General features: G+C 35.3%; 2 protein-coding genes across 2 annotated transcripts; one reads left to right on the top strand and one right to left on the bottom strand.

Annotated features, from left to right (window-relative positions):
• Positions 1 to 19,604: 19,604 nt before the first annotated feature.
• On the bottom strand, positions 19,605 to 62,640 carry LOC148949944 (acyl-CoA:lysophosphatidylglycerol acyltransferase 1-like). The gene is made up of 5 exons (XM_089092025.1): positions 62,431 to 62,640; positions 51,657 to 51,793; positions 34,033 to 34,169; positions 26,560 to 26,702; positions 19,605 to 22,492 (listed from the first exon to the last, which is right to left on the bottom strand). Exons 1-5 carry the CDS (start codon positions 62,635 to 62,637, stop codon positions 22,244 to 22,246), a joined length of 873 nt encoding a protein of 290 aa, XP_088948151.1. The 5' UTR covers positions 62,638 to 62,640; the 3' UTR covers positions 19,605 to 22,243.
• LOC148949945 (uncharacterized) lies at positions 43,569 to 51,306 on the top strand. The gene is made up of 2 exons (XM_089092024.1): positions 43,569 to 43,689; positions 47,168 to 51,306. The coding sequence occupies exons 1-2, from the start codon at positions 43,599 to 43,601 to the stop codon at positions 48,604 to 48,606; spliced, it is 1,530 nt and encodes a 509-aa protein (XP_088948150.1). The 5' UTR covers positions 43,569 to 43,598; the 3' UTR covers positions 48,607 to 51,306.
• Positions 62,641 to 72,089: the final 9,449 nt, after the last annotated feature.

The following is a 72,089-nucleotide window of genomic DNA, read 5'->3' as shown; positions in this document are numbered from 1 at the left end:
GGGATTTGTAGTTTGCTTTTTGGACTTTTCAGAGCTAGGATTCATAGTCCCTCATAGGTGTTTGTTGTCTGAAACCTATAGTTTGGGATGAGTAGTTTGCTATTTCAGACTTTTATGAGCTAAGATTTCACAGTATTTTGTAGGTGTGTGTTGTCTGAAACTTATGAGTTGAGGTGTATAATTTGCTATTTCAGGCTTTTATGAGATAAGTTTTATGATTATTTTGTATGTGAGTGTTGGCTAAAACTAATTATTCTGACACTGTTATGTTTAATTGTAAGCATTTCTCGACTAGACCCCAATGTACTTTCCTGGTGGGTTTAGAACAAAACCTATGACGAGTTGTGAGTGGGTTGCTATTTTTGAACTTTTTCGGAGGGGTTTCATAACGTTTCGTTGTTATGTGCTGTCTGAAACCTATGATTTGGGATGGTTAATTTGCTATTTTTGACTATTTCTGAGCTAGGTTTCTTAGCCTTTCATAGGTGTGTGCTGCCAGAAAATTATGATTTGGGATTTGTAGTTTGCTTTTTAGACTTTTCAGAGCTAGGATTCTTAGTCCCTCATAGGTTTCATATTGATTTAGTGAGATTAGTGCAATACTCTCAGCCAATGGGTACAGATGCACTTAAAAATGCTACAACTAGTGAATTACATCTAGTTGGAAAAATATATCATGAAATATTTAATATACCCCAATGGCTGCCGCCCAATGTTAAAGTGGATATAAAACTGACGCTTGCACCCTCCAATTTCATATTGAGAAAAGAACTCGCTGCCAATCCTGATGTAATTCTCTCCCTCACCTCGGCAATACTTCATGTACGCAAACAACAGGTCATGAGTTCTGTTGCTTTGGCCGTGGAAAAACTGAGAGCCAATGGCAACAATATTAAAATTTGTGGTCCTCATACAATCACTAATCAAAGTCATATAGCACTGGTATCACGCACCGTCGCCGAATAATCACTTATCAATGATTAATTTCCGTCAAAACTCACTTTGGCATTTATAAAAAGCGGCAGTGTGATAGGATCATGGACTTAATGCCCACATAAATTCGAGATGTTTAGACTGTCATCTCTTGTGTGTAAAGTAAACGGTATCCCACTCTAAAATCTATCTTTTGATAAAACCTATAGAAGATTGAATAAGTTAACCATGCAAACCCTAGATTATGACTCACAACTATTTGAAAATGGTGTAATCGAAGATATGTTTACTAAAACAGATGGTATCATTGTCCTGGATTTTTCTGGCACGCAAGATATGAGTATAGTACATACGAGGAGAGTGCGTTTGGAGTGTACATTGTCCGATTCATTGACTGAGAGTATTGCACTATTGTCACTAAATCAGTATGAAACTTATTGAGAAATCAATCCTAAAGGTAGTGTTATACTAGACTTTGTACCATGAATACCACTCAAATAATCAGGGTCTGTAATAAGGATCCATACATGTCTTAGTAAAAATTCTATTGTCTGACTTTAGACTGTTTATGAAAAAATCAAAGAGTCAACAATATCTTGGTTATTGTTAATAGCAGTCTGTTGACTCTATTGACGAGTTAGTGGTTGTGTATGTTTCAAAGAATGACGAAGATGGAATTTTTCGATCCTCATGGTCTACTCTTTACATTCTACAAACCACACATCAGCAACTAAATAGAGAGCAGTGGGAAGATTATTGTTCAAAATCGAAAGAGGGTTCAGGATCTAACGACTAAAAGCTGTGGTTTCCATGCACTACTATATTTTGTGTTCCGATGTTGCGGATATACTAACAAGCAGTTTCTCCACGGTTATGTTGACAATCCTCGCCTGATCGACTTTCTAGTGGAAAATATCCTCTCAGACCTATACAGTATTGATTTCAATGCCCTAAGAGTAAAGTACTTAAAAAATGTTTGTGAATTTGTTTATTAATAAAATACATGTATATACAACAATGTCTTTAAATTTTCACTTCAGATTTCTTCTTCGATGTATAGGCAACGATCGTGTACCACTATTGCTGGTAAATCATTTGGATTCAATGCATATTGATTTTGATTGAATGCAAAGTCATGGTCACGTTTTCTGAAGTACAATTCAACTTCACTCTTGTCATATCTATTTGTATAGTAAATGATACTATTTTCATTCATATTATGAAATTCACGAGTTTCAATCTGTCTATTTGAAGCAATATCAAATACAGTGTTTTCAGATGGTGAATCACATTCGGTAACTGCCAAATAAAAATAACTTGCTTTATTGTCATAGTAGGCACTGTCGTCACAACGATGACGTAGAAACCAAATTGTCTGGTTAGCCCAACAGTTGAATCGTAGACCAGATTCCTCTTCCCAGAATAATTTAAATCCACGACGATACCAATCTCGTAGAAATAAACTAAAATCACGTTTAGGATTCTTTCCAATCATAGCGGGGTAAGTATTCTCCCACTGATCACATTTATCATAGTGACAATTGGAGCACAGGTGCCCTCTAGGGTGAGAGTCACACACCTCCTCAAGACATGAATTACATCCATTAATTTTTACTGCATAGCCTCTATGTAATTTACATGGATTACATAATTTGCACTTTTCACTATAGTCATCAATAATTGTAAAATTCTCACATTGAGTCCAACTGCCAAGATTGTACATGCACAATGGGCATATATAGAACATTTTTTCGGTTTCCGATGTCAACTCTCTCACAGCTAAAACAAAACTGATCGTCTTCGCTCCATAAATTCAAGGAGTGGAAATGGTGGCAGATGAGTAGCTCTGTAACGTAATCTCTTTCGATTAGCGTGGGATCAATCTACATTAAATCTATTAACGATAATTTAAAAAGTGTAACCACGATGTGGTTCAGTTTTGTTCCAATTAATCTACAAATAAATTTAGTATATGCACTTGAGTCACATTTTAAAAGTTTCTTACAATAGTCCAATGGGGGAGAACCACTCCTCATTATATTGTCAAGTGTTCCCTGACAAGAGTATATCCAGCATTGAAGAGATAACTTGAGAAAATCATCATCCAAAATCAAATATTTTTCCATAAACACTAGATTTGATCTAATTCTCTCTTTCTCAAATTTATTCATTTTTCAATCCTTTCACTCTGACTGCTGACTCTAGACTGACCCTGATTCGCTAGCCACATAACCAGAAAAGAAAGGGAACATTTTCGATTTCGAAACAATTTTATTGAATAATTACAACAACAATAATACAATGCATGTAAAATTAGTGATACAGTTTATTGTCTTCGATATGTCTCTGTAATGCACTTAAAGCACATTGAAGTGTATTCATATGTGCTATATCAACTTTTGAAGTAAAACATAATTTATCCTTCATTTTAAATTTGCTCAAGGATATTACATATATTGCATATACTTCATCCCATTCCAGACAAAGCCGTGATCCTTTCGTGATTTCCACCGCAATGTTTGGTGCTCTTGTATTATTATCATCAACTCAACTATGAACTTCTAATAGAGTAAACATTCCACTCATCGCCATCAACACAAATATATATCGAAATGAGTAAAGTCAAAACTGTTCTCACTCCTTTGAATTCTATTCACAGACTAATACAACTCTAGCAAAAAACCCTTTCCTTATATTCCCTCCACCGCTAATATGTAAGCAAGCCCTCTGATTGGCTGAGAAAGGATATCTAACCGAATCGCTGATTGGCTGAGAAGGAAACACGTGATCTAACTGTTTCCTGGAAACTCATAACATTCGCGTCGAGCATGTACATTCTCACTGACAAAAACCATAAAATAGGAACATAAATTGCTGTTGACATCCATAAATGTGAGAAAGTTCCTGTTTTTCCATTCTCACTGACAACGAACAGACATAAAACAGACATGAATTGCTGTTGACATCCATAAATGTGAGAAAGTTTCTGTTTTTTCATTCTCACTGACAACGAACAGACATAAAACAGACATGAATTGCTGTTGACATCCATGAAAAACATCAAATAAATTGACCAACACACATAACCATCCAAGAAAACAACCATCAAAGTGAGAAAATTCATGTTTTTTTAAGTGAGAAAAATACTGTTTTTCCATTCTCACTGACAACGAACAGACATAAAAACATGCATAAATTATGTAAAAAAGTTGTAGGTGGCAGCACGGTGTTCTCGTGGGATCAATAGGGGCCATTCTACTTAGAAGAGCCACGAAAAAACCTTGGGTCTTTAATATTACATATTATAGAACCCTCGTGCTTCTACCTTGGACAAGGTACAACACACCTACCTTTCTGATATTTGTTGGCAATTTAAGTGGATTGCGGGTCCACAACCCACTTTCTACAAAAAAAACAAAAACAAACTAGGCAATGTGTGACTACTAAGTGTAGCTTGGATTTAGCTCGTTTTTACACCAAATCGAGACTTTGCACATTTTCCCACCGAGTAAGAGCTTGGATCGTTTTTATAGCAAGCATGAGATTAGCTCGTTTTGCAGTGAGTCAGGATTTAGCTCCTATTTGCAGTGACTATGCCTGAGCTTTGATTTAGCTCATTTTTGCAGTGAGTTAGGACTTGGTCGTTTTTAAACTTAGTTCTTAGATTGCTCTTACAACGACTGGGAACTTACCTCTTTTGGCATAGTTTTTGTTTAGCTGGGTTTTACACAAAATTAAAACGTAGCCCACTCTTGCTTCCATTTAGTATTTAGCTCAGTTTTTGTACCGAGTCAAGAAATTACTCGTTTTAAACTTAATCGATTTGCGGCCCAGGCTTAGCTGTTCTTTGCACCGAGTACAGACTTGCACCAGCAAAATCATGTTAAGTCAGGACTTAACATGATTTTGCAGTGAGCAAAGTCTTAGCTCGTTTTGCATCTAATCAGAAGTTCACTCACTTTTGCACTGCGTCATGATTTAGCTCATTTTAACATCGCATAATCAAAATTTTGTAGTTTGAACTTGAATCATTTTTAAACCGAGTCAATCCTAGAGCCTGGACTTGCCTCATAAAGACCGTGACATAGTTGCGGTTCAGACAAGGTGCAACATGCCAACCGAACTGCAAATAAGGACAGGGGAGGAGGGGGAGGGGGGGGGGTACGGAAAGCTGGAAGGATAAAGCCCAGAAATTTTATCTCCGATCATACAAGTTTAAATTTATTGTGGGATCCCGACTTCAGCAAGGTACAATATTAGCAACGTTTCTACTAGTATCTGTGAAGAATGGGCGGACTATTTGTTTTATTTTGGGTCCTTGTTACATAGGCTGCGTGGACAATGCCCCCTACCCTGGAGGCACGTTTGTGTATGTTTTGACTATTCTAAATAGAGTGGCCACCTCTCAATTTGGGTCTGGTGCCATTGGGTTTATGCCATTATGCTGACTAAAATCGGCTCTATAGTGCCCTATTTGCCGTCAGATAACTTTCAACCCTTCAAAAAAAGCGGTAGAAATTTCAATCCCTAATCGAATGACTTCTAGATAAAAAAAGAAACTTAGAAGACACGTCGCTCTTTACTAGCTTGACGCTACTTTGTTGCCTCTACTGTGAAGAACTGAAAAGTTAACTTTCCTGAAAGTTAAATTGCCTAAGAAAATTCTTGTACAAAAAAAAGTCAGAACATATCAATGGAAATTCTATGCAATCCAACATAGTTGAGATGGACAAAACTTCAATAAAACTGTTTTGACTTTATTGACTTTAATTGATTAATTTCTACTTCATTCCTACTTTGATCTATTCCTAGTCATATGATGGATCACATGATTGACGTAAACCAAACGCATAAGTAAAAAATCTGAAGTACTGTACAACATGGCCGAAATCCTAGGAGATTTGCCAAATCTGCACACAATTCATCTTTCCATAAGTTCACCATTTGGCCATTTAAAAAAAAGAAGCATAAATCGTTCTGAAAAATCTGAAGGGCTGGACAACATAGCCAAAATCCTAGGAGATTTGCCAAATCTGCACACAATACATCTTCCCATAAGTTCTCCATTTGGCCGTAAAAAAAAAAAAAAGTATAAATCGTTCTGAAAAATCTGAAAGGCTGGAAAACATAGCCAAAATCCTAGGAGATTTGCCAAATCTGCACACAATACATCTTCCCAGAAGTTCTCCATTTGGCCGTTTTAATAAAAAAGAATAATAAATTGTTCTGAACAATCTGAATGGCTGGAAAACATAGCCAAAATCCGAGGAGATTTGCCAAATCTGCACACAATACATCTTCCCATAAGTCCTCCATTTGGCCGTTTAAAAAAAAAAGTACCATAAATCGTTCTGAAAAATCTGAAGGGCTGGACAACATAGCCAAAATCCTAGGAGATTTGCCAAATCTGCACACAATACATCTTCCCATAAGTTCTCCATTTGGCCGTAAAAAAAAAAAGTATAAATCGTTCTGAAAAATCTGAAAGGCTGGAAAACATAGCCAAAATCCTAGGAGATTTGCCAAATCTGCACACAATACATCTTCCCAGAAGTTCTCCATTTGGCCGTTTTAAGAAAAAAGAAGCATAAATAGTTCTGAACAATCTGAAGGGCTGGAAAACATAGCCAAAATCCGAGGAGATTTGCCAAATCTGCACACAATATATCTTCCCATAAGTACTCCATTTGGCCGTTTAAAAAAAAAGAACCATAAATCGTTCTGAAAAATCTGAAGGGCTGGACAACATAGCCAAAATCCTAGGAGATTTGCCAAATCTGCACACAATACATCTTCCCATAAGTTCTCCATTTGGCCGTTTTTCATAGGCAGCGCAATCGTGCTGCCTAAGTAAAGAACGATGTTGGCACAATGTATTGTTATTTTTTCCATACTAGGGCACTTCGTATCGAAGTGCCCTAGTTTCTTCGTATCGTAAAAACATCGAAAAGGGCTCATTCGATTGGAAATTTGAGTGGCTAGTGCCCTTTTTAATAGTCGAAAGTGATTGGGGGGGGGGGGGGCTAGTTTGATTCGAAACTGAAAGGGCTAGTGCCATTTTTAATAGTCGAAAGTGATTGGAGAGCAAATAACCCACCTCTCACGCCCATCATTCTCCAAAACACATCCAATCAAAATTTGTAGATAGCCATTTTGTTCAGCGTAGTTGATTTCAACATAGAAAATATGTTTTTGGGGAGGACACTCTCCCACAACCCTCAGGGCAAGGGTTTTAAGTTATGCTCCAGGGTCATATAAGACCGATGATGGCACAATGTATTACTTATTATTTTTTTCCTTTAGAGCAGGGCACTTCGCATCGAAAAAGTTGTCGTAGAAACTTCTAAAAGGGCTCATTCACTTGGAAATTGGATGATTGGAAGGCAACTAACACCCCTTCCACGCCCACCATTTCCCGAAACACATCCAATCGACATTTTGAGATAGCCATTTTGTTCAGCGTAAATGATTTCCAGATAGAGATTATGTTTTTGAGGAGGACCCTCCCCCCAAGCCTTCAGCAAGGGTTGTAAGTTATGCTCTGGGGGCATATAAGGTTTTTACAGAAGGCTTTGTCGTAGAAACTTCAAAAAAGGCTCATTCGATTGGAAATTCAAAGGGCTATTGGAGAGTAATTAACCCCCCTCTCACGCCCAACATTTCCCCAAAAACATTCAATCAAAGTTTAGATACAGGCATTTTGTTCAACGTAGTTGAAAGTTCTGGAAATTATGTATTTAAGGATGACAAACCCTCAAGAGCCCCCAGGGCGATGGTTGTAAGTTATGCCCTGGGGGTATATAAGGTTTTTATAGATAGAGTTGTCGTAAAACTTCAAAAAAGGCTAATTCAGTTGAAAATTGAGAGGGCTAGTACCCTTTTTAAGAGTTAAAAGTAAAGGGATGGTAACTAACCCCCCTTTTACGACCAACATATTCCCGCCCACATCCAATCAATATTTTAATATAGTCCTTTTGGAGGAAGTTTTAGAAATTAGGTCTTTGAGGATGACAACCCTCCCCCCACAGCCCTCAGGGCAAGGGTTGTAAGTTATGCCCTGGGGGCATATAAGGTTTTCATAGAACGCGTTGTCGTAGAAACTTCTAAAAGGGCTCATTCGATTGGAAATTGAAATGGCTTGTGCCCTTTTTAATAGTCGAAAGTGATTGGAACCCAACTAACACCCCTTCCCCGCCAACCCTTTCCCCAAACACATCCAATCAAAATTTTGAGATAGCTATTTTGTTCCACGTAGTTTAAAGTTCAGGAAATTATATCTATGAGCAGGACACCTCCCCACAGTCTTCAGGGCAAGGGTTATAAGTTATGCCCTGGGAGCATATAAGGTTTTTATTAAAATCTTTGTAGTAGAAACTTGAAAAGAGCACATTCGATTGGAAATTCAAAGGGCTAGTGCCCTTTTTAATAGTCGAAAGTGATAGGAGACCCCCCTCTCACGGACACCTTTTCCCCAAACACATTCAATCAACATTTTTAGATAGTCATTTTATTCAACGTAGTTGAAAGCTTTGGAAATTAGGTCTTTAAGGATCACAACCCCTCCCCTTCAGAGCCCTCAGGGCAAGGGTTGTAAGTTATGCCCAGGGGGCAAATAAGGTTTTTATTGAAAGCGTTGTCGTAGAAACTTCAATAGGGCTCATTCAATTGGAAATTGAAAGGGCTGATGCCTTTTATAATAGTCGAAAGTGATTGGAGGTCAACTAATCCCCCTCTCAAACCCACCCTCACATTTGCCCATTATGTGTAAAAACTAAATGTTGCTTTAAGATTAAATCAAAATGCTCTGTGTTAATGCTAATTCCTAATAAGGCATCTCCGCAGTATCCCAAGAACGACTAAGGGTATTATGTTCAAACTTTCGGGGCTACTTCTGCTCTTAAATTTTAACCAAATCAAAATAGCGTAAGTGTATCCAAGCTATCAAAGAAAGTAAACAGATTTTTTTGCGAATAGTATCAGGTTTTCCATTTCAGGTCAACTAGAGGAGGTATGAAACTAAATTAAACACTGCTATTTGTGTCCAGAATTTTAAAGGGGTGTATGTTGTTAAAAATTGCTGAAAATTTTTCTCCAGCATATAAATAGCAGGCCAAACTATAAAGTCTTAAAAAAAAGAAAAGATTTAAAGTATTATTTTCTTTTTCCCTGAAAAGACTATTTCAATATAAAACGAACAGTAATTAATTAAAAAAACTTTTTCCACAAAATGAGTTTTTCAAAGAAAAGTAAAGAACTCCATTAAACAAAAAATGAGAAAAAATAAAATCAAATAATCTACCAAGCGTGAAACTACTACAAATCAGCATCAATAAATAAATGAAACCCAAAACGAACAGAAATTACAATAAAAACCGAGTCAAACTCAAAACGAGCAGAAATTAGCATAAGCTGGGCTCAAAACCCCTATGGCTTCCCAAAGTCAGAACAAAATTTGCACTTTACTGAAAAAATACAAATGAATGTGCATTGTCAGTTTAATATACATCTACTGATATTTAGTAATCAAAATGTTAATATTATTTGATTTATTAAAGTTATAAAAGTAGAAATATTTATATTTTAACAGTAAGATTAACTCTCATAAATACAAGGAAATAACACAAAATACAAAATCGTTAGTTTTGGTTAAGATCAATCTTCAAAGAGATTTTGGAAATCCCAATTTTATTTCACAGATATCGAGGGAACCCCTCCCCCCCAAAAAAATTCAACCATTGTGAAAGCAATGGGTCTATAATTAAAAAAAGGAAATTTTTTTCTGCTTTTCGGCGTCGATCTGACGAATCAGCACTGGTCTTTCACCGTAATCACTAATGTCATGAAAAATGGCAGTTCATTCCCTATCTTTTGTTTTTTTCTTTGTTCGAAAGAAAGTAAGGGTTTAACTTCAATTAATTTATTTTTGTGTTGAGGTGGACACAACTAGATCAAGGCTCAGCTCTGAAGGGCCCCTTGCCTGCAGTCAATCCACTGACCATCACATCAAGCCAGGACTTGAGAATTTTTTTTAGCAGCACCAGGACTTGAACCCGCATCCCGAAGGACATATGATTGAAAATCCAGTGTGCCATCAACTCGGTTAAGAGAGGTTCAAATTTCACAATTTCCTTGCGACAGACGAAACTAAACCTTTAATAAAGAGCCACGGCCTCATCCACTGCACTGTCACATAGTTAGGTTGACAGGGGTAAGTTGATAAGCAGATCAGTATTGATGCTATTCAATTTGGAAAAGTGCGGCTGGATCAGCACCGTTTCTTTTTGCGCTGATTGGACACTAAAGTAAAAAAAAAGTCTGCATTGATTTTGGCTGCGTCTGTTCAGGCCTTAAGACATCAATAGCGGACAGTTAGAGACAGAGCATGAATGAGCCTATGTAGTGAGTGTTCAGGTTAATTAAAACAATAGTCTATGATACAGAAAAGCTTCATTATAAAAAAAAACTGTCAGACTGAAGATGCTGTCAAATAAATCGGTATTAGGGTAAAACCACAGAGAAACAGAAGGACTACACGTAAAAATCTTGTGACTCAGAAAGTTTTCGTGCTTTTTTACTGGCTCAAATTTTCACACAGCAAAATCAATCGGGTGGAATTCGGTCTTTCGCTTCTTTTTTTTACTAGTTTAAAGTTTCACAAAGGAGGTTTTACAACCAAACAGGTTTAAAAAAAGCGGGGTAATTAGTCTCTCCAGGAAAAGGAATAATCTGACTACTATTTACATCCCACTGCAGCACCAACCCACTTGAGGCAAACACAGCTACGAACGATTCTCCTCCACATCAGTCTATTCAAACCTTCCCTCATTACCCCCTCTCAAGATGTTCCAATTTTCTTTCGATTTTTCCTTAGACCTCCTCCCATCGCACTCGGGAACGATTTACTTTTCGTTTGCCCTAGATGGATACATGGGAGCCTCCCCACCCCCTTATGGGCGCCCATGGATGGATAGCCGACAATGCTGATCTTTGGCAATCTGTCTTCCTTCATCCGCAAAACGTGTCCTAACTCAATGTTTCTCTCATTATAGCCCAAGAAAGTCCGACTTTTTTGATAGTGGGACTTGATTAAGAGAACAACATTTTTCGAACAACTTTTTTCTTTAAAGATTGGATTGCGATATAGAGAAGAAATAAATAAAACAACTTTTATATTTACAAATAGGAAAGATAGGATAAAGTGAAGTTAAAAACTTCATTGGCCAATATTCTAAAGTAGAAACTTTGAAGTAAACAAATCCTTTAACAGGCCAAATGCGGCCTGGGTGACATAGGTTACCCATCCCTGGATTATAAGTTGATTAGTTTTCAAACTTGAAGAATTAGCGCCTAATGTGTTAAACTTAATATTAAGGTAGGCAAACAAGTTGATAATAAGTCAATAAGCTAAAGGTTAAACCTAATAAGCTCAACTTAACGTCAGCGCCTAGGTAAAAAAAAAAGAAAAAAAACAAAAAAATAGAAAAGAAACTTATAAATTTACTAAAACCAAACCGAACACATTTCCAAAAGAAAAGCTAAAAAAACACATAAAATAAAAAAAATTCAAATGAAACAAAAATGACAACACTTTAGAATAAAAATTAAACACAAAAGAATGACATAACAGCGAAAACTATATCCACTTCAAATTTTACAAAATAAAATAAATTTTAAGTATCCGCCACCATTCCCATTAAAAGAAAATAAACTTAAAAAAAAACACTAGATGACAGGTCTCATTACATATTAACAACAACAAATCAAAATGGGAGTTTGAGTGCAATGTTATAAGATTGGATCATATGACAATGCCATTGATTGTGTTATATGACAGCTGCCAGCTGTCATGAGTTTGAGCGCGATATTATAGGAGTGGATCATATGACAATGTCATTGTTTGTGTTATATGACAACTGTCAGTTGTCATTGGGTTATATGACAATTGGCCGGTATATGACAACGTCAGAGATTGCATGTTTCAACGACTTTAAGAACAAAAAGTAGGGTCAAATATTTCCTCAAAGAGTCCCAAGAGCAGGGAAAAGTGGCCACCGTAAGCGGGGACTTCCTGTAGCGGGAGAGTATTTTTTCATTGTAATTTTTTTTTTCAGTGGTAGTAGCACAATAATGCGAAGACGACTCTTCAGCTGCTATTTTTATGAAATTTAGAGTGTAGGTGGCGTTTTAGTTGTTTTTTTGTAAAGGTTTAAATAGTTTTCTTTTTATATCTGTTTTATTGGTGCTATTGAGAACTGAGGAGGCGGGATTAAAAAAAAAAAAAAATCAGGGAATGGACTCACTTGAGTGGAAACTAAAAGTTATATATATATATATATATATATATATATATATATATATATATATATATATATATATATATATATATATATATATATATATATATATATATATATATATATATATATATATATATATATATATATATATATATATATATATATATATATATATATATATATATATATATATATATATATATATATATATATATATATATATATATATATATATATATATATATATATATATATATATATATATATATATATATATTATATATATATATATATATATATATATATATATATATATATATATATATATATATATATATATATATATATATATATATATATATATATATATATATATATATATATATATAAGAGCAGGGAAAAAAGGCTTTGACAATAGGAAAGGGTCCAAGTAATAGGTGCGAGCATACTATTAATGATATAGGATTTTTCCCAATAAAAGATGGAGGTGATGCGGAGATATAGTAAAGAATTCATTAAGAGAGGGGGAGGGGGGGGGGACAAATTCGAAAAAAAAACAAGTAAATTATTTTGAAAATACTATAATCTAAAAAAAAATGTTGAGACTTTGAAGGATGAGAAAGAGACAACTACCCCTCTCGTGTCGTATATGCCTGATGAGATGGTTCCAAAATGAGCAGTTATACCCCTAAGTTATTAATTCTGATCATCTTAATGTATTCTTTAAAAAAAATTCTCTAAGAAAGTAAAAACACGGCTTACTAATTATTGTCTCGACAATGGACTTAGAACGCCAGCCTATAAGCTGGCCTATAAGCAGCCTTGAGTGACATTTATAATAACGAAAAAATTTTTCTTTTAAGTGACAATATACATAACTTTGTGTTTCTATGGTCTAGTATTTATAGTGTATTTAGTTTACTAATAAAACTTGTTGTTATTAAGTTTGATATTTTAGTTTGAATTTTATGATTTAATATTTTAACCCAACATAAACTTAATATAATCTATTTGAATAACGGAACTTGTTACTAAATTTGATAATTTATTATTTGAATTATTAATATATTTAATTATTTGAAAAAAGCACACAGTCGGATTTTTGCCGTTGAAAGTAGTTTCAAAAAAATTGACAAATCAGACACATTTACAGGATCTTCTTTTTTTGGGGGGGGGGGACAAGGAGGAGAGAAATTCATTAAAACAGCAAAATCCGACAAAACACTTGAACATGATGTAACTCTAAGGAAGAGTGATAGAAATGATAAATTTTAAGGTTGATAGCTCTAAAGTGCAGTTTTTGGTTAAATGCCTATGTGTGTAGCCAATATCTTTTCTTCCATAATTCCATAGTTTTAAAAGAACAAAAACGCGCATCAATACCAGCTCTAAAGTTGACTAAAGAACAAAGAAAACAACAAAGTAAATATTTTCAAAATAAGTTTACAAAATAGAGATATTGAAAATATTCGTTATTTATTGGTCTTATCCCCTTTCCATGTTAGCCCCTTAGCACAAAAGAAATAAGTAAATGACTGACAAGGAAGGTTCACACGTGCATGTATAGCTTAGGATGGATTTGGACAAGCAATGCTAAATATGGTTAATGAACAAATTTCGAGCAAACATGCATATATTAGAGGTAACAATTTCAAAATATTAGTTTAGATGTCATTAGATACGTTTAATTGGAACAATTTGACCGATACAGAAAAACAAATATAACAGGGTACATAAGGCTAATAACCCAGTGAAATCAGTAGTACATGAAACTATTTAACCATTTTCAGCAAATATTTCGAATTTTAGCGTCACTTTTCGGGGTAAATCGCTTTAAACCGACAGCTGTGAGACGAAAAATTGAAATTATGCATAAACAATGGGCTAATCGCCACTCTGTCAATTAAAAAAAAAAAAACTAAAAGTCAGGTTTATTTCGAGAACATACCAGTGTAAACTAAACACGTCCTTCACGTGATCAATCCTACTACGTGATAATAATAAGGAAATAAAACTCGACTTGAAGCTAAAGAAGCGTCAACATCGCCCATCTACCCGCTTAAAATGATTGAATACTGTAATATGCTACTTAAAACACAGCCTATATCTTTTGACAAAGAAGACCATTTTTTTGCGTTAACAGCGTAAAAATGTTATAGAATATTTCACCGGAATTAAAAGAATCTTTTTTCGTATTTTTACAATTTCGAGCACTTGTTACAAAAAAAAAATGAACACAACAAAAAGCTGCACTAAAAACTGAGTATTGAAAACAACAGAAACACAAATAAATAAATAAAAAATTTATAAAAACAAAGATTATAAGATGGTAAAGCAGAATCAATACCCAAAAAAGCATTATCTACAGAGGCTTCCTAGATTTATTGCAATTGAAAGATGGACATTTATCACCTTGTTGATCGGAATCATAAAACAGTTTTTAAATTGCGTAATTGAAGGATCTAATTGTGAGGACCTTAGGTCCAAGCCCCCTCATACTTTCTCATCCTTAAATTTGCAAAATAGAATAACTCTTCAGTAATAAATTGGGACATTAGCAAATTAGACCCACGTTTGAGCTAGTTGAGCACGTTTTAGCAAAAAGTGGACATTTTGCTCTTTAGCGCTTGGTTTGTCTTTTATGTCGGCTCGGACTGGCACATTAAAAAGATTTTTGGTGGCAGTTTCAATAAAAAATCCTTAGTATATTTTCAATTTTTATTTTATGAAAAAGCTAAAAACTTTTGATGAAAAATTAAAATTTTTCTGAATTAAAAAAAAAAAAATTTGAAACTGTTTCAAATTCAATCGATCAATGCTCAATTGATTAGATCAATTCAGTTCTTAAAATTTTCATTTCCAATTGAAAAAAAAAATATTTCCAAGTATTTTCAAAACTAAACATTATACTGTTTCAAATAAAAACTTGTTTAGTACAAAATTAACCGACTGTCAGCTTTTATTCAGTTAATTAATTGATTTTACTTCTCCTTAATATTCTTGAACACAAACAAACCATCATTTTTTTTTTTTACAAATATCATCGATTCACCTTCCATTCTGAATTTGCACCTTGGATTGAATAATTTCTGTGTCGACAAAAAAACAACTTTTTTTTAAACGTTATCAATTCATTATTTACTTTGAACTTATAACTTTTATGTCGACAACTGAACTTTTTTGAACGACAGAGAAACTAACTGATACTTGATACTTCTGATACTAATTGATACTTTTGATACTAACTGACACCTGATACTTTTGATACTAACTGAAACGCGATATAATAGCAGAAGAGTAGGATATTGTGTATTGTATTCTAATTAATATTGTAGAGTTATAATATTGTAATAGTTGTAATATTTTAATAGTTGTAATATTGTATAAACATGTAATTAATCTTGTAATACAATATTCTAAAGAATATTGTATTCTAAAGTGAAAACACCATTAAATAGAATCGTATTACTTAGCTACTTAATCAAGAATACCCTTTGGCAAACATTGCTAACTGTTCGCAATCCAAATACATAATTGATGTAATGATGTATGCCACTGTTGCCAGATATCAGCTCAAAACTAAACATCAGCTTTGGGCATTCTCAACCACAAAGCAAAAACACTTACAGGTTTTCACTGTTTTTGCATGCTCAAATTTTTAGTAAAATTAGGATTAATTTTGAAATTTTGTATTTACACATTTTTAATAGCAAAGTCGCTATAATTATCAAAATGTCTTTACACAAAAAATAAGCAAAATAGTTCTTAAGACCCACATCGGGTCGCTAGAGGCTTTTATTTAACATAAAGACAGGCATTTACACATGTTGTTAGCTATAATCTTTGTTTTTACATCAAGGGCATAAATTACAAATAAATAAAAGGAACAAATTGTGTCTCAACACTAAATAGTATATACATTATGACTATCACTAAAATTCTAGCCATCCCCCTCGAAACCCCACGGTATCCAAAACCCATCTGAAAAACTAAAAGAAAACATATAACAACCTCAATATATCATAAAATATACGATACTATTGGGCTAGAAACCATAAATCTGAAAATGGCATCTTTCCAGTTCTTATGTTGTGAGTCAAATGAACAGAGCCACAAAGCGTATCCCATGCGTTAATCTGGTGATTTGGACTATGTTCAACTTTAAAAAGAAATGACAAGTCAAAATAAACTTGCCATTTTTACAAGTTAAAATGACACTTTATATATGATTGACAAGTTGAAATAAAAGCTGAATGCATTTGTTTTTGAATTAGGAAAGATGAAAGCTAATAGAAACAGTTTCCTCATATATATACTGAATTCGTAAAAATAAGATTATGTTACTAATGTACTAATTACTAAATTTAAAAGTTATGGTACTAATTAATATAATAATTACTAATCAGTACAACGTAAAACTACTAATGTGAAATACTTAAGAAAAGAATTTTTCAAAAAAAGTTCATCTGCTTCTCTAGCACAAATATGACTTTAAAATGAACGAAAAAACGAGCCATCTACAAATCACTGACATTTCTCAAGTCGTCATGTACGACTAGAGTAAGCATAGGGTATAAACAGAATTCTTCAGAAGACGGGATTTTAAACTCAAAGTTAGAGTTAAGGATAAATAGAAATATAGCGGTTTCAGAGGGGGAAAGCTAATATTTATGGGTAGTGTCTAGCGTTAGTTTCAAAGATCCTTTCAATCCACCCAATGCCAGGGGGCTTATCTAGGCCTTTCAGGGAACTAGTCATAATCAAGTTGAATATTGTATCCCCTCCCCTAACTCAAAAACTACCTGACAAAGACCACAAAGACGCTGTTTAGCCATCTTGCATAATCTTAAAAACAGAAATTCGCACGAAGAGCCTAAATGCCCCTCTAACTCAAATAATCTTAAAAATAAAAATTTCCAGGAAAATCCTAGAAACATCTAGTTAAAAACACAAAATTCCGAGGAAAATCCTATAAACCTCTAGCTCAAAAAATCTTAAAAATAGAAATTCCCATGCAAATCCAAAAAACCTCTAGCTCAAATAATCTAAAAATTAATCCCAGGAAATGACTAAAACCTCACTTTCGCTCTTTTGCAAAATTAAGATTATCATATATACCCTTGGGTTTAAGTTTAGAAGCCCAAGGCAAGCGAAATTTTGGGAGCCTCAACAAAGGTGCTACACCACTATGTTGAGGTAAGCAAAGCCTCAAAGTGAGACCTCTTATCTAGGATGTATTATTTAAGATTAGTGCCTCTTTCCTGAAATGATGGATAAGGGGCCAAATTAGGGCCATTTTTTCCATGAAGCTTTCATACTCCTTGGTTTCTTTACTTAAATTAAAAGCTCGAATTTAAGACGTGAATTGCTTAGTAATAAAGAGTTTAAGAATTTTATCTATGTCTCAAAAACTTATTTTGCATAACTATGTTTTGGGCACCTAGGCTTCAACCTATACCGGCATATTATTTTTAATGGATACCTGGTATCGCAAGAAAAACACTAAAAATACAAGCTGACAAACCGTCCGATTTTGGTTGGTAAGAACCGGTTTCGTAGTCACAAAATGCGCAATAGTTAAAAAAAAAAAATCTTTAAGAGGCTTAGATGATATAAATTCGAGGAAAGAACGTTTTAACCCACATTTGACGATGTTTTCTTTGGGACTATGACCCCAGGTAGGCAATAAGATCTAAGACACAGTGGCGTCAATTTACGCAAATGCAGAGGGTAGCGCGAGTGACCATCCTAACCTATCCCAAATTTGGATTTCAATTAAAGCTCTGTTTAATTGGGTTCAACCTAGCTTTTTGAGCGTAGGCATATTATTTTGTTATTTAAACCATTTTTTAATGATTAAATGCACATTATGGTAATGCCTGGACGCTAGAGGTTTTTGGTCTGTTTTATTTGTCAGAGACGAATTTGAATTTCCTCTCTCATCAGTTACCAACCCTTTCCGTTTCTTTTTCTTTCAGTTTCTTCGGTCTTTTTTGAAATATTGTCTGAAATTGCGATTTTCAATTTTTTTTATTCTTTTCTTGTGAAAGGTTTCGGAGCACAAAGAGACTAAAATTCTATTGTACCTTGTTTTTTAATATTTATATTTGTGCATAGTTTTCTTGTTCAAGATTTTAAAGCACTAAACAGATGATCTGTTTAGAGTTACCCTAGCCGAGTGGATGGCCGCTGGAATCGTAATCCTATGTCCTTTGGGACGAGGGTTCGAGTCCTGGTGTAGCAAATCGTTTGGATTGGGGTTGGAGTCATTGATGTGACTCTGCTAGCTCAGCCGCTATTACACGCGGAAGGCGAATCTTGGGCGTACATTTCTCTACAAGTGAGCGATTGTCAGTTAAGCGTCAAAAGTTAACCGTTGCTTTTACGGACTACATTAATTCCTCCAGATGTTCGTTAAGTTTGAAATCAAATACAAAGGAGAACCGACAATTGCTTTAGAGATTTTTCAAACCTGAAAACAAAAAATAGAAAACAAAATAAAAACAAAAACGAAAACAAAAACGGAAAGCAAAATAGAAAACAAAAACGGAGGAATAGTGCTTTTCGTTAACCTAAAAAAAAAATTTATGCTAGCGTAATGAAACTCTTAGGAATTGATGTATATTTCAAATTAGCACCCGGCTTAGCTGTTTTCGCGTTCCTATCTCCACACCTTCCATAATGGGAGAGGGTTAATAGATTCTGTGAAGAAGTCTATATATATCTTTTTTCTTTGAAAAGTTCGGCTTAAAGCTTTTCTTTCCTGAAAAGTAGATCTTTGCAAGACTTGAATCGATTCTAGGATGAACTTGAATTTTGCCTTCCAAGTTAGGAAAGGAGTAGAAGCTTTTTAGTTTTTTAAGGACATTAATTTACAACAGAATATTTTTGTTTTCAAGAAGCTTTATATTTTTGTTTTTTTTTTTCAAAAATTTTATTTCTTAAAATGCCGACCCACTAAAACAGATTTTAAGACTCATACCCCTAATTAGACGTCAGTATAACTGTTAAAATGAACTTGTAGACACAATCTCTTTTTGTTAACTGTCCAAAATCGTAGACAGAGAAAGAAAAAGAGAGAGAGAGAGAGAGAGAGAGAGAGAGAGAGAGAGAGAGAGAGAGAGAGAGAGAGAGAGAGAGAGAGTTTCTCATATCATAAGCTTAACCAAGGAAAATGATCAATCGTTCTTTTTAGGTTTAAGACCTAATAGATGAACTTAGTTTACCAAAAGATCACCACTTCTTAGAACCTTTTACCAAAATAAGAGTTATTATGTAAAAAAAAAAAAAAAAAAAAAAAAAAAAAAAAAAAAAAACGGTTTCATTGGCCCAAAGACTTGAACCAATTAATTTTCAAATTTTATTATATAAATACACATATTGCACACGAAAATTTGAACTACTTTTCACAAGGGTATAAATAAATAATTAAATAATATATGCCTGGATAATCCATTCAAACGATAAAACAGAAGGGCTGCACGCAAGAGGCTAAAAAAACTCGAAAATAATACATACATACAAATTAGTAGACACAAACTTAATATATGTGTTATAGACTTCTAGTAAGGGGGAAGGGGGTATTTTTGTGTGTGTACTGCACATAAGCAAGTATCTGCGAAAGATACTTCTAATAGCAATGACGATTAAAGATTGACAGTATTATATAAGCATCCACTGATAAACCTAATATAATTATGATAAATTAATTATAATTATAAATTAATTATAATTCCTAATATAAATTATGATAGTAATGTCAAAATGTAAAGTTACTTGGTCTTCAATGTCTGAAAGCAGATTTATTTACTTTTTACAAGAAGCCCTCTTCTTGGCTCTCCAAGAAGCTATCTTCTATTTTTATTTTTTCTTCTAGTTACTTGCTAGTTATCTTCCATCTTCTGGTTATCTTCTATTCTTTTTAAAAGAAGCCCTTGAGCAATCTTCTATTTTCTAGTTATCTTCTATTTTATGTTTTTTTGGAGATATGGTATTTTAGCTAGAAACTCTGTTTAATGGTTTTAGAAATCCCTCTTGTCTTTTCAATAGGAAGAAGAATAACAGGTAGAGACAGAAGACAGAGGAAAAAGAGAGAGAGAGACAGAAGAAAGAGAAACAAACAAATTCTCAAAGCTAAAATACAGTGCTAAAATCTTAGTATAGGAACAATACCCATTTTTAACATACTGATGAGTATTTAAAGTGTGTAGACATGATATCTCCCCCCATATGGCTCCTTGTTTGGTGATGTTGCACTACAATTTAAACACAAATTAGTGATCTGATGTAAATTTGACTTTGAGCGGTTCCTAAAGTCGACACCACTACAAGCCCATTGATATTTGACTCAATCCCTCCCCCATGATGTTCACAGAGCCTTTTCTGCTTGACACAGTACTAGCCTCCCTCTTACCCCTAGCGTTTTTTCTAAAAAAGGCTCGAAAAACATGCTTTTTTTTATTTCTAGAGAAACGCTAAACAAGATGAGTTAGAAATCCCTCTTTTGAAGTATAAAACCTCTCTACTGACCAAGGTTGCCGAACGGAGATAAAAACTGCCGTTAACATTTATAACAATATACACAACTCTAAACTCCAACCTTCCTACTTTGCATACAACACTTTTTTTTTTACTCAACTTTTCATTTAGTATTAAGCTTTGGTTTAGAATTCTGAAAGGAAAATGTCCTTGCAATGGACTAGCAACTTTTATTTCAGGTAGCCAGATAGGTGGCCAGATTTTCACTATAATGCCTTTCGCCCTTCACGTCGGCTTTTCCAAGTTCAATTTCTATTCATATACAAAATAAACAGCTCTGGGTAAACAAAACTGCACATCACTTTTAAGATAATTTTATCAAAAACCCGGATACTTTATCACCGATACAGAAGATAATTTCAAGTTTTACTTAGAATATCTATTCATAACATGCTACAGTTCAGACACACAGGGAAGTGATGAAAGCAAAGAAAATTTAATATTCAGATGCAAAACTCTTAAGAGGAGGGGGAGAGGTTTTCAATCAACTAAATGATCCCTTCTCAATAAAACAAGCCAGGCTTCCCTTTCACCATTGTAGGATATTGCAAATATTTAGTTATGTGTCCAACCACAGGCTTAGAGACCCAACAATTCGATAGAAACAATTGGAAATGATCATAACAATGCTATGTTACTTATTAAGATAAGTAGGAGGCATAACACTATTTAAAATGTTTTCTGGGCGAGGTACAAATTCATATCATAAAAAAAACCTCTTCTCAAATTCAGTGAATTTCTTAGGGGGATTATCCCTATTGCCCCCTCCTTCAACAGAAGATAAGGTAAGATATACAGTGCTTTAAATTACAGTCCCTACCGGCAGTGCTGATCTCCGCTTCTTGACCTATCAGTCAGGAAGTGCAATGAGAAGTTGGGCCAACCATCCTCTGCTTTCATAAACTCTTCTGATTACTTTCCTTGGATTTCTCCAAGGACGCATTTGGATTTGGGTTAACACTGACCAAGCTCCCAGACTCACGCCACTGACCCAAGCTCCAAACTAAATAATTGGCGACACCAAGACTTGAACCCCCATCCCGAAAGATATAGTATTACAAATCTAGCAGGCCAACTACTCAGATCCAATCTCTCCTTAAATATGCTTTAGCAAATATTACCTGATGCTTCCCAAAACAGCAAGCAATATTTGTCTTTATGTGTTTTCTGTTAATTATTTGTTTATCTCTATGCTTGTTTATTTTTCTCTCTTGTTACATTACTATGATCAGAATAGAATATTGAATATGGGAATTAAAAATTAAAATAATATAGCGTCCACAAATAGAGGCAACACAACAGACCGTAGCTAGATCCAGTTACAACAAATAAATAACACTAATAACCTACATCACTCACCCTATTTCAAATGAACAACACAAATATCCTATCAAAACAAGAATTCCACGCAAACAGACCACAGCAACACTCCTGTAAAACTAACCTACAAAACGATCAATATCTCTTTCACTCAATTAGGCAACGAGCGCACTCCATAAACTAGATAAAAGTGAGAGATGAAACAAAGAGGACGCAATGAAGAAAAGGTGGAGGAGAATAAAGTAGGTATAGTCCGTTGGCAGTTTCCTCGGTTTCATCTTCCTAAACTGAGTGTAATCTTTGTCCGGATAGACCCCTGTACTGTAGTAACTCTCAAGCATTTCGTCTTTTTCAGCATATCTGTCATACATCCAGGTAGCAATTTCTGAATTTTTCTCAGGTAGCTAAAAAATTAAAGATAGTCAATTAACGAAATAATTCATTTCCTAGTGTCACTTAGTTGTTAGGACCTTAAAAAAAAAAAAACTAATTATGCCACTTTTTTGTTCTTGTTGTAGGGATCCCCGTTCGGAAAGAATAATTCGGAAAGAAAAATCCAGATATTTTTGATTGTTCTGTATTGATTCTCAAGCATTTTGTCGTTTTCAACATATCTGTCATACATCCATGCAGCAATTTCTGAATTTTTCTCCGGAAGTTATAAATTTAAGATATTCAATTAACGAAAGTATTCGTTTCCTAGAGTGTCGTTTTCTTTTTAGGACCTTAAAAAAGAAAAAAACAAATCTAATCCTGCCACTTTTGCGTTGTTGTTGTATAGCAGAATATTCCCAGATTTTTTCCAGATCCCTGCTCGGAAAGAAAAATTCGGATAGAATAGTCCGGATTGTTCTGTAGAAATTTTCAAGCATTTCGTCTTTTTCAGCATATTCGTCATACATCTAAGTAGCAATTTCTGAATTTTTCACGAGAAGCTATGAATTAAAAATAGTCAATTGACGAAATAAGTCATTTCCTTGAGTATCGCAACCCTCTTCTCTTCTGTAAATAAAATGATTTTTCAGGACCTTGAAAAAGAACAAAAATAATAATTATGTCCCTCTTTTGTTCGTGTTGTAGGGCCGAGGTTCTCAGATTTATTCCAGATCCCTGTCCCTTTGGGTCTAAGATTCATGGGCACTAATTGATTCCAATGGTTGGCTACAGGACTATGCTCCAGATTTTGAAGAACACCTTTTCTCGGTATTTTCACTAGAATAATCGAAAAAATGAAATGACCCCCCCCCCTCGATTTTGAAAATACCCATTTTCATATCTTCCTATAAAAAAAATGCCCCCCCCCTCAGCCCTAAATTTTCGTCAATATTCACCCCTGCTTAAATTAGATCATATTTAGGTCTCAGTGTTGAAAATACAGGCCAGAATAGTGGGCGGATTCTGCAAAATTTCGTTGACAGATTTCGCCGTTAACCTTGGGTCAGGCTAAATTTTAGAATAAAATATTTGTGTCGGAAGAATAGATAAATGGAAATCAACTACCGAGAGCCGCTCATTGCTCTATTCCTTTTCCCATCTTTATGGTTATCCCTCATAGCCCCTTAGAGTAGGAAAGAGGATTTTCGCTGAAAAACAACTCACCTTAAATAAGCGTGTTAAAACCAAGCTCTGAAGTACGCTCTTTCACAAATTAATCCCATTATCAAATTATCAGATTATCCTTATTATCAGATTATCAAAATAAATCTCAGGCTCTAAATTTCCTAAATATCTTATATACTTGATACAATTTGGAAACATAGACGAATCACAGACTTTCATATAGATCACACAGACTTTCACAGACAACATGCCACTGATCACAGACAACATACCACTGATCACAGACAACATACCACTGATGTTGAGATCCAATACCACATTCTTCCTTTTGTGGAGGTGCTCGTATCAAGGAAGAATACATAGCCCAGTCACTTCTCAACTGCATGTTATATACCCCTGGATTTTAGTCTTACCAAGTCAGAGTAGCTAGTTACACCTCAGGACAGCTGGGCCGGCGTCCATAAACCTAGTCTGTGCAAAAGAAAATAGCCCACCAGCGCCCTATCAACTGCCTGTATCTTAACGAACTCAACACAACCTGGAACCCCTATGTACATCACTAATTTGGGTGGTGTGAATTTAGCTATCTGGCATGTTCCATTGCTGAACCCCAGATGAAGAGCTCTAAAAATTGCGGAAAACTGAAGTTATGTTTTTCAGTGTTAAAAACAGCTAGAGAGAATTACTGGATCGAAAATCCCTTTCTAGGTATAATCGTAGCATCACCAATAAGCCACTGATTTTGTTTGATTGTTATTTTTTTTTGTGTGTAAAAACCAACCGCATACCGGAGATATACTGCTCCAGTTTTTAATTGTTCCCTGATAGTTATTATATGACGCATGTTGTACATAAAGAAATAGCTCTGCTAGACCATGAGTAACTAGAACTAGAATTACTAGACCAAGACTGGGTACAGCTCCTGAAATTGATGCTTTAAAATGTAGTATGCTGTTGCTTGTATGTGTTTACTATAACTTTTTTTCGTTTTTCACTTTTTCTGTTGTTGTTTGTGCCCAATCTTTTCCCGTTGATTCTAAGAAGGGATATTAATAAATTTATTCTATCGAAACTTCTTTAAAAATATTTACCGAAAAGTAGGAATAGAATCATTTCATTTCTTTCTATGAAAGGCTATACAGAGGGAGTTAAAAAAAAAGAAAAAAAAGACGAGTTATTTTTGTCTCTGTTAGCAGCTGATGGTAGCAGTTATACGCGCTTATGCTAACCGAAAGGCATATATTTTGAAATTAAGGGTTTATGTTCCATCCACATATGCAATTTTGGAACCAGCCAGAAACCAAATAGCCCTCACAGGTCACAGGTAACATATAAACCACAGGTGAACTTTAATTCGAAACCTCAGAAAGAGGGGCCTTACAAAACAGTTGAATTTTTACTTACTTCCCGATTGTTTTATTACTTCGTTTTGTTATTTTAGAAAGTACGAAACGCCTTCCTAAAAAATCCTTTAGGGAAAAAGCAAACCTTATCGATAGTCGATATAGAACATTTATGAAAAAGAAATAAATTGGATTTTTTCCTCTTATGTTTTTTCGAACAATCATACTAAAATATCTCCTGTAAAATAAGAGAAACACGAGACAAAATAAGGGTTGACTTTTCAACCTTTTCCCTAAGGCAATATTAAAGAAAAAATCAAGAAAATGGTTTGTCGATATAGCCTAACAGAGGCCACAAAGGTTTGTCTACAACCCTTAGTAGGTTTTTCTACCCACCTGAGTAGTTTATCTTTATCAAATCTAAGAACTAGAAATCCTAGTCTTTCTCGCATCTACATATATAAAATCAAGTTTGTGTGCATGTGCAGTTTTTCCCATGCTCACTCGGGCCTGCAGGCCATTCATAGCCGGTTCTTTGTCTAGCTTCCTTGTGCTTGCTCTGGCCTTTGCAAATACAGCCCGACATCATTTCTTTCCATTTGCTCACCACGGTCAGAAGCTCAGGCGTTCCACATTTCCGTTTTCTCTCCATCTTCGATTGCACCTTTTTTCCCACCTTCCTTTTCCTGTCAAGCTCTTGCTTCTTTTTTTTTTTTAGGCTCTCCTATTGCCTTTTTTAGGCGTTCCTTGATTCGAGTTTTTATAACCTATCCCATTTTTCATCCTTCTAAATATCACTGTGGAACAATTCAAATTCCAATCTTATAAATAAGTACTAGCGAAGAGCCAACTTTTTCAGCCCCTCATAGGCGACGGCAAGTTTCTAGCTTGTGAATAAGTACTAGCAAAACCAACTTCTTCAGTCCCTCATAGGCGACGGCTTTGCCGGTATATAGCAACCAAATTCCACTTCGTCAGCTTCATTGGCTTTTCATCATCTCCCCCACTCACTCAAGCCTTTGAACCTCAAAAATACAGCCTAACATCACCTCCCTACTCTCTCTACGGTGTACAACTAGGGCGTTTGATGGCTTATGCACGCTTGATGCCACATTTTAATTTTATTTCTAGGTTTTTAAATCCTATATACATTCTCATGAGTAAAAAATTGTTGTACATAAATTTCTATGCTTTTTGCTTGAATGGTTTAAGTAGAAATTCAACAGAAGAATTAACTAACCAACAGATAACCTCACAACACCTCTCTACGTGCTACTGAGGCTGGTAGCACAAGCCTTCAACCCTCAAATATCTAGCCTAACGCCACCTTCTTCTACTTGCTACAGTCAGCATCTGAGGCCTTCGACAATCGAACTTTGGCATTATAACTTTCTTTTGACCATTTTACATACAGCAGTTTATTAACCGTGCCTTGTATCCACTCTTTACAAACATAGTGGACGCTTTAAATGCCGGGTATATCGTGACAGTATACCACGTTTCGCCTTTCTTAATTCCAGAATAAATTTTACCTGGTGTCAATCTGAATTATAATAAGGAAACATTACCTGTGATACTGAGTAAACTCTGTAGTGGAATACAGTATCTCTGGGTTCAGATCTACCAATCAATATATCAAAAATATCCAAAGGTTTTCCGTTTGTGTAGGCTATAGTTACATCAACAATATACTTCATGTGCTTGTGACATTCTGGAATAGAACATAGCTTTACCTCACTAAAAAAAAGAAAAAGAAAAAAAAACTTTCTGAAAAGAAACAGAATTGTGCAGTTGGTGTCATGAGTGCGTGCATTGATAAAGGTATTCGCGTCCCAGCACCGCGGTTTTACTTCCCTAAAGGTTGCCTGAAATAGTATATACAGGTGAGATAAGGAGGCCGCTGAGGTCAGTGGCGCAATTAGGGTTGGGACACCCCCCGGTAAGATTACAGCCTAATTATGCATATTTTCACTTATATTTGCGCCAACCTGTTGATTTGCATTATTGCGACAATCCTATGTCTTCTCTTGTATTGAATAAAATATAATACAAAAAATAAAAAATATTTCTTCTTGGCAGGCACTCCCCCCCCCCCGAAGTGGGTTCTGCATACTTGGCAAGTTACAAGTATAACACTTTCCTGAAGTGGTTTGTGGTCAACATAAGATTTATTTAGGCGTAAAGTTATTACACCTAATATACTTGCATTCCAGAAACCAAAAAGACATAAAATAATTTTTTATACCTAACAAAGCCCCGCGTCTTTTTATCGGTAATAATCAGTATGTGTAACGGAAGAAACGGAAAATATTTTCATTAGCTTCTAAATCAAACTAGTTTTGTGCCACACATAAAAGCTTCTCTACACTAGCCATAATGTTGCCAATAATTCGGCACTTTACACTACCAACCATGAAAAAAAAAAAAAAAAAAAAAAAAAAAAAACAACTTCCCATGGACATATATTACATGTTTTTGATGCCTTTGTATGACTCGGACAAAATTTTCGTGGGAAAGGGGGGTTGTTTAATCCAGGTAGCTCCCCCCTAGATATGTCCTTGGCTAGAAGCACTAAATTTTAAGTGATAAAAAGTCACATATATCAGGTTGAATAAACCCATAATTTGACCTTTTTGGGACCTTTCATTGAGAAAAGGCCCTTTTTGAGTATTCTCATTTACCCCCCCTAAATTTGGAAAATACATTCCCCTCCCCCTCCCCCCCCTCATAATTTTCGTGAATTGCCCCCACTGCAGGTTGTACAACATTTAAAGTACCGAGTACATCGGGATGCACGCTTTTTTCGCCCCTGGACCCATTTTAGGTCTATTCATAACTGAAACCACGCGCTTTCCCAAGGTTTCTTTTGGTCGTTGAAAATTATGGAATTCGTCTTACCACATTTTTGTCAGTGTTGCCATGTTGAGCCGTGAAAATCCATAAGAAAATTAATAATAAAATCGATAGGGCTGTCCGTCCCCAGATGTCAACAATCTATTGATTCCTAAAGTCAACTATGCCTTCAAAAGAAAGCTACTTGGTGACTACCCGAAAGCTACTGAAAGCTACCCGTTCTTAAGCTGTTTGGTGACTCAAAGTTTTACTTTTTTTCACCATTTCTCTTTCTTCTTTTTTTCGGCAGCTACTGCCAAAAACTGTATAACTGCAATTGGAGGTTTTTTCATTAAGATTTGAATTCACAATTTCCCTAATTTTCAATCATATTTTTTCAATTTATGATGATTATGAGCAAACAAATGAATATGAGAACCAGTACTACCGGGTCCGGGGAAACCGACGATGCTACCGCGTCCGGGGCTGCCGACGATACGACGACCGCAAATCGTGCGAATACCTCGACTTTGACAACTCCACCCTCGGAGGCCATTTTATCACCTAAATCGACTTTATCAATTGATACCCTCAACATCAGAACACTTGCAAAACAAGGAAAGAAGGAACGACTCCTGAGAAAGATAAACCGTTACAACTGGGACGTAGACGGGCTATCCGAAACCCACCTCCCATTCACTGGCGAAGAAAAACTTGGTGACGCTACTCTTTATACTGTCAAGACGCAATAATAGGAAACACTGGCAGGGAGTTAGCTTCCTACTCTCTAGTAGAGCTAGGAGATCCCTAATCGCACCAACACCCATCTCTGAACGTCTGATCATGATCCGCCTGAAAGGCTCACCAGCGAATCTCTCGATCATCCAAGTACATGCAACTGAATCTAGCAGAGATGATGAAAAATCTGAAAATTTCTATCTTCAACTTCAGTGTCTAGTGGACTCCGTGCCAAAAAAAGATATAGCGTTTGTCATCGGGGACTTCAACGGCATTTTCGGTGACGACCCATCTGACAACAAGGACGTGATGGGTAAATTTGGCCATGGCCAGCTGAACGAAAGAGGTGAGCTCCTAATCAAATTTTGCCGAGATAGTGCTCTCATTATCACTAACACATTCTTCAAACGCAGAGCCCGACGTACAACAACCTGGACCTCCTCAGATGGAAGGACTTAAAATTGATTATATCCTCGTATCTAGACGCTGGAAATCTTCCACCACAAACACAGTCACTTTGGCTGGCGGCGACTTCGATAGCGACCACTCGCTTGTTATGACTTCATTTAAATAACGTCTAGAAGCGACCGCGGGGCTTTTTGGAGAGCGAGCTCTCCAAAAAGCCCCCCAGATTCAGAATAGACCTCTTAAAAGACCAACTATCCGACAAAAATACACCGCTGCTCTTTCCGAAAGAATTTCTGAATTCCTCTCAATATCCCCGCTAACTCTATCAACGGATAACATAGATAATCTTGTGAAGAGTAGTTCGCAGGTTATATACGATGTAGCCCAGTCGACCCTGGGACTCCAAAAGGTGGACCAAAAGCCTTGGATCACGGATGATATAATATCATTATGCGAAGAAACACGCAACCGCACTAACAAACTAGATAGGGAAAGTCGGGATAAGTACAAACGATTGAAACGTGTGAGAGAAAGCCACTCGCCGTGCTCACCGCTCCTATATAAGGGAACAATATCAGCAATACGAAATGGCATTCAAGAAAGGTGACATTAACTTCATGTACAGGCGAGTGCAGGAACTAACCAAAAAAAGGGACTAAAAGATCTGTACCCTCCATGATGAAGATGGTAACCAGATCCAAATTACAGACGGGATCCGGACCAGATGGAAAGAACACTTTGAGAGCAAATTAAACTCAACGATCCTCCCAGAACCAGCGGTGCCTAACAGCCTCTCCGTAATCCCCGCAGACCCAAGCCCACCCCTACTTTGTTCTGAGATAGAATCGGCTATCAAGGGTTTAAGGACAAATGGAACTGCAGGCCCAGATGAAATCCAACCGGAGTTACTAAAAGTAGATTGCAATCCCGTTGTTCATCTATACTTAAAAATTGCTACTGCTGCTTGGGAAGAAGGTCACTTCCCCTCCTCATGGTGTAAAGCCACAATAGTTCCACACCATAAGAAAGCAATCTGTGATAACTACCGGCCCATAAGCCTTACTAGCCACGCCACTAAAATACACACTAGAGTAATGCTGGAGTGTATAAGAGCTATAGCTTTAACTGTTATTCCAGAATATCAGGCCGGTTTCCGCCCAAACAGGTCAACGATTGATCGGATATTTACGGTCCGTCAGATTATGGGAAATATCTTGAACTTGGACGTAGTATTTTCCACATTTTCATTGACTTTAAGCAGGCTTTCGACCTCATATGGAGAGAAGGTCTGTGGCCCATTCTTCTCCCCTTTGGTATACTACAAAACGTAGTATCATTGATGAGAGATATGTAATCAAATTTCAGAAGCCACGTCATGACGGGAAAGGGTCTTTCCGATAGCTCTGAAACATCGACTGGTGTGCTGCAGGGTTGCTTGCTTTCACCGAAACTGTTTAACCTGTTCCTTACCGCTGTCATATCACTCCTTGCCAACTCGTCAGGTGTCCTCACCAGGGAAATATTGATTGATAAATTAGCTCATGCAGACGACGTAGACCAAATAAATGAGAACCTTGAGGATCTTTGGTCCCAGGCCAACAACATTCAATCAACCACAAACCGCTTTGGAATGGCCATCAATTTCTCAAAGACGAAAGCCGAAAAACAAAGGAAGTTTAAGTCCCAAGCTCGGTGGTGACAATATAGAATGGGTCGAAGACTTCACCTATCTTGGTAGGCTTATAACGTCCGATAACAACCACTCGAAAGATATTGAGGCACCTGGCGCTTGCCAACTCAAGCATTAAAGCCTTGAAGCCGATCTGGAGGAACAAGAATTTGTCGACACTGCTAAAAACAAAACTCTTCAACACACTGATTATTCCCATTGTCATTTACGCTTGTGAATCATGGGCCTTCAAAACAGATGACCAACGTTGCCTAGCCACATTCGAAACAAAGTCACTTTGCCATACTTCGGGCAATACGTACCTGGACAGGATCTCCAATATTAGGCTGTTTGAAAGCCTCAAGATCAAACACACCCTACTTGACAAAATAAAACCGCAACAACTTAGGTGGCTAGGGCACATCCAGCGTATGAAAATTCCCGTCTTCCGAAAATAGTCTTCTATGGTCGCGTGCATGCTTCTCGCCCCAGAGGTCGGCCCCCGAAGAGATCAGAAAAACAACTTCTCTACATTCAACCTGCCGCAACTTCTACGCCTGTCTGAAGATAGATGCCCATACAGACGCCACATCAATAACATAGTGAATGAAGAGGCCCCAAAACAACCTTCGAGGATGGATGGGACTTAAGTCAAGTCAGTAAGCCATAAGGCTGTATAAGTTTTGACTTGACCAATTCAAAAGATAAGATTTTATTTCATTGTCCTTGGTAATTTAAAGACGTAGGAATTGTAAAAAATGGGATTTGGTAAAGTTTAAAACAAACTTTATTATAAGTAAAGCCAGAAGCAGAAAATATCCAGACTTGTGCATTTATTGGTCCAATACACGGATTACCTCTTATGACCTTCATTGAATAATATCTCGGTTGAACTGAAATGGAATATTGTAATTCATTTGGTAGTTAGGTGGTAATTAAAGTTCACAGTTGTCTCGAAGAGAATGGGAAACTTATAAGAATTGGATCCTCAAAAATTTTAAATGGAAAGAAAATATGATAATATAATGGAAATATAATAAAAGGATAATAATAAAAATGTTATATGGAAAGATAAAATGACAAAAGATATATAAAAGAAAGATAATATAACAGAAAGATAATATGCACATTTAATATTTTAAGATATGAGCTGAAAACTACTAGCGTCATTGACAGTGTATGTCTGGTATCCTCGTAAAAAAATAGGAAATTTCAAAGAAAACTGGATAATTGACATAATGAACCTTCCATGTTATATTGTTAAAGCTGAAATTTCTCTGTAAATAATAACTAATCAGGATTTTTTTTTCTTTTAAGGAATTACAATTTCTTAAAAGAACAAATAACTATGACCATTTAAAAAAATAAAAAAATACCAAAAAGTCCAGTCTGCATAAAGAAGGACTGGGCATGATAGGAAAAATCTTGCAAGTTCAATAAATTAGGTGACTTTAACCTGGTAGGCTTACTTGGGACAAATTGTAATTTTCTTTACCCTGCCGAACAAAGCTACTAAGGCTAATAGTCCAGACCAAAAATGCTGATTTCTTTTTCATGACCACTCAGTCAGGAGGTGCAATGATGGGTTGGGAGTTTTGTTAGGGTAGCCACCATTCGTCTGATAGTTAACTAGATAGTTTTAATCCGGTGTCACCCCCTTTCATTTTCCTTAGGCTAAATAATAGGCTCCAATTACCAATTAGATCTTAGTTCCCTTTTCAAGCAGAACTTCTATAGGAACATTCAAACAGGAGTCAAAATTTCGCTTTGGCAGCCACGCTTTTTCCACACTTGTCTTCAAGTGGATGAATTTCTTTTTAATTCGAATTGATTCCAGATTTTTTTTTTTTTTTTTTTTTTTTTTTTTTTTTTATCGTCAAATTTTCATTTAAAATAAACACAAGCTTCCTGTTTGAAGGATATACCATTGGTAGATTTTCTTTTTCGACAATTAATATGTCACCGTTACGAGAATCACTTAACACCCCATTCACAATAAGATTTTACTAATACAGAGATTTAACTTGCGCTAATTTGAGCCAATCAGAATTTTTCATAATATTTCCTGATTGGCTGAAAGCTTTTTTGAAACTTCAGATTGGCTTAAATTAGAAACAAAAAAAATTTTTAAACACGAAAAACGGGTTTTAATTTTCTAACAAGCAGTGAAATACAAAACAATTAATTTTTAACAAAAGATCCGATTTTTTGGGACCCACTACGGTGTTCATTTCACAAATTAAAAAAAAAATAAATAAATAAAGCAAAAAAAAAAAAACAACTTAAATTACATTACAATAAAACATACTAAACACATAAAGAGAACAAAAAGCAAAAACGAAAGAAAAATATAAATAAATAAGAACAAAACTCACATATTAATTAAACACTTCCATGCACTGAATGTCTTTCAACTGAATTAGCCAGTTGAAAGACATTCAGTGCATGTATGTTTTTAATTAATTTTTTTTTTTTTTTCTTATTTTTTTTTATTTTTATTTCGGTTTTGCTTTTTTGTATATTTTTGTGTTTTTTTTGTTTTTTTTTAATTTATTTTAAGTTGTTTTTTTTTTTTTTTTGCTTTATTTAATTTTTTTTTTTTTACGTTTAGTAATTCACCCCGATGTTGGGGCGAAATAATCTTTGATTTTGTGCAAAAATAAATGTTTTGTTGTTCACTTCTTGTTATAAAAATAAAACCCGTTTTTCGTGTTTAAAAATTTTTTTTGTTTTTAATGGAAAAGCAGTGTGGTCTAAGAAATTGCTTAAATTAGCGCTAACTAATTCTTGAAATTAGCAAAATCTCATTGTGATTACGAGATAGTAAGGAAAAGTCACCGTAAGAAGCGGCTCCTGTGGGAGAGAACACCCTTTATTACGGGAAGGCAAGTTTTGTTGGTCTACGAATTTATTTTTAGTAGTATATGGTGACTTGAAGTGCGTCCAGTTTTGCTGAAAATTAACAATAGAACTGTAGAAGACGTCTAAATTTCGTGTGGTTAGGTGTTTAATTAGTTTTAATGTAGTCTGTCTTCGATGAAAAGAGAAGATGTGAGATAAAAAACTAAACAAAGAAAAAGGAGGTTTTATTAAACATACAGTACCAATAGAACATGCTATTAGTATTCTTCCTTTGATATATTTCCAAAACGTTCTTTTTTTTCGAGAAACGTTTTAGCAAAATTTTAGAGAATTTCGCTTTCAATCAGCTATTCCGCTTTTTATCAAATACATCAGCTGAAGTTAATTTAGCTATGTCACGGGTCGTTTTAACTTGAAAAAATTAACCGTCCTCTATCAGCTCTTTGCTTTAGTAACCTTTCCAAAGAGTCAAGAAACCCCTATAAATATATTCATAAAAGAAACTACATCAATTTAATAAAAGAAACTATACCTTCAGAGCTCTTCAAATTCAAGTTATTGTCTTCAATTGTCTTTGGGGTATTGAGCGTTTCTAGGATGGTTTGCAAAGCTCCAACTCTAGGCAAACTTACTCTTTCCAAATGTGGCAGTCCATTCTTCTTTGCATAACTAGAAAGAAGTGCAATTAAAATGAATTACATTTTAATAAATGTTTGAGCAATTTTCGAGCAAAGCTAAATAATTTGACGCATCGAAGAGAGCATAATCAGCCATGTTGAAAAAAAACTAAAGCTTTTGGTCAAAATAATAAAAACACAAATTAATATGGATCAAACATTAGACACTACAGGCGTAGGTAAGGAGTTATGGACTTAAAAACTCAAATCCAGCTAAATCAACATGTTTACCAAAGGAACGGAATAAGATTTTTCGTGAGGAATGGGGCAAAGACTCCGGCATCAATGGTCTGACATAAAAAAGTATCAAAATATGATAAAATACTTACTTACTTAGACTTTGGAGTTCTCACGCCGGTCGGCGTATAAGGCGGCAACGATGCCACTCCACAATGACCTCTCCAACGTCTTCGGCCAAAGCTCATCACGGGTTGTTCTTGAGAGCGCTGCGTCATTTTCTAGGCATCCTCTAATTGTAGCCTTCTGTCGTCCAGGCCTTCGAACTACTGGAGGAGTCCAATACCAAACATCATGAGGAAAGCGATTGCTACCCATTCTAACCATGGGTCCCCAATATCGCCATAGACTGCTTATGACTTTATCAATAACGAGTGGTTGTTTAGTCTTCTCTCTAATGAATGAGTTGGTAATGGTAAAATATGTTCCTGAATATGTAGGGAAAAGACTGGTTGCACTCTGTTTGCACTTCTGTGAGCTCTTAAGGATGGTATTGCATAGGCAGTTTGACCTCAGTGGTGAGACGAATCTGAAGTCAAACAGTTTGTACTTCGACCAAAATTAACCTAGCAAAGGCGAATAAAGCCAAACCGTTGAATCAATTGGCCGTCTTGTAGTGCACTCAGTTTTTTGGAAAACATCTTACCGTTTCTCCTTCATTTTCTACAAACTACACATGAATTACCTGTGTTTTTGTGGTAGGATTTATTATGGTTTTGAATTATTTTACTTGCATGGAAGAGCAAAACGATCCCGGTTCTCAAATTGCTCTACGGTAGAACCATTGGGACTCTTATGCAGGATAAAAGCTCATTAGTTTATAACTAGATATTTTTAGTAGAGAAGTTTATTTTCATTACTACTACTAACAACTGACTGCAGCACTCAGCCTGATGCCAACACAGCAACACACGCTCCTCTTTGACTCTAATCTATTCAAAGCCTCTTTGGCCCCTCCCATAAAGTCCCAGTTTTCTTTAAGTACTTATGATCTCATCCTACCCTATTTGGGGAAGACCTGGCTTTCGTTTAACACCAGATTTGACACCCATCTCTGGCATTCAATCATTCTTCATCCATAAATTAGTCCTCACCAAGTAACCTTTCTTTCCAGTCCCTGAAAATAGGATTGAACCTGAGTTGGCTTTAGAAGAGGGACAGAGGGGTACTAGCCCTGGGTGCAGAAATTTTTGGGGGCGCACAATTTCAAATAAATAATCAAACAAATAAAAAGTAATAAAAGTCAGATTTAAATAAAAGGAAAAGATTGTTAATAAATGAAGATTTTGTTAAGATCTGGTCTGAAAATTCTTGGGAGACAGAGGGGGGAGGGCGTTAATCAAGATACTGCCCCGGGTCCAAGTGAGGCCAGAACCGCCAAAGAACTGAACTATTTTTTTTGCAAAGCTTATTGTTTGATATAGGGTCAGTCAAACGAGCACCTAAAACTATTTTCAGACAATGCTTGTGACAACAGTGTACACAACTTCCTCCGCCTTTCGAAGTGCCCATATTTCGCAGTCATTCTTAACCACTGTCAATGCCGTGGCTTCCAATATCCAAATCTTAGTTCACAGACTTATCTTGCTTTCTTCCAAACCTTTTTAACAGTGAAAATACCTGCAGCTTGGCTTTTTTTTTAAAGCGTTACTGCCTCCACCATCTTTGATGATAAAGTCGGTAGATAGTTCAGAGGTGTTCCAGTAGCCTACTGTGAACCGATTTGGGGTCTCCATTTTGCGAAAAGCTCATTCCTTCATCCATATCTCCCGATCGGCGACCGGGCTAGTAGTGGCGTCGGAAGGGACCATTTAGCACGGGATATTAATGGATAATTTTTCTTTATCGAGTTTTTGCTTGTTTTGTGGGCTGAATAACATACTCCAAACACTGAAATTTACTTTGATCCGATTCCATTCACATAACAATTTAGCCCAAAAATCGAGTAAATACCCCGCCCCCCCCCCAGTACAGAAATTTAGAAAAAACAAATTATAATTCTAAATGTAATTCGTTATATTTCCCTACGGCTGAAAGTCTTCAAGGTCTTTGGATCACTTTTTGAATTGCTTTGGAAATCACATACAAATTGTTTGTTTTTATGATAAAGATTTATAATGTTTTGAAGTATTTTGTTTGCACAGAACAGCAAAACAATTTCCATTTTTTAGCTACTCCCTGTGTAGTTTGAGGTATTTAGCCTTGTCGTTTTTTACTACTCTGCAATCATCGAAGCTCGGGTCAATACCCAAGCCCTCCCCCCCCCCGAATCCTAAAATTTCGCTATAGGAAATTATAATCCTAAATATAAATCGTTATATTTTCCAATGACTGAAAGTGTTCAAGGGCTTTGGATCACCTTTTAAATTCCTTTGGAAACTACTAACAAATTATTTGTTTTTATGATAAGATTTACAATGCTTTTGAACTATTTTATTTGTACAGAACAGCAAAACAATTTCCATTTTGAAGATACCCCATGTGTAATTTGAGGCATTTAGCCTTTATGTCATTTTTTTACTACTCTGCAATCACTAAATGCCTACTGTTCTCGCCTATATCTTAAACGCACAACAGCATTTTTAGCAAACAGATACTTAAATCTTTTTTATTTATCTCAAATATTGTTTTACTGGCTGTACAATATAACCATTAAAATATTGTCCTTATCATTCATAAATCTCACTGAGGGTTATAATTGAATATTTTTGCATAACTGCAAATATTGTCCTGAGGTCCCAATTCCTTTAGGCTTCATCAAATATACATTTTACTTTCAGTACGGTGTAATATAATATTTTCTATCTATACATACTAAAATAGGAACTATACAAAAATTAAACCCTGTGGTGGCACTGTGGGATTGATCTATGCTTGGTAGTGCAGAATCCGGAGTTCAATCTCAGCTACCACTGAGCCCGGAGTTATGCATCAGCGCTTCTAAATAACCAAGCAAGAAGAAGAAGAATAAGAAAAGTAAATGCAAAATCGTGAGGCAGTTTCACATTTTGTGCTCAACACAGCCTAGGTATATTATACAGTCATGCGCGTGACCATCTTCTCCACTGAAGAGTTTGGGGACATACCATGTGTCGTGTATTTCTCCTTAGCTCCTCCTTCACGCCTGCGCAATGACGAATATATATACCCTTTGCTTCTCAAATACTGCTTTGTACGACAGACTAAAGGAATAAGTATATATGCAGAGACCCAACAAAGTAATATTTTGTTAGGCGGTACGTAAGCATTGTTGTAATAACGGAAACATTCATTCAATGCCTCAAAACATTGTGACAGGTGCTATAATCTTTTCTTAAAACGTGGACAATAGACTCCCATTATATGGGGCAATATATCCCCTCCTATTGTAAAAAATTCTATGTTAGGAAAGTATAACTAAAAAAATATTTCCTCCGTAAGCGGATTCATTAGCTAGTAGCTTTCAATTCTGATTTTTCTTTTAAAAGAAACATAACGTCTTTCACGTTTTCCTCAGTTGATTGAACAATAAAACAGACTACCACATACAGCATCACATACAGATTTATTATCACATTTAATGTATTATATTTTACTTTGAAACACACCCTCCCCCAATAAATACAACTGTCTTCTTGCAAAGTACTTAGAATAAAATTAACTTATTTGTCAGACAAAGGCGCGGTTTTTAAAATTATTTGCTGTTTTATTTTCGTTTTTAACTCAGTAATTGCCATTAGCTATTGAACGACTTTCATTAACATCGTTTGACTTTTAAGGGACACCCCCCCCTTCTCAGGCTCGTTGCTTTTGATGCGTAACATTAAACCTAATGGATTTTATATATTTGGAATCAGCATAAACAAACAATTTATTTCATGTATTTATTGTTATAAAATTACTTTTTTTTTTAGATTTTTGGTTACTATTGGCCCGAGTCTGTGATATAAACAAACTGCTGAATACACTGCAGATTTTCATCACGAATTTAAGACCACAGTTTTGAATCATTTCCTGTGAAGTCATAACTGGTCATTTTTCCTTAAGATTCCCCCTTCTTTCACCTGCTCAATCCCCCTTGAAATGTCAGTTACTACTGTGAAATCACTAGGTGCCATCTCAAGTGATTTAAAATGGGATTACCCTATTAATTATATTTTAAAACGCACCAATGCGTTTGCCATATGATATTTCAAAGTTAAAACAAACAGAAATCACTATCCATGAATGAATGAGATCCAAAACGAACAGAAATTATAATGAATCATCAAGTCAACTGAAAACGAACAGAAATTGTCAGAAACAGGAGTACAACGGCCTCTAAACCTTCTAAAAGCCAAAGCGTCATTTATGATTTACTGGAAAAAAAAAAAATCTATCACAGAGATAGGTGATGAGAGAATCTATTAAAATTAAACAAGAAAATGCTGTTTTTCAAATAAAAGAAAAATACAGTAAAATATGGTAGCCTAACTGGTCGTTCTAAAACATCCTCCTATTCTTAATTTGAAGTGTTTAACCTTGAAGAATTTTAATAATAAACATATTAATGAAAACCTTGGATTTTCGTCTGTTCAATGATGTATGGAGAATTTTCAATTCCTATTGCGAAACAAGATGTCAAGGTTAGATTCTTGCATAGTTTTATTTATTCACTCACAATTTTTCTTTTTTTACCCAGTTTACTGCCAATTAATGGCAGTGATTGTCTTTGGCTGCAGCAATGAGGAAAGTATACTTTCTAGAGCTTCATGGTGACTTTTTTTCACTTATTTTCTGCTGATTTTTCACGCACGTTTTTAATTTTCAAACTTGACGCCTGTTAACTTGTTTAAACTGTATACCTGTTTCGAACATATTTATCATTAAAATGAGTTCCCAAATTTTCTTATTATTTTTTTAAGACCTACACGGTTGTGTAAGTTTCCACGTAACCAGTTAAAAGAATCAGATTCCATTTTTAGTTTCTATTTTGTCCATTTGCATTGTTAGAATTTCTGTTGGACGGAAATGGGTATAATTGCTCCTATGGATATGAATTCTGCGTGACTTTTCATTTTCTACGCGACTGAAGCCATCTGCGACTTCTATAATAGGGTTCTCTGATCTTGAAATATGGTACACTGTATACATGTGTTTAAAAAAATTGAAACATCGTATATAAATAAGAAAAGAAAAATATTATCATTTAAAATCGCTGAAAACCAAAATCCTGGTAGCACTTGCCGCCCCCCCCCCCATGTTGCCTCGTCTTTTACACGTCTGTGCTAGTAGGCAAGTAAATGTAATATTTTATGCTACACAGAAAACATTGTCGCAATGTAAGAGGGAATATTACCCCCCCCCCTAGCCGCAATAAAAAAAAGGCGTAAATCAAAAACAATTCCGGGAATCGAGAGGGATTAGATCTCCATTTTTTCCACCTGCTTCCCCAAAATGCATTCTATATTTATCTGAGAGCTCAATGGGCTAGAATATTTAGATATTTAAATCCGCCCTTTGAGGCATCTGCCCCACAACCTACAAAATGACCTCCTTCATAACAGTTTATGCGCACTTACTTATCGCTGTGTATAATTTTATGAAGTACGAAGCAAATCAGTTTAGTTAAATGAAACTTTAAATAACGAGAGGAAAATTTTTCTGCAATAAGAAATATCACCCTGCAGCACCCTTATTCAGGCTTAGTCTAAATGAAGGAAGGTAAGAGATTAACTCCTACCTCCCTTCTGCTCGTTTTACTATTATCTGGAGAATCAAGGAGAGCTGGGCGCTTTGGGCTTTGATATGCATTTTTTGTCATCAGCCCCCCCCCCTTACACCCATCATTCATAAAAGCTGATAGACAATTCATCACTAAACATAATTTCATGAAAAATCTAGTGAATCAACTGACTTAACTCAAGCATTAACATAAATGTCCATATTAACAAGGCCGTATACAAGATTTTTTTTTTGGGGGGGGGGGCTTACACAAAAAAACTCAAAAAACGCATTTAAAATTTGTTTATGTCTATTTTTGTTACGGTTTTACGAGTCAGACAAACATTTCGGGGGCGGCTCAAACCCCTAATCCCCCCTGGATACGGCCTTGCATATTAATCATTTATGTTGTATAGATTACGTGGTTTTACAGGAAAGAATGCACTATCATGCGACATTACTTCCTCTGCAACTAGAAAGCTCAATAAGCAGCTTTTTGATACTTTTAAATCGATTGGCCATCTCAGAATTTTCGAAGGATAGCAACTTGGTCCTCTTTGAGACAAAGTTGTAGTTTGGTGCCACAAAACGGCAGAAAACACCACTTTCTAGAGCCACAATCTTTTTGATCACTTAAAAAGAGGGCTAGAACTTTTAATTTAACTAGACTCCGGTCTTGATCTATCTCTCCGATCTCTCTATCCTAATATAGTTTAACTGTGGCCGAACGAGCCCTCTCCTGATCTTCCACGACCATTCGTTCGATACAATCACCCCTGGGGAAAATAAAAACAAACAAATAAACAAGCATCCGTCATCTCTTAAGATTCTCCTTCTTTCACCTGGCGTATTCCCTCTGAAGTGTCAGTTATCACTATGAAATCAATGGGTGTCACCATCTCGAGTGACTTAAAAAGGGATTACCATATTAATTATATTTAAAAAAAAAACAAATGCCATATTTTCTCTCCTTAATCTCACTTAGAAAAATGAAATGTCCAATATTGCACTGCTTGAGGAATTTCCTCTAAATTGTACGCTCAAACCCCGAGTATAGCTGTCTTGTTAAACATCCTGGCATCTTCAATCAATTGTCGGACAGATAGAGATAGTAAAAAAACGTACCGAAGAATTATCTTCAATGAAAACGAAGTCTCTTGTATCTGCCTTCATCTGAGAGTCAATCTGGTCACGCTCTAGGAAAGGGGAATTAACATTCCTTGCGTTCCGCCAGCAATACCCGCCATAACACCCGGACAAATTCCCTTTTCTCTAGTGATCCCCCATCGATTTTCCCCCTGCATCTCTCGTTGTGCTTCAACAAAAATACCTTTCTTCCACTAATAGATTTTAAAACTGAAAGATGTAGATCTTTCATCCCGTGCATAGTTGATATGTTCAAAGATTGAATCCCACACTTTCTTTTTATCTTACAATTGTTTAATGATAATATCGCAAATCTTGAGTTTTCTTTTCATACCTGCCTTCTTTTGGATTTTAACAAAATTGTGTTTTTAATTATTTGTTTGGTGTTTTTACCAACAAGACTAAATTTGTCCTTGTGTTTTATTTGGTATATTTCCCTTTAATCTTATGAGTTGTAATTGTTTTTTATATTTTTTAACAGTTTTTACTCAGCTTTAAAAAAGATTTTTTTTCTTCTGATTAGCCCTATTATATTTGCTTGTTTTCGTTTGTGTGTTTTTCAAACAATTCGTGGTAACGAACTGTTTGAAAGGAGTGACCCGGCTCAATAGTAACCGAAACTCTAAAAAACGAAATTTTGATACCAATAGATAAATCAAAAGAATCAGATTTTTATGCTGATTTCAAATATGTAAGTTTCATCAAGTTCAACGTTACCCATTAAAGGTTACGAGCCTGAGAAAATTTGCCTTATTTTCGAATAAAGGGGGAAACAAACCCTAAAAGTCATAGAATCTTAATGAAAATCACACCATCAGATTCAATGTATCAGAGAACCCTACTGTAGAGGTTTCAAGCTCCCATCTACAAAAAAGTAAAATTTTGTAATTTTTGCCAGAAGAAAGATCACAGATGCGTGTTTATTTGTTTTTGTCTTTTTTTTCAAGGGTGACTGTATCGACCCAGTGGTCCTAGAATATCGCGAGAGGGCTCATTCGAACAGAAATTAAAAGTTCTAATACCCTTTTTAAGTGACCCAAAAAATTGGGGGCAACTAGACCCCTTCCCATGCTTTTTTTTTTACCAAAGTCACCCGATCAAAACTTTGAGGCAGCCAATTTGTCCAGCATAGTCGAAAAATCTAATAACTATGTCTTTGAGGATGACGTAATCCCCCACAGTCCCCGGGGGAATAGCTGCAAGTCATGAACTTTGCTTATTGTTTACATTTAGTATTGGTTATTGGATAGTATACAGACGTTTTCAGGGTGGATTTTTTTTCCGGTGGGGGGGGGGGGTCGGAGGTTACATGGAAGGATCTTTCCATGGAGGAAGAGAATTATCCATATATATATATATATATATATATATATATATATATATATATATATATATATATATATATATATATATATATAAATATATATATATATATATATGGGGGCGCAAGATTTCCCCGTATTATTTAAAAAACGGTCAGAAATTAAATTAATTTTTTTTGTTTTTTCAACCGAAAGTAAGGAACAATATTAAAACTTAAAACGAACAGAAACGATTACGTATATGAGGGGGTTCGTCCCATCGTCAATACCTCACTCTTTACGCTAATATTATTTTTTTTATTACTTTCAAAAGAGGTATCTATTCTAATTAAATGGCCTTTGTAATTCAGGGGTCATTCTTAAAGAATTGAAACACATTTCGAACTTTAGCGTAAAGAGCAAGGTATTGACGATGCGGCGAACCCCCTCATATACGTAATAATTTCTGTTCGCTTTAAGTTTTAATGTTGCTCCTTACTTTCAATTGAAAAACTTGTTTCTTTTTTAATGTAACTGACTCGAAAGTGCAAGTTCACCACGAGTTCTGGGCTTGTGATGGGCTTTTTCCTGAAATAAATCTTATCTTGACAAGTACAGAGATAGACTATATTCACGACGATGTTTAAAAAAAAAACTGGAAGAAATTGCAGCATTGGTTAAAATGTAAATATGTCACTTTTCCATTCACCAGTCTTATCAGGGCACTCGCAATAAAATCATTTTAAAACTTTATTCGCAAGCCTTGTATTTTCATCCAAGCTATCTATATTGTTTTTATCGTAAATTATTTTATATATTAGGTTGTGATCAAACCCCGAATGATACATTAATCAAGCAAATATGACGACATTCTTAGAATTTGGCCAACAAAAGATTAACATAAAAGAAAACAATAAACCCAAAATCATAAATGGATTTTAGTATTACTAGCTTTCCGAGGGGCAATAAATTATATCAGATAACGAATTTAATCAAGGAAATATTTATCAGGCCGATTTGAAATTCTAAAAAAATTAGATGATCAATTCACAAGAATGAAAACAAAGTTGGTGATCTCGCTATTGATATATTTTACTAATTACTCCAGCACTGATGAAATTCAAGAAAGGAATATCCCTTTACAAGGTATCAATATGTCTATTGCAAGGGCGGATCCAGGATTTTTTTCGGGGGGAAGGGGGGTTTACTAATTTTTGACTTTTTCAGGGGGGGGGGGTTTACTAATTTTTGACTCTGTTTTCGACTAATTTTACTGATTTTTACCTAGGTTTTACTAATTTTCTACTTATTTTCGACTCGGTCAAAAATTTCGGAGGGGGGGGGGGGGTTCAAACCGGGTAACCCCCCCCCCTGGATACGGCCTTGGTCTATTGTCAGTAGAAAATCAGCTATGACATTAATCTGATTTATTGTTTATAAAATTTAAACCTAGAGAAATAAATTAGTGTGTACTTTTACGTGTTTTTTGGAAGTGTAAATTTTTTCTTTTCTTTTTCTCTTTTTTTATTGTCAGCTGTCTTAGTTTTTACGGTTTCTTTTTCAGACAATAAACCCATAATAACAGTGATATACTTTTTTGAAAGGAATGCCAATAATTTTCCAAGATCACAGACTTAGGATTACAATTTCAGTATCTCCAGGGACATTTCTTGGTAAAAGTAAAAGTACCTTGGTAAAAGAAGGTACTTTTACCTTGGTAAAAGTACCATGTATTTGGTTGTAAAATAAATTCCACATCGGAATTTATTACAAAAATCATTTTATTTGTTTAGGAATTTATTAAGTATCTAATTAGTATTTTTTAAGTAATTTATTAAGTATTTTTTATTAAGTATTTATTAAGTAATTTATTAAGCATTTTTTTGTATAGGAATTTATTAAGTATTATAAATTCCACATGGGAATTTATATAAGTAAAATAAATTACAACATCGAATTAGAAACTTCTCATCAGCTCAAATTTTTACGCTCTCGCTTTATAAACCAGTTTTTTTTTACGTAAAATTTGGGTGTTTTTAATTAAAAAGGAAAAAAAAATATTGCTGAGAGAAATTCCAACCCAGTTTTGCATAAAAAATTGATAAGCGTCATCAGATTTTCTCTAAGACCAATAGTTTTTACGCAAGGATTTACTGAACTATTTCGGTTCATTTTTTTTTATTATTATACACAGGAATATCAAAAAAAGTTATGTTAGGAGCAGGGGGGAAATATTCTTCTTCGATCCTCGCAAAAAAGTAAAGGGTACGTTTTTTATTTCTTTTTTCAGTCAGTCGTTCGACAGGCTTTGTGAAAGTCACATAAATGCTACAGAAGAGCAAACAAACTAAATAATATATTTTAAAAAAATTAATAAAAAGACGAAACCAAAACGCAGGTGCTTTTTAAGTAGCCTGTACAGAAAAACATGTACATCTCGTTTGTCGTTTTATTTTCTGCCAGCTACCAAAAAAAAACGATTTCTTATTCATTCCCAGCCGTTGGGTCTAAATTTAGGTACACGGTCTGAAGGCCCTTTTATCCAAAAGATTTTTGTCCCTCTTACACTGAGTACGGCTTAGCTGAAGTCTTTGCCGAAATGCATACTTCGTCTTTCCATCTTATTTACTGGTTGGAAATCTTCCTCGTAAGGTTTTTTATGCTTGTCATGTGTGGCCCATGTGGCCTCACAAAATAAATATAGAATGTTCTTTGTAATCTTCAAAAATACAGTAAAAAAGAATTTGCTATTTAAAGCACCACTTCCCAATCCTTTCGTAATGTGTCTTTGCAGTCACATAGAAACATGTCACAAGAAAAACCTGAACCAGTGTGCTTCAGGACAAGTCGTTTCAGTGATTCATTTGTTCCTTCTTTAGTAGTATGATTAACAGCATTTAGTGTTTTAAGCGTTGTCAAAAGAACCATAAATTAGTTTCGGCGTTTGTAACTACGATAGCTATTTTCATTAGACGAAACCTAAATTTCTGTGTGTGACAAAAACAAAACCCGAAACTTCCAAATATCTTGCGAACCAAAAAAGGTAGGAGAAATGGGGCTGACTTCGTCAACAGAGCTTGCTTAGTTTAGGGGGATTGGTTATCATTCTAAGTTTTACAAAATATAATATAATATCTCTTGAATTACTACTACTACTACCAGCTCATCGCAGCACCAAGCCGCCTGAGGCCAACACAGCTACGCACGCTCTTCCTCCATACTAACTTATTCAAGGACTCCCTCTCTTTATTCCCACCAGGAAGTTCCCATTTCCTTTAAATCTTTCTTTACGGCATCCTCCCACCCCAACTTCAGACGACATACTTTCCATTTAGCCTTAGACGGTTGGCCAAAAAGGGAAATTTACGGCAATCTGTCATCCTTCATCCGCAGACCATGCCCTAGACATCTCAACCTTTATCTCGTTATAGCCCTAAAATTGGGATTGGGTCACACTTTTCGTACACCCTTCTGTTTGAAATATGGTCAGTCAGTCAGATACCCAAAAAATCCACAGGCAATTTCTCTGGAAAACATGTAAAAAATATTTTTCCGTTTTTCGGAGCGCCCATGCTTCAGAGCCATATTTGACCACTGTCATTACTGTAGCTTCTAATGTTCTAATCTTGGTTCGCAGACTTATTTTCCTGTTCTTCCAAACTTTTTTCAACTGTGAAAGACACATTTTCATCAAGGATTCTTAAATCATCAGCATAATCTAACTCCAGGGAAGTTTTTCTTCCCCATTTGATCCAGGTTCTCCCATTGACTTTTCTGTGCTCCTTAAGATGAAGTCAATCAAAATGATGGACCCTGCTTAACTCCTGATTTAATACGAAACTAGCTATTAACCTCATTTCCTGCCTTAACTGTAATAGTGTTATTCTCGTACATAGCACTAATCACTTTAATGTATTTGAATTACTGCAGCCAACGTCTTTTACCCTAAGCTCAACAGCGAAGCTCTGATTGAAGCAGGTATTTTTGTGTTATTCTTGTCTCTGGTATTTTTAAAGGAACCTCTATTGTAACAAATTAATACTTTACAATATGAGAAACTTCTGTTTTCTAGGTCGTTTCCACTTTAATTCACGTTTTGTTCACTTTTTGTTCACGTTTTATTTTCAACACTACAGTCACATTCTATGTATGCACTCGTGTCTAAAATATTTTCAGATTGAACTACTTTAAAAAGATGACAAATGATTTCAGAGATAATAATCTAAATAAAAAAAACAAAAAAAAACAGGCCTTTGCAAATCTTTGTTGACAAAGAAATAGACGGTATTCTTTCACAATTATTTCAAATACGATAACACGCTAAAATTGAGCAATGGAAAGTAACATATTTAAAATATAAAAAAATAAGTAGAAGAAACGTGAATAAAAGTAAAAGTAGCCAACGAAAAGTGCTGATATAAACCTTCTGTATCTTATAAAGTAGGATTTTTTTAAGTACACTGTTTCCTTTAGAAGAGTCTATAGACAAGAATGCTACCAACATTTCTTTTAGAACCCTCGCCTTTCAAAGTCGGTGGGGCACCTCTGGTTAGTTTCGAAAAGAAAGGCTGCCAAACTCTTTGCTTCATTTAATCCGATTTAACTATTTTTTTATTTTTTCTAGATACTGTTGTACATAACCAAAAACCGACATACAATGAATTGGAAGGAGACGAAATTTTTAAGAATGGGACGCCGCTAGTATCTTCAGGCTCTGGACCTATTTATCTTTTCGACATAGCTGAGAACGGTTTTGGGTGTTGGACACAAATTTGTGATACAATATATACACCATGGGTGTATCGGCCAGATGTATCTTCATTTCAATTGCATCATACCGCAGAAGCCATTGTAAGTGACCCCCCGTTACCAGGAGCCCACTTGCATAGCCCCGAATTCACAGTTGAAGAGGCTTCAGAATTAAGGCTTGTGATTAGAAGGAGAAGAATTGTTCTAGGTGCCAGCTTCCAGCTATCAAGGATTATCCCACATATAGTAACAGACGACGGTATCCATACCCGAATAACAGTTGCCGATGACATTATTAGCACGGCTTACTCTCAAGATTTTACTGAGAATATATCAGCTGATAAAATTCCAACAAATACCCCTGTTCGATTATGTTTATATGGAAGACCTCATGCGTTTCCCCCAGAAACAGTTACTCAAGTGGAGAAAATTATTTTACAAGCATCAACGTTAGAAAATATAAATCCACCGGTGCCTCTTCCTAATGAAGGTTGTCGTCCTTTGCTGGCAAATGTTAACGAAATGATTACGTGTCAGACAACGACATCTACTTCACTTTCATCTAGCACACCCACAACAAATACAAATGAGGGTACAAGCATAAGTGAAGAATCAACAATTTTGAGCACTACTTCATCCTCAGTGGCGACAACTTTGCAATCAACTTCTAATCCGAGTTCAACAGGGACAACCACACAAGCTGGGTCATCGGAAGCCACAGGGTCCTCAACTTTCAAAAATTCAGAATCAACAAGTGAAACAACTGATGACCTCAAAACAACTGAAAGTATGGAGCAGTCTACAACAGCAAGCACAACAAAAAATAAACCCAGCGAAATGCCTACGACTGAGACTATTGAAATACCGAGTGAGAGACCCGGCAATAACGAACCAGAAGACGAAATATTTTTAATTGTCATTGTTTCTCTATTAAGTATAGCCGTGGCACTGCTACTAATCATAACAATTTTGCTTCTAAGAAGAAAAGCGAACCGAAAAAATTCAAGAGACTTAGAAAGAACTGCCTCAAATTCACCTTCAAGTTCACCAAGGAATATGGGTTCGAACAGTTCCATTATTGCCACAAACGAAAATCTAAATATATCTACAAACGATAACAGAATATACGAGAGCGAGCTATATGCACCAAAGAGAAACGAAAGCTTAATAAATTTTACGAACGATAGCTATGATTCCAGATCAGAAATGATAGGAAAAGCGAAGCTTCGCTTTCGTAATGCAGATGTTAGTCGCTCCATGAACGGGTCTTCAAATTCTACTCCAAGGAGAGCACATTCCTCAAGGTACAAATAAAAACGGTTTGTGCTCACTCTTAAAAAGTGACAGAGCAAGAAAAGGTACAAAGAAAAAAAAGTGACTTTTCTATAGTCAGTTGACAGTCCTAGACTTATAGTTCCTCCAAAATAGTTTATTTTGATTTTATAGTTATTACTTCAAAAATAAAGCTGAAAAAAAAAGCTAGATACGGTTAATTAGATTACGGTGAACTAAAATAGAAATAATTCTTTTCCGATAGATTTCCAACAATATTTGAATAATTGTGTAGTTATTCTTCACTTATACATGACCATTTTTATAACTTTTCTGGCACGCAAGACATAATTTCGGTATATAAAAACTAGGACCGTATCCAAAATTTTTACCCTGAGATGGGGGAGGGGGTACCGAAGGAACTTTTGCACAGAGAAGGGGGTACCAAAACAATTTTTTGTTCAGGAGGATTACCAAAAGAATTTTGTTCAGGGAAAGTTCTTTTTTTACCTGCATTTTTAAGACCAATTTCAGAGTCGCGGAAACTTTTTTTTAGGAGAAATAATCTTTTTACCAGCAGTTTTAATAATAATTAAGAGTTGGATATTTCGATGGTGGGTTGGTTCAAACCCAGTAGCCCCCCCCCCGGATACTGCCTAAAAAAACTTTCTTAGGGGTGGATTATAAAAAAACGAAATTTCAAAGTAAAACACGCAAAAAAAAAACAGATTTTAAGATCCGTAAAATACTTCTAAACCTCTTACTTGTACCTCTTACTCGTTACCTCTTACTCGTACTTCTAAACCTCTTAAAGGTTTGCATGACAAATTAAGAAAGAATATCATTTGGCAAGTAGTGTCCCTGTGCATTTTTATTATCAAAATAGGTATATTCATGAGTTTAGCTAATTGAATTTAATTACCTTATTGAATTTAATTAACTTATTGAATTTAATCATTTGAAAAACACGGAAGTGATTCGTTAAAATCAAGGTATTTTCAGTAAAAATAAAAAAGAGCTTAAATACTTCTTTCAAGCCCCTTAGCAGTTGAGGTATTTTCCATTTCGCTTCCGTTATGCTCTTGAAAGCGAAGTATCTGAGATTTAAAAAATTTCCTTTTTTAATATTTACACATAACATGTAACCTGCCAAAGGCAAAGTTCCCAAGCCCGCTAGTCCTTTACCTTTATCCAGTTCAATCCACTGACTTCCTCATCTACTGAACCATAGGTTGGAGTGAACAACAGATGTCGAGGAAAAATCCCCCCCCCTTAAGAAAAGAATTCTAGACGCACGTGTAGCTCCAAATAAAGGTGCTGTTCAAGCATATTTTCCCAGAAATTATGTTCCGTTTTATCCGCTCACAATCTAATCCATCAAAATCCCCCCCCCCCTGAAAGAGGAAATAAAAGTAGGTGGTCTGGTGAATGAAATCTTACAAAAAAATACTTATATTTATTTGGACCTGGTTAACCTCAATCCCTCTTAAATCGGAGCAAGTTGTTACTTTCCAGAAAAATTACATTATATTCAATAGACTATAGTCTAACATAGGCTAATATAACGTGCCAAAACCGGTAGTTAAAAAAAACAGTACGAATTGTTCAAAATTACGTAGCCGTTTCTTACTGCACCAGTGGAAACTTTCAAAGGAAAAAAATAGGGTACTAGTGCATTAGATGGTCACTTTTATATACAATGCAAGGAAAACAGTCATGCAATGACAGACGAAACCCGCCAGAGACCGGTTATTTTCAGAGAGACCGCTATTAAGAAATGGAATGCAGAGTAGTTTTCATTGCGTTTACGATATTTAAACTGTTGTTTTTTGGGGTTTAGGGGGGAAAAGGTACCTAGGTTATGTTACGTATTTAATATATTTTATGCTTTAACCCCCCCCCCCCCCCAATGTGCAAATATACAGCCCAAATTTGTTTCTAAACTATTATATATTCATCCTGTTTTACTTCATTAGCATTAACCAAACTTGACTTTTTAGTGTGACCATCTAATGCACCAGTATCATCACAAATACTCCTGCAGTTTCTACAAAATTACTAATCTTGCAGTTTCTTCAATAAATGAAAATTTATCAAGTGGTTTAGTGTATACTCTAACATTTTCTAGATTATTTCCCAGATATTTATGTTCCGTTTTATCCGCTTATAATCTAATCCATCACCCCCCCCCCCCTGAAAAAGAGGTTGGCTGCTGAATGAAATCTTGCAAATAAATACTTATATTTAAGCACGTAGTTTATGATACCACTACTAGATGATAATACAGTGAAATCAAAAGCGATAATTATAGTCAAATGTTCGTGTGAATGTTCTTGCGTACTTGTATTTAGGTTTATTTAACTAGTAATTTTGTGGTAAGGGTCAAAGTTCCCTTATAAACACATGGAACAGTGTTCTACTGATTGAGGTGCTTCCATCTTGCATCCCAGAAATGATATTTGTCTGATCACTTGAGCAGAGTTGAGCCTACAAAACTGAAAGTCTAAAAAAAATGTTCCTACATAACTGGAAGTACCACGGGAAGCTCTATTCTTAAGTGTAAACAAACTAAACCACACCAAAGAATTGAAGAAAGAAAGTGATATAGGAGGATTTTTTGGAGCTTAGCATGGGTTTACTCGAAATCAGACTACTAGGATCAGTGAAAATGCTACGCTGAGCAGAAGAAACAGAGGAACGAATTTCTTTGTCAATTGATATTTAGATTGAATTAAAGGTCTAAGTTTATTTGAATCCTCTAGTTTTTCACTGTCTGATAAAAAGACTTATCTCTATTTTAACTTTTATTTGTTCGTCGTAGAGAGGTAGCGTGGACTTCGAAAAATACCTAAGAAATCTATGGTTAAACTCCTTTAAAAGAAGTTTCAGTAGCTTTGTACGGAAAGAAAAAAGGAAAACAAAACAATTTGCAACTTCATATTTCTATACACACCACGGGCGGTGGTTAAAGAGAGCAGAGTTATACCCAGGGATTAGGGCACATGTTGCACACACGTTGCAACATGTTGCACACATGTTGCAAGCTAACACAGCTTGCAGAATAAATTCACGACAGAAAAAACTTAGCCTACCTCTGGGCAACTAATTTCCTTTTTCGGAGAAATCCTCCTTCTGGAAAAAGAACTATCCATTTTAGCTCGTACGGTACATAGAATTCCAAGAGATGGCTTTTGAGTCGTGAAATAGCATCTTCCCTAGCTTGTTTACCCTAAAATAAAAAAATTATTTTGTAAAAAAAAAACACATAAAATTGCTCTTTTTCACAAAAATCCATATTTCAAATTGTTGTCTTAGTAGACCTGAAGATAGGTTTCCAGTTTCTTGCTATTCTTCTTGACTAAAATCTTTCCTTTATGCCTCATATTACTTTAATTAAAACAAGATATCGTGGAAACAAGAAGCTTGAATACATTTTCCAAGGATCCGTTATAAAAATTCTGTTTCATTCTTTAATTTCCTACTATATATTTATTGCCCTACCGCCCTACTATATAAACTTAGCCTTAAATGCTCTACTATAATAACTATATTAAGTTTTTTTTATATTACTATATTATATACCATATTATATATTACTATATAATATTTTTACTATGTTATTATTACTATATAATAATATACTATGTTACTATATTAATATTACTGTATAATGATATAATATACTATATTATTATATTACTATATAAGTTTTTTCATTGCCCTACTATATAAACTGAGTCTTTTCTTCCTTTCTAAAACCACATTCTAAGATATATGATAGAGCAAAGTGCATTATCCTTGAAAAAAGATCTTTCTGATAATAAGCTATTGCTTCATTTGAAGTTGCTTTTTCCTGTTTATCTTTCAATTGTTTTCAACTTAACGGCAATGGCCCTACAGCCCTCATAACCGCTCGATCCTTTCATTGATCAATCTTCATATCATCTTCGCAGTTCAGGAAACATTTCGACCTTATTCACCTCATCAGTCACATCAGACATCCATCCCCTGACTGCCACTTGTTTAGTACCTTCAAACAAATTACAAAAAAAAAGGTTTAAATTCTAAGTAATGTTTCTTCTTTTTGTTTTTATTTACTTTTTTATGTCCCAATGGGTATGAATGTGTCTGGGCCATGTTGTAAATTCGTGTTGGTATTGCTTATTACCCATAGCACCTAGGTACGTAATTTGCTATGGGTTAGGGGGACAACTGCCCCCTCCAGACCTCAGTTTGCCCCCCCCCCCAATTGAAATTTAGTTTCTGCAAAAAATCTTGCCAAAATTAGAAAAAGCCTGCATAATTCACGTATCCAGAGAAACAGGTCAGTTTTCTTTACTATATCTTTGCCTTTATGATAATATATGACTCAAATTTCAGTTTTCACTGTCATTTTCACTTGATTTGGGAAAATTGGCTCCATCTTTGCCCCCCCCCCAGGATTTGGACGAAATTACGCTTCTGATAGCACCTCTCTCTGGATCGGTTTGCGGCGGGTGATGAGTGATGGACAGGGTTGCCAAAACAGCCAGTTCCTAAAGTCCTACTATTGTCCATATTTGCGTGCTACACAACGATTTTTGGTGCTAGAGTCAAAAAATTGAATGTAATTGTGCTAAAATAGCACTTTCGTCCTATAGGTGCAACCCTGAGCACGTACTACAGTTCTACACATCGTGAAATAGTGCTAAAATAGCACTTTCGTGTTACAGATGGCAACTCTGGTGGTCGATGACAGTTCGCTGTTCCTTCATTATTTTGGTGTGTTTTTTTTTCTCCTGCATTACCGTTCATAGAGCCTTGCGAAGGGAATATGATGTTGAATCTTCCATTTTTTCAATTTTTGTTGAAATAAATGAACTCAGAACTTAAGAGTCAAGTAGCACGAACTATCTAATACATTATCTTCAATATTCAAAAAAGATCCTTGTGCAGTTTCTTTTACAAAAAAAAATATGACCAGTTATTAGCTCTAGTATTTAGATATTAGTCGCGTTTCGTAATTACGCAAATATAAGATAATTTCATTTCGAAATAGCCATTTATAATTTTCATGGAATTAAAAATTCCCGAATTCTTCAATAAACAATTCTCAGGAAGTTCTAAAAGAATTTTAAAACGATAACAATAAGCCAATTTTAAACCCTTTTGTCTAGATTCAAGAACGCTCTTCAAGATTATATTTACTAGCAACGATTAAAGACTTCCAAAGACTAACAGGGTCACTGAGTTTTATTGGATCGTGCTATGCTAAATAGCCAAGACCATTTGCCCATATTAGCCAAAATTGGCTAACTAAAATTTTTGTGGGTTTTATCTATTTTTCCTAATTGTGCAAAATTTTTAAATTTTATTAGCCACGTACACTCTAGAAAGATTATATCTTCTAATAACAACTACGCTGAATTTAAAAGATTTAAACGGGTACCAAGATTTTCTCAGATTATACTAGCCAAAATAGGCGACAGTTCGTCCAAATTTTAAGGGCTAACTTTCATATTTATAAATATTAGAATGGCGTTTGCTCAATTTTTGGAACAAAATGTTTTTGTGGGATTTACCTATAACTTAGTTATTTACGACGATTTGGTTTTTTTTTTTTTTTTTTTTTAGCCAAATGAAATATTTAGCCCTTGGCAGATACCAGTAGAGCCTGGTAACACTCAAGACTGTCATATGCTCAATATGTAGCGAATACCCTCCCTCCACCGCTCACAAGTGTCACCAAGCAAGGATTTTCATCTAACCAAAACTAACCTGTCCTACGATGATGAAAGTGTCATCTAATTTAAATAGTTTATTGTTTATTCAATGCAACGGGATAAAATGTTTTTGTGGGGTTTATCTGTAAGTTAGTTATTTACGACGATTAGGTTCAGAGCCTGGTTCCACTCAAGACAATCATATGCTCAGTATGTAGCGAATACCCTTCCGCCATCTACCGCTCACAACTGCCACCAAGCAAGTATTTTTGGCGCACTGTGTAGCCAAAATTAAACTGTCTTATGACGATAAAAGTGCCATCTAGTTTAGATAATTTAGTTGTTTATTCAAAGCAACGTCAGACGAGCACTGTAACTATAGAAGATGTGTAGATTTAAGAAAAGATAAGTTAAAGATACATATGAAAAATACAAAAGGTACAATTTCAACTTGGGTGAACTGAACTCGTGTAAGGTCCAAGCTAGACCACAGTCACACCCGTTGAAAAGAAAATCCAAGATTTATGAGTGATAATTCTTTTATTTTATGATTGTCTTGATGTGAACGTTACACTTGTACCACAGAAGCGGAAAACTATAATGGCATTACGTTGGCTTCAAAGCCTTTTCAAGCGTTTTTATTATACCAATACTATTAGGTTCCCGAGCGTTTTCTACTACGTTGTCTACTGTTTCACCAGATTCGTCATACAAATAGCAAATCTGATATCTAAAGCTTCCATCTTTTCTAATTTCAAAAAATTACGCCTTAAATCCTCACTGAGATTGCTGAATCATAAAGAAAACGTTTGAAAGTTGAACGTACGTAGCTCAACTCAACACATGAGGAAGTGAACAAATTATTAGGGGGTATTGAGAGAAATCACAAGTGTATTCACAAGCAAGACTTAATTTGGTTCTGGTCTAAAATTTACCAAAAGAATTTCCTAAGAAATTAAATTTCTTAGGAAAAGACCTATCCTAAGAAAAAAAAAATCAAAATTGCCCAATAGCTATCTTGGTACCGCTAGCCTGATGATGTAAGTCGAGACACGACCTTAGTCTATTTTAAAGTCATTTGTCAAGGAATCAAACGGTTTGTAGTAGCAAACTGTAAGTAAAGAACGACATGCGTGTATAGTCACCCAAAACCAAAATTCTGACAAGATTAAGTACACGCAAAAATACTCCTTTTTATGGCGATCCAAAATAAATATTGTTCAAACTAAAGTTACCCAAGAAAAAGTTGCAAACCTGATAAAAAAAAAATTGTCTCCTTTAACGGAATCCTCGTGCAACTCAACCACCTTGCAACTGAGTCCTCGATTAACTGTCTATAAGCCAAAAAAAAGACAGATTTGCCGTGAATTCTTACCGGTGCAACCCAATTAATTTTATAACGGTATAGAATAGACTCTAGTAGACAATTGGATATAAAAAAAAACAATATTTTAACTATGTGTTTTATGATAATAACATAGCATGAAATGGAGATTTTTGTAAAAAATGTACATTTATAAATAAGCACAGTTGTTTAATGTTTTGTAAATATGAAAGATAAGCCTCATTTTCAATAGAGAAACAATTTTAGTATTTGTTTTCCTTGATACAAATAAGTCAAAACCCTCGAAATTATGAAAAGTTGTAGAGCCAAAAATAGAAAGTGGTCAGAAAATTATTAGGGTTCGTTATCCAAGACAAAAAAAACCTGCTAGACCTTTTTCAGAATCTATAAAACTGGATGCCATTTCCTGGCTGATCTTTGTCTGGAATTACCCAAAAAAATACTTATATCTAACTTTAAATGTCTAACTGAAAGAGCTTAGGGAATCGGGTATAAAGTCAGAGTTTTTACTTGCCCCTTGGCAAATCCTTACCCGAGTACTAACTGAAAAACTCACAGTTTTCAAAAAACAAAAAACCTTCTATGGGGCCATAGTTTTGGTGATAGACCCATTCCTGAAAGTTTCTTTCAGTTCGTAAAGTCCTGGTTTTATCAAATGGGTTATACAAGTTAGAAACTGCAAAAGAAGCTAGAAGTGAATTTTGAGCTTCTAATCAGGATTAGTTCGAACTTGTTCTTCGGCCTTTGGTTGAGTTGAGTCAAACAAGTTTTTTTTTTATTTATTTATAATACATGATACCAGACTACCCCTTGCGATTGAGAACGCGTCCACTAGGCATACATGAGTAAACTAAACAAAATTCAAATAAAGCTGTTATTATGCTAACGTTGCCTGTGAACAACTAATGTTAATTTCTGTAGCTTAAAGCTCGCCATTCTTTTTTAAACTGTTTCAACACGGAGCAGTGGCGTAAGCATGACTATTATTTCAACTGATCAAATATCAAACAAAATAAGTATCATTGTCACATTAGGCAAGTATGCTGGAATCTATTCCATGAAAGTGGGTTGTCGAAATCCCCAAAATTAGATGAATTTCAGGGGCACCAAAACGTTGCACGGGCACTAATCGTGGGTTAGATTGTGAAAAATACCGTTTTTTGTCAGTAAGAAAAAAACACCAGACCCCTATATTTTGAAAATCGCTTTTTTGTGTCATTAAAAAAACTAAAAATCTTTGAATGCCCACATATTCTTGTATTAGTACCACCTGGGAGACTCTTAAAATTACTAACAGGTGAACCTACCTGGACTATCAAACTAAATGTGCAGGTAACTACCGTGAAAGCCTCACCCCGCCCGTTACATCACTGTCATTCCAATAAAAGAAATAGATCCTTAAAGCGTAACAGAAGGAAAAGCCCAGAGGCTACAAGCAAAGTGAAATCATTCCTGACATACCCTCGGGTGTTACAATATAAATAATTTCAAACGCTGAGTTTGTCCCTTTTCGGGAAGTTTTTTTTTATAATTCCACTCTTTAGCTTGTTTTGTCACGCCTCCCGGGGCACTCCCCCCAAGATCTGGCTCTATTATCAAGTCTCATTAGTTAGGGGAGTAAAGGGGGGTTGGTGGTTGTTTAGAACTCAATAGTCACGGTAAAGACCATTAAGACTTCTAATACTTCTTAAAGCAAGGACCGTTTTATGAATTACATACACATGACTTTATCAAACAGGATATGGACAGGTTATTTTTATTAAAGATTCTTTTGTCAAAAATTCTTTGAAAGATATTAAAGATTCTTTTTAAGAAAGATTAAATAAAAAAAAGTTTTTTTTCAGCTGAAAGTAAGGAGCAACATTAGAGCTTAAAACAAACATAAATAATTAAAAATATGAGGGGGCTACCCCCTCCTTAATATCTCGCTCTTTACGCTAATGTTGGACTTTTCGTTCCAATTATTCAAGAATGAACCATGAAACGAAAGAGCCGTTTAATTAGAATATTAAGCTTTTTAAAAAGTTCAAAAAAAACTTTAGCGTAAAGAACGAGGTATTGAGGAGGAAGAAACCCCCCTCACATACATAATAATTTCTGTTCGTTTTAAGTTTAATGTTGCTCCTCACTTTCAGTTCAAAAAACTTGTATTTTTTTTTTTAGTTTCTGATTGTTCTTTTTAATAATGCCGGGAAATCCAGCTCCCCCTCCATGAAAAATCCTTTCCCCCAGAACCATGGGAGGTCAAGTGATCCTCAACGACATAGCTATTAGATCTGTCGACTATGAACCAAATGACTATCTTAAAATTTTGATCGAAAGAATTAGGGAAAAATGAGCGTGGGACGGGGGCTAACTGCCCTCCAGTATTTTTGGTTACTTAAAAAGGGCACTAGAATTTTCAATTTCCGATCAAATGAGCCCCGTCCTCATCTTCTAGGATAACTGGTTCAATACGATCACCCCTGGAAAAAAAATAAATAAAAATAAATAAAATAAACACGTATCCGTGATCGTGGCTTATGCCAAAAAAAATGTAATTCCACATTTTTGTATATAGGAGCTTAAAACCTCTACAGTAAGGTTCTCTGATATGCAGAATCTGATGGTATAATTTTCATTAAGATCACTTGATTTTTTGGGGGGGTTCTCCCCTTTTTCAAAAATTGGACAAATTTTCTCAGGCTCGTAACATTTGACGGGTAAAATTAAGTTTGGTGAAATTTGTATATTCTGAATAAGCATCAAAATTCAATTCTTTTGATGTATCCATTGTTACCAAGTCTCTGTTGCTTAGTTTTGGTTACTATTGAGCCGCATTGCCCCTTACTTGCAGTTCAACACCAGGTTTGATATAAAAAAAAAAAAAAAAAAAAAAAAAAAAAAAAAAATCATATTTTCAGGAATCCGCTGGTACGAAATGGCTGAAAACTAACTAATCAATTGAAGTAAAAATCGTATTTATACAGTATCAAAAAATATCAAGCAAATCAGGCTTTGTCAAAATCGACTGTCCTAATATTTGTCCCACCAAAGAAACTCCGAAAAAATTTTTTTTTTACTTTCACGATAAGGAAATCTGACAAGCTGACTTGATATGGTATTTTCGGCCAAAAAAATCAATACATAAAAAGAAATTTATCAATAGCTTCTAGGTTAGCTTCATATGGGGAAACCTGATCAAAAATCCAAAAAGTTTGCTTATTTCCCCAACTTTGATAATCAGAATGGTGCCTGATTATGATCCTTTATTTTTCTAATTTCTTCATTTACTTGCAGAATTACGAAAAAAAACACAACAAAAACTATCTTCGAGTAATGTTGCGAACAACGATCGTTATTCGTAGCCTCTACTTTTTCTTTAAATTTCTTTGACATCGTATACAAATTGGAACTTTCACTCGTCAAGGTTCCTTTGCAAGGAAGCCTTTGCAAAGCTTCCTTTTCCTTGGAACTTGTTTGCTCCTCCTATAGTTGCTATGAGGCAGTCTATAACATAGCTTAGGCCAGGCCTATTTCAGTTAAGACCGCATACTCAATGACAATTTGGCCTATCCCGTTAGCCTATCAAAGAGTATGTCCATCACAAGCTCACCGCTTCTGCTGTAATGCAAGTACAAGAACCTAGAAAGTGTCACGGACTTCAAATACCTGGGTAGCTGGTATCGATTGTGATGGTGAAATAATGACTGAGACTAAACGCAGAATTAGTCAGTCAGCCGGAGCTTTTAATAGACAAAAGCACATTTGGAGAAGCAGAAAATATTCTCTACGTCTAAAGCTATGTTTTTCCCGTAGCAATGCGCTATCCCCATTCCTCTTCGCTAGTTAGTGCTGGAAAATGAACCAATTAGTGCTGGGGATAGCAATGTGCTATCCCCACTCCTCTTCGCTGGTTTGTACTGGAAAATGAACCAATTAGTGCTGGGGATAGCAATGTGCTATCCCCACTCCTCTTCGCTAGTTAGTGCTGGAAAATGAACCAATTAGTGCTGGGGATAGCAATGTGCTATCCCCACTCTTCTTCCCTAGTTAGTGCTGGAAAATGAACCAACAGCTTGAAAAGAAAATACTCGCATTAAAAAAAATGTGCTTAAATATAAGCCGGCAACAGAGAGTCAGTAACTGTGTAATCCTCAGTAGAACGGGCCAGCTTCTCATTATTATTGTTCTAAGGAAGAAGAAGTTGACATATTTAGGTCATGTACTCCGCATGAAAGATACCCACCTTCATCAGATAATCTACAATTGGAAACCAGACAGCAAAAGAAGACGAGGTCGTCCAAAGAACACCTTACCGCGAACTTTTGACCGACATCTGAGGAAGGCTGAGACATCGTTAGTACCTGTATGGGAAGACGTCACTGCTGAAGTACCGTTTCGGGACGATTGGCGAGGCTTCGTCGACGCCCCATGCACCACCAGTGACTCCAGAGAAACTAAGGTAAGGTTGGTTTAGTCACATTAAATGACACTAGCCAGAACTGGCTAGTCAAAAGCAGGCTTCTCGTCACCTTCCTCCACTCCCTTGGGCCTTCAGCCCTTAAAAATTTGACCTCACTTTGTTGGCGCCTTCGTCCCTCACCCACTTGTCGTTTTCTTTGATTTTATCTTCTGCTTTTAGGCTTGTTTGTGACGCTCTGTCTTTTTTTTAGCTTCGGAAAGTTGCCAACCCTTCACTCAGTTTGTAGCCCCTTTAGCAAGAAAATTTAATTGTATAAATCAATGAAGTAACAAGAACAAATCCTTCTTAACTAACCTTATTATAACTACAATTAAATTCGATTTTCTCAAGCCTACCTTATAATCATAGTAAACATACTCTACAATGGGTCAATGAAAGACGCTTGAAAGGACAGCTTTAGGTGCTCGGGAGCATGATGCCAAACAAAGCTTACAGACACAACCAATTATACTATTAAATTCAGCAGAAATGTTATCATTACAAAATTACTGTGACTGGTCCAAATCTCTACAAACTGGTCCAAATTTCCAAATCTCTTATCACCCCTGATGTCCTTAAGCTACCCCTACCCTACCAATGTTCTGGCTTGCCGCATCTACCCAAAACTGTTGTGACCTGATTTGCAGCAAGGGCTAAGCCAGATGACAGGGGGAAAAGTTCTTACGGGTCCCCCTAGTAAAACTCTAATAACAATACAGACAACTCACATCACAATACAGACAACAAGCCTTGTCTACCGCTATTGGTAGGCCCATGTATGTATAATTTCTATTTCAAACGAGGGTTCCTTTGCATTCACCCCCTCTGTCATATGCCTTAAATTTAATTGATAAACTCAGCCATTTCAATTAAAAAAAATATGGGCGAATATTAGTGCATTTAAAATACTTAAATTGCTACAACTACCTATTCTTAACGACAGTGCATTTATAACAGCCAGATGTTCCAATCCTTAATAACCGTTCTTTCACACGTATGACATTATCTTTTTGATCGTCAAAAATATTGCAAGATCCAACATGTTCATCCAAACACTTTGAAAACGTAATTTCTTTAAATAGATCTGCCTTAGATGCCAAAATATTTTTCTACATATTATATACCATTAATTCAATATATTTTTAAGGAAGTTAGACAATGTTCAAGTTAATTGATTCATGGTCTAATTTCAGTTCATTTTACGTTAGCGAACTTTTGCGTTTTAAAAATACAAAAAAAGTGGGACTCCTCTTGCTTATCAAAACGACTTAGAACCGTCCATGATAGAATCCTGTCTGCACCTTTGCTTTAGCACCAAGACATTAACTTTTCTCATTGCTGCTTAGAGCAGTTTTCTAGATAAAACAAACTTTTGTGTCCAAATATTCTTGTCTCAATTTAACCATTTCATGTCAACTAGATATAATTTTGTTCAAGTATATCCCACTAAGAAGACATGTATAAAAAATGAGGGCCTAGAACCCAAGCCACCTGGCTCGAAAAACAATTTTTGGAATTTCAACATACATTTCTAAAATGCTTGTAGAATCCACATGTTCTGGATTTCTGACAAATATTTCCCTCCTCCTAATAAACGTAAAAATATATGTGTACGCGCCTGGAATAATCCTATACCAACGAGGAGCTCTGAAAACCAAATTTTACACTTTACTTGGCCTTGTAAAATAGGTCTTAGAGTTTATCGAAATACTAAAAGATGGTTAGCTTAGACGGTAAAGTATGGTTAGATGGTTTACTTACTGATAAATTGAAGCAAAAATACTAGAGGAAAATAGAAAAATCGGCTGAAAATGTTACTTCTTTCTTAGTTTAAATTTCATTAACAGTTTGAGCAAGAACAAAATTAAAGGTTATATCTTACAATACTCCCTTTAACGAAAAACTAGATGGATCCCCCGAAAAGATCCATTACTGAATATCAAGTTCTGTGGTATACTTTCGGCGGTACCTATATGCTTTAACCAATATTTTTTACTGCTCATATATTAATGAAAAACAACACTGATTTTCATTAAAATTAATTCACAAATAAGGGGTACAAATTACTTTCCAAAGAGACTCAACTTTAGCATCTGCCTTCTATAATACAAAAAAGTTAAATAGTAAAAAAAAAATGTTAATGGCAATAAAATCCCAAATAAAAAAAAAACACCCTTGTATTCTTGATTAAAATACATGTACCAAGTTTCGTCAAAATCTGACACCAAGGATATTAAATTCTTTTTCGGTCAATTTTACGCAGAATGATCACAAAGGTATTTTGTTACTTGTCTTGCTCATCTCTCTTTTTTGTAAAAAAAAAAAAATCCATTAAAAAATGAAAAAAAAAATAAACAAACGGAAAAGCACCTCACCGAAACAATGAAAAAGTCCTTATGGATTTGCGACACCCAGCCGAAGTTGGTCCACTTGAAAAGTGTATCCATAATCCACATCATGGTCTTCGTGGACTTTTTCTTGCTGGTCATAGTACACATAATCAAAGGAACGTCCGCAGTACTTTGGTGATTATACATAAAAAGAGCTTCATCTTCTGAAATCATGGAGATGTCATCTCCCATTTCGACGACTGAAATTGCCATTTCATATATGAATACATTATAATTAAGACCCTAGGAAACCTTAAGTTGAAAAAAGATTTGTGTTAAAAAAACAAAAACTGCAAAATTGTTCTGAACATCTGTCCTTTGCCGTAGCTACTTGGATTGATCTTGTCACATTTGATAGTCTAGGTTGTTCCTTTTCAGCCACTGTGAATTTACATTTCTCAGGGTCGTCCTCTTGATCTTGTCTTATTTGATGGTCCAGTTTGTTCATTTTGAGCAATTGCTAGTTTAAGTCTCTGTCCTCTAGGTATTATGAAACTGCTGAAAACACCTTTTGTTAAAAAAAACTCGTTACAGTTGGTATTTATACTTAGTCATGTTTCTTGTGTATATACTGAAAACGACAGAATTAATCCTGAGGTGGAAATGATGTATTTGTGCCTTTGAAACGTGCAAATAATATGAAGTTGCACATATGAAATATTTACAAAATTAAGGCTCTAAGGGTGTTTTCTCAAACTAGCGACCTATCAAGATCGTTTTTTGATGCCAGAAAATCTCCGAGTGTCGATTTTTCCCCAAAAAAAATGTGGAGCCGTTTTCGCGAAAAAAAAATTGCACGTAGATACACGCATAAATAAAAAAAAATACAAATATATAATTATTTCTCTTTTACAAAATACAAAAACATTTGTTGAATCTAAACTTACATCGTCGAATATGAATACTTGAATTTACGTTTTTCTAAGTTTTTGTTCTCTAAATTGTTCTAAAACTGTCTGAAAATATAATTTCCTAGCGTCTTCACTTTCAATCGGAATAATTGCTAAACTATTTAATCTCTCCCTGATTCATTGTTGATGTCTGACAGTTTTTATTAGTTTTAGCCTGGAAAATGATCTCTCTCCAGGAGCAACGCTTACATGAATTGTTAAGAATATTTCCCAATTTCGAGAAAAAAAATTTTTTGATGGCAGCGCGGAGCCCTTTCAAACGCAGGGCCCGAATGTGCCCAATCGCTATTTATCTGGCCCTACCCTGCATACATGATTACAACCTTTCTAAGAAATTCTAGTAAGTTTTTTGTCTTTGTCGCTTCCTTCACCGAAATCTTCTTTCTAAAGACTTTCTATGTTAAAAAAGGAAATTTATAGCCCTGATTTTACAGATTTTTACACTACATTTATTCGCAAAACGCACAGAGCTCCTCTACTCATTATCAACCAAACCAAGTTAAATAAAATCCAAGAAACTTTATCTAGTTTTAAAGCTATGTCTTTATGATGAAAAGTTGCCAAGAAAAGAGCCTATTCCAACAACAAAACAGCGGAATGATTTTTTTTTCTCTCAATTAAATACCCTTTCCTGTTCTCAACTTCTTTTTTATTACCAATATAATACTCACTAAGATACGGAAGGAATTAAAATGGGCCGTTTACAGTTTATTATTATTCCCATCCCATTTCCTGCTAAAAAGATACTGTTATTTAGACACAGATATGAAGAGGAAATTCCGACAAGCAATGAAGAATTTAAGCAAGTTAAAATTATTTTATTGACAGTCCATTATGGGTGCACTTTACGAATCATTCCTTCAGTGTTTTCACTGCAGAATATGGGAAATTGATAAGAGAGAAAACTGCGAAACTTTAATAGTGCCTTAGTGCAGCCCTTATCCGCTTAATAATAAGTTCCCTGGATGGAATCCACACGACATAAACAAATATTTATCGGGCAACTTGTCAACTGAAACGCTATATGGAATTAGGCGAATAAAAACATTAATTACGTGTACTTCACCGTAAACAGATCTTAATTACAGACCCCTGAAGGTGTGTCATATTTTACAATTACTGTCTCTTTGTTCTTTCCATTTAATTTCACTTTTTTCAATTTTTGAAAAGATTGAAATTTTCGTTTCTATATGACGTCACTTATCCCCAGTAATCCTGCATTTTACAGGGTTAGTCGGCGTAGCTTATTCGAGAACTAATCCAGGCCGTTTGAAGTAGACCGTGTTCAGTGGCTTTTTTCAGAAAAGTCTGTTTTTTGATTAACAAAAAGCTGTTCTTACTCGGCTGACTTCGCCTGAAAAAACCATAATGAAGACAGGGTCTAATCCTATTAACCTCTGACGTAGTTTACTTCACGTGAAACGCTAAAGATAAGAAATCGGGCTTGTCTAACAAGTAATCTTGGGATGTTCGAACACATTATAACATAGGACTAACAAGAATCACGAAACAACTAGCGCCGCCTACAATGCTTCATGACCCAGCAGAAATAGAAAAATTCAAAAGAAGCAAAATTTTTGTTAATTAGAATTAGAAATAAAGTCTAAGTTTATTTTGATTTAACCAGATAATTTTTGACTGAATGCAGATTCTTTCGTGTTTAAATTTTTTTATTGATTATTAAACAGTTAGGACTAGGTTGCTAGGCAGAATATAGGCTACTTTTGTTAATGATGTGAACAAAAGGAGAATGCTACTTTGAAAATAAAAATGGAGCCCGGTAATCATATTCACGGATTGCAATAAACGTTCCAGCATTTCTAGCTTTTCAAGGACAAATTAATCTAGAAACAACGATTTTGATTCTTTTCTGCATCACTGTCGGTTAACCCTTTCCGACGAAGTGGTTCCAACGTGAAACCACCTTTTTATATTTTTTTACCATGATCCGTATGTGGTAAAAATGATAAACCACTGGTCTAGCATATGCCCAGCAACGTTATCTGACGGGAAAAATTTTATGGGCAGCCTAATTGACACCTAGTGAGGTGACACCTAGTATTTAGATTGGACCACGTGCTGTTTTTTAATAAAAAGTAAGAAAGTTTAAAATACTTGGAAATAGTAGTATCTTTAATATTGTTTTCCTGTCAATTTGTTCTTTGTGTAGTAGAGTACAAGTTAGTAGCATCACACTTTCAGATATGAAGCACGATAAGGAGATATTGGACATGAGAGGCTGGTCATCCCCAATGACCACCTTGCAGCATATGCTAAAGTTTTTTGTTTTTTTTGCGTGGTTTGAGCTTGAGACCACTTCCGCAGCTAAACAAAAAAAAAAAAAAAAAATGAAACTTGAGCAATTTCCACAAAACTGAGTATAGCATCTAAAATCTTAAAATAAATTTGCTCATTTTTATTTTTTTAATTCTAAATTCTTGATCTGATTGACCACATCGTATTTCAAACAAACTTCTAAGCTACTCAGAAAGGTGTTTCGTTCACCCCAATTACTCGAGATGAAAGGAAAGTTTTTTTTAGCAATAAGTATGCGGTGTCAGACAGTACCATCTTATCGAGATTTCTGGTCAAGTCACGATGAACTCAGAGACAATTACATCTCTGGACTGATGAATATAAGCCGTATCAGCTGGTGTCTTGCTCATGTTCATCTCAATAACAATTTGATCTTACCTCGGAAAGGAAGTGACAACTATGACAAACTCTACAAGATCAGGCCTCTGATTGAAGAACTACGCTCAAGCTTTTGAAAGATTTAAAAGCCTACCAAAGAGCGGGCCGTCGACAAAAGCATGCTCAAATTCAAAGGACGCATTGCTTTCAAACTGTATATGCCTATGAAGCCCATAAAACGAGGCTACAAGATCTGGGTCAGAGCAGACACGCACGGTTTCGGTTGTGATTTTTAGGTCTACACCAGGAAGTTATCTGACACTAGAGAGTTTGGACTTGGAGAACGAGTAGTTATCGATCTTACCACGGGATTGGAGGGCAAAAATTATCACATTTATTATGACAATTTACTGACAGTTTATTATGACAGTTTACTGATCTTCAGTTCAGTAAACCTCATGGAAAAAAGGAAGTAGAACAAGCTCTAATGCTGTGGTGCAGTTCGGGCAAACCGTAAAGGTCTACCCAAACTCAAAGCTGAAAAAGAGCTGAGACGAGGTGATTCGGACTACGCTGTGAGTTCAGATGGAATCTTTTGTGTATACTGGAAGGACAAATTTCTTTCGACGATTCATAAAGGAAGAGAAGTGACACAGATCGGTAGGAAGGAGAAAGATGGATATATTGCCTAAGTTACATGCCCAAACGCGGTCGTCGAGTACAACAAGTTTATGGGATGCGTCGACAAAGCTGATATGTTGAAGTCTCAATGGGATTGACAGAAAAAGCAGAAAGTGGTGGCACCGCCTACTGTGGCACTTCATAGACATAACAACGATCAATGTCTTTGTCTTGTTCAAGTTGTCCACTATACCAGATGCTAACAAGATGACGTTGAAAGACTTTAGATGTCGCATTGTTACTGGTTTGGTTGGAAGTTATTTGTGCAAGGGTGAGAGAGGTCGGGCATCCAGAAAATTGAAAGTTTTCCCCAAATTCAAGCCTTACGTTCCTCCATAAAAGAGATTCAATCAATAAAAACACTTACCTGTTCAAGCTACTTCAAGAAGATATGCTCAATGCAGTACAAAGATTGAGCCCCATTGCACAAAATAGTAATGTTCAGTTTGTAACGTTCTATTGGGCATGAATTACACAAAGAACTGCTTTAGTTCTTTTCACCAGAAGTGAGGTTTTTTCTGCACATGTTTCAAAGTGGTCTCTACCAGACACCACCTTATATTTCATTTCATAGTTGGAATATATTTTTTTTAGTTCAATATTTGTTGGTTTCTAAGCCCAGGGACACAGGAAACGTAAAAAAAAGCGAAATTTTCTGGCGATTTCATAATTCGTGCCGGAAAGGGTTAAGGCACAATACTCCTAGAATTAAAACGAAATACAAAATATAGAAAAATGGACACAATTTTTCAATAAGACAATGGGTGTTTAAAAAAATAAATAATAAAAAAAATCAACACTAATAATAATAAAAGTCCAAATGTCTCGGCTTCATGCCCGGCAGCCTTTATCAAAGGGATAAGAAAGTAACATAAACATAACATGTAGAAAAAAAAGGAGAAAAACACAAACTCAACACAAAAACAAAATGAAGAAAAGAAAAAACTCATATCTTAAAACCGCCCAATATTCAACTTTCGGCTGTCAAAACTGCACAAAGCAAGGCCATCAAGGTAGGAAATATTCGAAATTTTATTATTTTTTATAGATAAAGGTTATTTTTTGTTAATTATCCACTTTCTTATTGAAAACTTATACCCCTTCTTCTTTATTTTCATTTCGTTTTAACGGTAAATGAAAAGGCATTCTAAAAAAAATATTTACACACATATAAGCTGACATTGGAAATTTGAGGATACAATATTTTTGAAGCTATAGTTCTTTTAGGAGGGAACGGCTTTAATCAAACCTTTTTTGCGCACAAGGCTTACCACATGTGGTAAAATTACCTGGTAAAACTTACCATTACCAGGGACGTCACTCTGAGGTAATTTACTATGTCTTAACGCACGCCTTGTGCTCTACATACTACTAGCCTTTACGAGTAATAGAACTCAACTCCCTTACACCGTTCTTGAGATCCAACCATAGCAGTAATTAAAAGGATAGCCAACCATGGCAGTTATAGTAGTGATCCGTAGGTAGAGAGCGATTTTTGCATTACTATACGATATACTTAAAATTGAAAAATTAAGGACAAAAACAGAGAAAAAAATCTCTGCTTTTTGAGACCAGCTGTAGATATCTGACGCACGTTAAAAGGGCTTCAACAACCCAATCGGGCGGTCACTTCCAGAGTCCAAGGCCGAAGCTTCAGCTCAAGTGAAGCAAGGCATGTTTTTTGCTGGCCAAGTAAAGCTGGCTTTCGCTAGAAGCAAATAAAATTAACTTTTGTTTTAAATGTTTCTATATTAAAATTTAACAAAGTAGAAATAAATTGCTTAGACTAACCCTGTAAAATGCAGGATTACTGGGGATAAGTGACGTCACATAGAAACGAAAAATTCAATCTTTTCAAAAATTGAAAAAAAGTGAAATTAAATGGAAAAAACAAAGAGACAGTAATTGTAAAATATGACACACCTTCAGGAGTCTGTAATTAAGATCTGTTTACAGTGAAGTACACGTAATTAATGTTTTAATTCGCCTAATTCCATATAGCGTTTCAGTTGACAAGTTGCCCGATAAATATTTGTTTATGTCGTGTGGATTCCATCCAGGGAACTTATTATTAAGCGGATAAGGGCTGCACTAAGGCACTATTAAAGTTTCGCAGTTTTCTCTCTTATCAATTTCCCATATTCTGCAGTGAAAACACTGAAGGAATGATTCGTAAAGTGCACCCATAATGGACTGTCAATAAAATAATTTTAACTTGCTTAAATTCTTCATTGCTTGTCGGAATTTCCTCTTCATATCTGTGTCTAACTTTAAATCTTAAAATCTTAACTTTAAATCTTACAGCTTGAATAATTTGGTTTACCAAAGGAGAAAATTAACGCCTAATACCTTTTTGAATTATGCATTTTAGTTTAGTGTTGAAATGTAGACTGCTCTTTTTTTGTTCCTTCTGATTTTTGTTTGCAATACAAATATAATTGCTATTTAGCTGAAATTAGTTGTAATACCTTTAAAAAATTTCCAATAACCAATAATTAAACTGTAATTATTAGGCAATGAACAAGTTTAATCGCTTAATTGACCAATCAAGTAAACTTTAGTATCACGCCCACCTTCTTAAGCAAGCAAATGACTTTCACAAATTTAAGTAGATACTCATGTCACAAGAATACTTGTTGACCGTAATTCGGCTGAAATGGTTCGAAAAGCTTCATGTGAGCCCTGAGAATTATTTACGGTCGGGGCAAAGTAACCTACATTCTCCTCCTCAAGGAATTCCACCCCCCTACTTTGGCAGCCCGACGTGTTACTCTTTGCGCTAATTTCGAGAATAATCAGCGTCATGACGCGCGCTTTCAATGTACACTAACAGCCCCTTATTGTCCACCAAAGCCCCGTTTACCTCGATCAAAAGCACTAAAAATCCCGGTTCTAAATCCTATCAATGCAAGAGCTGAGTGTCACAGAAAGAGCTTTGTGCCAGCGTTTGTTGAAATCGTAAATAAATGGAAATTGTAATGTGCCATGTTAATGTGTGATGTGTACTGTTAATGTGTCAGTTTGTTGTTAGCATTTTTAATTGACAGGCCAGTCGGGACCATCGCTATATGTTTTGTTATATGTATTGAAAACTGGGAATATAGGTTGATATACCGACACTGTATTTTGTTCTTTTGTCTTATACTATTTACTCACCAACCGTAGCAGAAATAAAGCTTCTGAATAAATTAAATTAATTTCCCTGATTGGAATCTTTTCAATTGCAAGTAAGTTTATAATGCATCAAGACTATCCGCTTTCAAGAAAAATAGGACTGAAAACTGGGAGTATAGGTTCGCACTTTCATCATGTTCTTCCCTTTTTAGATTTTCTAACATAGTTTTTTTATTATATACATAAATGTGGCCTACCTGACAGAAAACGACAAATTCGGCAATTTGACGTTGTGAAAGTTCGTTTGTTAATAAAGTATCATTCCATGTGAAATTTTTTTTGTAAAACTTAAAGCCAGTCTCCATTTGGCAGATTCTGCCATTCTGCCATCTTGCAGAAAAAGCAACGTCGAAGGTTGCAGTATCTGCAAACTGCCAATACGGATCCGCAAAAGAAGTCTCCATTGAAATAAAATTTGCAGATTGGCGGTGCAGATTTGCAGAATCTGCCAAATGGAGACTGGCTTTTAGATTTACAGTCCACCCCTTAAAGCAATCAAATTCTTTCGATTGGTCTAGTCTGTTCTACTATCTTCTATATTAGGTCCTACTTTGTTCTGTGTCATCCTTCCTAATCTACTTACTTACTTGATTCTCAAGATGTTCAAAAATTTGATTTCTTTTTTTTAGTGTTCTGGCTCACAGAGATATTTGAAGAATGGATTTTGAATAAAAAAAAAAAAATTTGCTTAAAAAAACTTTTCTTGTAAAAACAACTGTCCTTAAAATACCATGGAGGTCAAAACAAAACATTGTTGACCTCTGTACTCATCTTAGGTCTATACAAACTTGAAAGCCACGGTTTTCTAAGTTTTTTGTTTTGATCGTTTAAAAATTAAGAAGTTTTTAGAGCAGTACCATATTTTTGCTAGCTTTTTCAACATTCACCGTGGAAAATAAGCAAAAATAGTTAGTTAAATTTGACCACACTTTTCGTCCGTAGCCTCTGTATCCATCTCCGGTCTATTCAAACTTGAAAGCCACGGTTTTCTAAGCTTTTGTTTTGGTTATTCCAAAATTACGAAGTTCTTAGAGCAGTACCATATTTTCGCTAGTGTTTTCAACTTGCAGAGTGGAAAAATAAGCAAAATAATTAGATAAATTTGACCATACTTTTGGTCCGTAGCCTCTGTATCAAATTTAGGTCTATTCAAACTTGAAAGCCGCGGTTTCCTAAGCTTTTTGTTTTGGTTGTTCCAAAATTACGAAGTTTTTAGAGCAGTACCATATTTTCTTTAGTGTTTTCAACTTGCAGAGAGGAAAAATAAGCAAAAATAATTACTTAAATTTGACCAAGCTTTTCGTCCGTAAATTTCAGAAATTAAAGATCTGTTGATATCCGTAGACAAATACACCTTCAAAGGAAAGGTACGCCCTCTTAAGCTATTAAGAGCGAAATGGTTTTAGCTTATATTTGCTGATTTTCCCTCCAAGTTTCTTTTTTTTTTAATTTGGCGCCCGCTAGTATCAAAACTGCATAAGTGCATATAGAGGTCTTTTCATTAAAATCAAATTCCCGCAGAAGTATTTCAATTCTACAGAATACTACTAAACATGGTGTCCTATCCAGGTTTTTCAAGGGAAGGGGGTACAAGAAAAACCTCGATCAAAAATGTGCTTATATTCATTTTTGTTAGGTTTTTACGAGCCGGGCAAACATTTCTGGGGGGTGGGGTTGAAACCCCCTACCCCCCCCCCTGGATAAAGCCTTGCTGCTTAATCGCCTGGGGACGTACAAAGGCGCCTCGGGTGCCAGGGACGTTGGAGTTCCTAAATTTTCTTGAACTTCTAGGCATTTATTATTCAAACTATAAAATAAACCATTTTCGTTTTTTATTCCCCCCCCCCCGCCTGATATAGCTCCAAAAATACAGCTCCTTTCTATTTCTTAGACAATAATTTCAACGTGGATTTTTTTTAGCTTGCAACTATAAACTTAACCATGTTTCAATTCAATGCCATTGTGTTTGTTTCTTTTAAATTGTTGCAGCTTAAACTTTGCGTCGTTAATTCGTTAATTCATATTACTAAAGACAAATTTTATTTGAACTGAGTTAAATGAACTGAAATTTTACTTGAATTTTACATAAAAAATCGATTACTCCTAAAAGTGAATTTTTTTTTAATTTAGTGAACAGCGTGTAATATTGTTCTAAATAGTTTGCAACTGGTAATAATGATTACATATTGAGAGGGAGGGGGACTAATCTAAAGCAATCCCAAAATTGTGTTGGTCTCATCTAGT

The sequence above is a fragment of the Artemia sp. Qi Xiang Cuo genome, chromosome 7 (assembly GCF_049724085.1).
Source record: "Artemia sp. Qi Xiang Cuo chromosome 7, ASM4972408v1, whole genome shotgun sequence".
Classification (NCBI taxonomy): domain Eukaryota; kingdom Metazoa; phylum Arthropoda; class Branchiopoda; order Anostraca; family Artemiidae; genus Artemia; species Artemia sp. Qi Xiang Cuo.
Note: the sequence above shows the minus strand (reverse complement) of the source record. Positions and strands in the feature narration are given on the sequence as shown.

Excerpts from the sequence above, each read along its gene's own strand:
- LOC148949944 (XM_089092025.1), bottom strand. The coding sequence starts at position 62,637 with ATGGGAGATGACATCTCCATGATTTCAGAAGATGAAGCTCTTTTTATG. Across the intron at positions 34,170-51,656 it reads AGGAAATTAGTTGCCCAGAG|TTATGCAAAGAAGAATGGAC; the intron begins GTAGGCTAAGTT and ends ACTTCTTTCTAG. Across the intron at positions 22,493-26,559 it reads GAGTTTACTCAGTATCACAG|CTACCTGAGAAAAATTCAGA; the intron begins GTAATGTTTCCT and ends TTAATTTTTTAG.
- LOC148949945 (XM_089092024.1), top strand. The coding sequence starts at position 43,599 with ATGAAAACAAAGTTGGTGATCTCGCTATTGATATATTTTACTAATTAC. Across the intron at positions 43,690-47,167 it reads AAGGAATATCCCTTTACAAG|ATACTGTTGTACATAACCAA; the intron begins GTATCAATATGT and ends TATTTTTTCTAG.